At 36.5% G+C, this 72,089-nt stretch overlaps 4 protein-coding genes and 1 non-coding gene across 6 annotated transcripts; 3 read left to right on the top strand and 2 right to left on the bottom strand.

Annotated features, from left to right (window-relative positions):
- Nucleotides 1–6,527: 6,527 nt before the first annotated feature.
- Nucleotides 6,528–6,634, bottom strand: LOC120579836 (small nucleolar RNA R71). Its single transcript, XR_005645579.1, has one exon. It is a non-coding gene; the product is annotated as a small nucleolar RNA R71 (small nucleolar RNA).
- Nucleotides 6,635–19,576: 12,942 nt separating this feature from the next.
- LOC120579572 (uncharacterized mitochondrial protein AtMg00310-like) lies at nucleotides 19,577–20,191 on the bottom strand. The gene has a single exon (XM_039832011.1). The coding sequence runs from the start codon at nucleotides 20,189–20,191 to the stop codon at nucleotides 19,577–19,579; it is 615 nt and encodes a 204-aa protein (XP_039687945.1).
- A 1,819-nt stretch (nucleotides 20,192–22,010) lies between these two features.
- Nucleotides 22,011–27,287, top strand: LOC25481229 (disease resistance protein RPV1). The gene is made up of 6 exons (XM_039831233.1): nucleotides 22,011–22,126; nucleotides 22,863–23,410; nucleotides 23,914–25,024; nucleotides 25,141–25,440; nucleotides 25,587–26,952; nucleotides 27,071–27,287. The coding sequence occupies exons 2-6, from the start codon at nucleotides 22,911–22,913 to the stop codon at nucleotides 27,109–27,111; spliced, it is 3,318 nt and encodes a 1,105-aa protein (XP_039687167.1). The 5' UTR covers nucleotides 22,011–22,126; nucleotides 22,863–22,910; the 3' UTR covers nucleotides 27,112–27,287.
- Nucleotides 27,288–34,749: 7,462 nt separating this feature from the next.
- On the top strand, nucleotides 34,750–38,855 carry LOC112419890 (uncharacterized). The gene is made up of 4 exons (XM_039831237.1): nucleotides 34,750–34,844; nucleotides 35,510–37,532; nucleotides 37,688–37,848; nucleotides 37,973–38,855. Exons 2-3 carry the CDS (start codon nucleotides 36,458–36,460, stop codon nucleotides 37,726–37,728), a joined length of 1,116 nt encoding a protein of 371 aa, XP_039687171.1. The 5' UTR covers nucleotides 34,750–34,844; nucleotides 35,510–36,457; the 3' UTR covers nucleotides 37,729–37,848; nucleotides 37,973–38,855.
- A 21,302-nt stretch (nucleotides 38,856–60,157) lies between these two features.
- Nucleotides 60,158–64,807, top strand: LOC25489129 (disease resistance protein RPV1). Of its 2 annotated transcripts, XM_039831234.1 has the most exons (5): nucleotides 60,158–61,014; nucleotides 61,568–62,684; nucleotides 62,802–63,101; nucleotides 63,202–63,376; nucleotides 63,464–64,807. In XM_039831234.1, the coding sequence occupies exons 1-5, from the start codon at nucleotides 60,515–60,517 to the stop codon at nucleotides 64,591–64,593; spliced, it is 3,222 nt and encodes a 1,073-aa protein (XP_039687168.1). In that variant the 5' UTR covers nucleotides 60,158–60,514; the 3' UTR covers nucleotides 64,594–64,807. The 2 variants fall into 2 exon arrangements, with proteins under 2 accessions (XP_039687168.1, XP_013460026.2); XM_013604572.3 differs by having other exon boundaries at nucleotides 60,159–61,014; nucleotides 63,202–64,807.
- Nucleotides 64,808–72,089: the final 7,282 nt, after the last annotated feature.

Raw genomic sequence — 72,089 nt, 5'->3', positions numbered from 1 at the left:
TAGTTTTCTGAAAAGTTTCTGACGTGGTCTATTTGTATTGAAGTATAACAAAAAGGGCAATGATGTTTTATATGCTTTTAAACGTACTAACACGCGCCCCCAATTTGTCATTAATGCTATGTTTGTTTGTCTCTTTTGAATTGCAAACGTTTTGATAAAAACACTTAAACAAACACACACAACTCACTTCACAACTCACACTTTCATTTCATCTTAACCTTCTCTGCTAAGAAACTCTCAAACCCTAGAAACCCTGTTCATCTTCAATCAATCAAAATGGCCTCATCTAGTTTTGCACCTGGATCATCTTCAAACATGCAACAACAAGAGGCTCCTGCCTACAATATTAAAGGAAGAACCATGTCCTTGGAGGAATGGGAACTGAACATACAGTCAGAATGTCCGGTAGATTTCAACTCATTGGCTGCTCACAACTGTGACGTTGGAAAATTCTATGAAACTCAAGGCCTGGGAAGCTACTTCAACTTTTTGAACGGTCCAACTTATCAAGCGCTGGTACGACACTTCTGGGTCAGAGCCAGCATTCACGATAGAGAAGCTTCAAAAGTTGAAGAAGCTGAGAAAATACTTCTCAATCCTGAACTGGAAGGAAAATCCAGAAAGGAAATGGGATTGGAACCTTTCTCTCAAACAGAGATTAGGTCAAGCATCATGGGGATTCCTGTATGCATTACAGAGGAAGTTATAGCTTTTATTCTTAGAAGGCCAAAAGAAGGAGAATACAAAGCTGGTATTACTAAGCCCAAGGATAGCCCTGGAATGATATTGTGAATCAAACACTCTACAACAAGCTAAAAAACTATTCTTATTCTGATATGTCACCTCACACCAAAGTGATGCTGAAGATTCAGAACGAGAATCTACTACCAAAAGGTGGTGGTAGTGATCAGCCTTTTCTGGAGCACAAAATCCTTCTGCACTTCTTCATTACTGGTGTAAAGGCAAATGTGCCCAGATACATATTCAGACACATGGTTCAACAGCTCAGAGAAAGCCAGCTGAATACTAGGTGCTAGGTGCCCTATGGGAGGCTTCTCTCTGAAATCTTCCACCAAGGAGGGATTCTCAAACTGCTGAAGGAAGTGGACTTCTTCACTGATGAACAGTTGGGAACTGTTAGAGGGAAGATCATAAATGCAGAAACTTTGAGGTCCATGCATCTAATTAAGGCAAACGATCTTAAGAAGCTGAGCACAGACTTGAAAGAATCTGATGCCAAATCAGCTTTGATGCCTAACTTTCCCCCCATCTGCAAACAAGACCCTCTAGATGTTCAGATGAACTACATCAAGGAGCATTTTGAAAGGACCAAGGAGAAAATCAGCTTGAAGGATGTACCTGAGCAGATGTTTGGAGGAGCTCTTCCTGTTGCCAAGAGCAGGAAAACAAAAAGCAAGGCCCTTTCAAAGGAAGAATACTTGGAAGAAGAAGAAGCTCAAAGAAAACCTTCCAAGTGAGCAAAGAAAGCTGATTAGAAGGAAACAGTTGCAGCACCAAAGCCCAAGAGAGCTAAAGTGGTAAAGATTGAAGGCTCAACTATTGCTGCTTCTGATGAAGTAATTCAGAAGAAAAGAAACAAAGAGCCAGAGGTTCAGGATGCTGCCAGAGAAGTTGCTCTTCAAACCATCAGGAATAAGAGAGCTAAAGGAGAAAGAAGTGTTCAGGAGCGTATGAAGGAAGCTGCTGAACAACTCAGAGAAGAAGAAGAAGATCCAAACTTGGTAAAGCCTCAGACAACTGTGTCTTTGGAGATACCCTGCTTCAGAGTCTCAGAAGAACAGAAACGAATGGCTAAAGAGTTTGCTGCAGCTGAATTAGCCAAGAGAAAGCAAATGAGAGAACTCTACCAGAAGCAGAGAGATGAACAGCTTAAAGCTGCTGGATATGAGCTGGATGCTGAGAAAGCAGCTGTAATTGCTTCTTTGGTTGCTGAGATTGAAGAAGACACTGTCAAGGAAGGAGCTGCCTTGTTAAAGCAGGCTCTGAAAGATAAGCATGTTCCAGAAGCAACCTCTTCAGAACCAGCATCAGAAGCTGCTACATCAGAAGCCATTAGGCCAGAAGCTCATCCTTCAGGTATTCCTTCTATTCCTAAAGCTTCAGCCAATATTCAGACTCCTACCCTTTCACCTTCATCTTCATCTTCATCTTCACCCTCATCATCATCATCCACAGACTCAGATCACTTTCAACAAGACCTTGAACAAATGCAAATCAAATTTGCTAAAGATAGGATAAAAATCTGTGAGACTTTGCCTGCTGACCATTTCTTTCAACCATCTATCATAGAACCCCTAAATGTCCAACATCCAGAAACCAACCCTGTAACCAACCCACAAAATAACCAAACTCCACAAAAAGCCTCTGAAGTAGTTTCAGAAGCAACTTCAGAAGACCCCCAACAACAAGAAACCTCAACACTTCACAACCTAGAAAAACACTTAGGAGGAGAAATGCAACCAACCCCCACAAAGGCCTCTAAAACAGCCCCTGAAAAGACTGTTTTGGAAAACCAACAAACAAACCCTCAAACTGAAACTCAAACCGTCCCTGAGCAAATTATTCCTGAACCTACTGTTCCTGAACAAGTTGCTTCTGACCAAGAGCAGAGTGTTCCTGAACAACCTGTTCCTGAACACATTGTTTCTAACCAACAACAAACTGCCTCTGACCTATCTCAACCAGAACAACAACCAGAATCACCAACCATCAATCTAACTTCTCCTGAACAACAAACAGCTTCTGACCAACCTTCTACATCTCAAACAACCATCCCTGAACCTACACCTATCCCAGACACCATCCTGGAATCTGAATATATTGATGAAGAGCTTATAAGGTTAAGTGATGAGATTCAGAGACTGATTCTTCTCAGAACAGTTCATGTACCCCCAATTCACTACCTTGATCAATGGATGGATCTGAAGACGGATTTTAATGAGTTGCTGGATCAACTTAGTACAAAATGCATCTCAATTCATTCTGATATGTTAAAGAAAATGTTGGATGAACTTCATGAAGCTGCAAGAGTGAAAGAACTTGATTATGTGCCTATGTTAGCCAATACTCCTTTCTATCCAGAGAGTGACTACATTTCAAGGGCTGACAGAATTCATCAAGGGCTGAGAAGAAGACTGAGAGCCAAGGAAGAAATGGTAAACAAGCAACAAGAAGAACTCAAGAAGCAGTCTGAGCAGATTAAGTACTTAATGGAACAAGTGTCTAAGCTAGCCAAACCTTAGTTGCACACCAATTTTGCTTGTTAAGATCTTGTTTTACGTATTATATTGCTTTGACTTTGTACTTCGACCTGTCTATCATTACTTCTAAATCAATTGATAATGTCTTATGCTAATTACAATTTTTTTTTGCTCTAATTATAATTGCTGTATTTTTATTTGTTTTTGCTCTGATACGTATGTTAATTACAGTTTTACACAAACTCTTTCTTTTGTTTTATTTACTTTTTGTTGATGACAAAAGGGGGAGTAGTTGTATAGTATTTTTAGGCTCTGAGCCCCATTAAATTAACTTGATTAAGTTAACTTTTTAATGAGCTTTGCTCTGAACCATTTTTTTTGTGCTCTGAACCATTTTTTTTTTAAAATACTTCTGTTATTTCATTATCTTGTGTGCATTTTATTGAAATTTAATTAATGAGTATAGAACTCAGGGGGAGCTTACAAACCTCACCTTAAAGATCTATTAGACTCAGGGGGAGAGCTTACAAACCTCTATCCCAGTAGTCAACTTATTAATTAGATCAACAACAATTGAACATTTTAAATACTATTGTTTGTCATCATCAAAAAGAAGGAGATTGTTGGAACAAAATGTGTTTCACAATAAACCTTAATAAGTTTTGATGATAACAAGGTATTAAAAATTGTCAATTGGTCATTGCTAATAATTGTTCAAGTGTACAGGACCAAAGGCAAGTAAATTAATTTCAGAAGGTCTTGGAAGAACAATGGAGAGCAAAGGAATTTGAAGTATCTGAAGAAAACTGCGTCTGAAGCTAAAGTGTTTCTGAAGCTGGAGTGCTTCTGAAGTAATGACGTCATCAGAAGCAGAAAACCATCAGAAGCAAGGTTTTCATCAGAAGCGAAATCATCACCAGAAGTTACATTTGATCAGTAAAATTCAAACTGAGGATTCAAAGTAGCTGTTTAACATTTCAACCTCGTCTAAGAAGAACGAAGAATTGGAAGGGAGGTATCAACGGTCTTTTGGAGAGCACTGAGTACTTGTCCTTCGTTAACAGAGTTGACAAAGTACAAGTGTACAACCACTACCTCCACTACTCTGTTTTTGTCCACGCTACAAGACAAAACAACAGCTATGCTTGCAGAATTGTTCCTTCAAGATGGGAATGAATTTGAAGCTAATTCTTCAAAGGACTACACCCAAATCAGGAAAAGGATTACTGGTGGATGATCAAAGGAACTCAACGACTCTTTAGACGTGCTAATCATCTCAACGTCTCTTTCACGCCTCTATATAAAAGAGTGAAGACTTGAAGATTAACAAGTGAGACATATACAAGTTAAAAAGCGCCAAAACTTTGTCAATTTGATTCTACAAAACACATTGAATTTCTACACTGATTTGATACATCTTAGAAATTCACAAGTCTAGAGTCTTTATTGTATTGTATTGTGAACACCATGATGAGTCAATTATATGTTATTTTAATATGCTTTTTAGTTTAGTTTTATTTAGATTTTATTTAGTTTTATATTAGTATTATTTCCTTTTTAGAATAGTTTACTTTAAAATGCAATTTATTATATTTCAGGGAAGAATATTGGATGGAGAGAGTCTTGGAGCAAAAGAAAGGGATTTGGAGCAGATTGGACACAAAAATATGAAGATTGGGAAACAAAATATATCTCCCACAAGTCAGAAGCTTGGCACGGCCCGTGCTAGACTTGGCACGGCCGTGCCACCCTCCAGATGCCTTTTGCTGCTTTTGCTTTGACTCCAAGCTATTCTATTTTGGCGCACAATCTACCGAGGAATATTCTAGGAATATACTTGCTTAGATTTTAAGTCAATTGTGTACTATAAATAGAGTAGCTAGCCATCACTAAATATTCATCTTTACTTGGAATACAATAAGTGACAATTGCTTTTCAATAAAGTTCTTTTCCTTTCCTTTATTTTCCTGTCTTTTACTTTCATGCTTTCTCTCTTCTCCCCCATGTCTACGATGAACATGAGTGAGTAGACTTCTTCTTGTCTTGGGATTGTTGGATAAGTCTAAATGACATAATCCTAATCAAACCAAGCCCTAAGCCCTAATCTTATGTAACCCTAGTTTCTTATCTGAATTCACCGTCTTAACATGGATTAACCATTATCAAACTGTGGAAACGAAAGTGGAGGGTTTGATAATTGTTCGTCCATTATTCCAAATATCAATTCATAAAACGAAAGTGGAGCTTTGATATTCGAACAAGTGAATTCAGACAAGGATTGCAAAGTCAGCGAAATAGGCTTTGCAATCTTTGAGACATATAGTTTCGATCTTCAAGGGAACTAATAACAATCAAGTCAGCGAAATAGGCTTGGTTGTTAGAGGAACCAAAATCCAATAGTAATCAAGTCAGCGAAATAGGCTTGGTTGCTAGAGGAACTTAAGAGAAACTGTCTTGAGAAATTAGGTCTAACATAACATTATAAGCTTATGGTTTCGGTTTGAGAAGGACTTGTTATTTAGATGAAACCAACGATCCCAAGGCTCTTTTATTATATTGCTTTTAACCGTTTAAAAACCCCCAATCTACAATCTCTTCTCTCTTCTAATCATCTCTAAAGGTTAATTAAATTGAACTACTCCCTGTCGGAACGATACTCTTTTATACTACTTCGGTAAGACCGTGCACTTGCGGTTTTATCTCATCAAGTTTTTGGCGCCGCTGCCGGGGAGTAAACTAATTTAATTGATTCTTTCTTTGTGATTAGAACTCTCTTCTCTTTTCTCTTCCTCTTCTCTTCTACTTTTCTTTCTTTTTGTTTTTACCACTAACTTCTTGGGTTCTCGGTTTCTTATGCGAAGAAGTAAAAGTCTCGGAGAATTTATTCCTGAGATCGAAAGATTTTTGCATAAGAAAAAGAGAGAAGCACAAAATAATACCGCTATGGCTGAACGTACTCTCAAAGAGTATGCTGCTCCTTCAACAGAAGAGCCACAAGCTATTATCGTGTACCCAACGGTTACGGGTAATAACTTCGAGATCAAGCCTGCACTACTCAATTTAGTGTAGCAAAACCAGTTTTCTGGATCACCCACTGAGGATCCAAATCTCCATATTTCTTCCTTCCTTAGACTCAGTGGCACCATAAAAGAGAACCAAGAAGCCGTAAGACTTCATCTCTTTCCCTTTTCCTTAAGGGATAGAGCTAGCGCTTGGTTCCATTCCCTAGAAGTCGGTTCCATTACTTCATGGGACCATATGAGGCGAGCATTCCTCGCCCGATTTTTCCCCCCATCCAAAACAGCTAAGCTTAGAGACCAAATTACGCGTTTCAATCAAAAAGATGGGGAGTCTCTCTATGAGGCGTGGGAGCGTTTCAAGGAAATGCTTAGACTTTGTCCCCACCATGGCCTAGAGAAGTGGCTTATAGTCCACACGTTTTATAATGGAGCTCTAATGAACAAAAACTACACGGAGGCTTATGCTTTGATTGAGGACATGGCTCAGAATCACTACCAATGGACCAACGAAAGAGCCGTCACCACTCCTACTCCCTCTAAGAAAGAGGCAGGTATACACGAAGTCTCTGAATATAACCACCTTGCTGCTAAGGTTGAGGCATTAACACAAAAAATTGAAAAACTTAATGTTAATGCTGTCCCACCTTCTTCTGCATCCCCTCCTTGTGAAATCTGTGGTATAACTGGTCATATAGGTGTTGATTGTCAGTTAGGTAGTGCTGCCAACATTGAGCAACTGAATTACGCTCAATACAACCAAGGAATGAGGCCAAATCAAAATTTTTACAAAAATCCTCAAGGTTCCTATGGGTAAACAGCACCACCTGGCTATACAAACAACCAGAGAGTAGCTCAGAAATCTAGTTTGGAAATACTGTTGGAAAATTGCATGATGAATCAAAATAAACAACTTCAGGAGTTAAAAAACCAAACAGGATCTCTGAACGACTCTCTCTCCAAGCTCAATACCAAGGTTGATTCCATCGCCACACACACCAAAATGCTTGAGACCCAAATCTCCCAAATGGCCCAACAAGTGGCCACCTCTTCTCAAACACCAGGAGTCTTTCCTGGTCAAACTGAAACAAACCCCAGAGCCCATGTCAATGCAATTTCTCTTGGGGGCAATAAGTTAGAAGAGACCATTACCAAAGCCAAAGGTGTCAAGGGAGAGAGTGTTAAGCTTTTAGGTGAGAAGGATGCGATAAAAACACCACTTGATAAGAACAAGATTCTTAATCCATTAAGGCTCACTAAGCTCAACTTGGAGGCCCAGTTTGCTAAATTCTTAAACATACTTAAAAAGATTTGCATTAAGATCCCCTTTGTTGAAGCCCTATCTCGTATGCCTCTATACGCCAAATTTTTAAAAGAAATTTTTTCAAAGAAAAAGGCTATAGGTCATAAGGAGACAGTAGCTTTAACTAGGGAAAGTAGTGCAATCATCAAGAAGCAACCCCAAAAGCTTAGAGATCCAGGTAGTTTTGCCATCCCTTGTGTGATAGGAAAAGAAACCGTTGACAAGGCCTTGTGTGACTTAGGAGCTAGTGTAAGCTTGTTGCCTTTATCCCTCTTTAACAGGATGGGAATAGGAGAGCTTAAACCGACCGAGATGATCTTAAAACTAGCAGACCGTTCTACTATCCCCCTAGCTGGCTACATCGAGGACATACCCGTTAAAATAGAAGGGATATATATCCCGACTGATTTTGTAGTGGTCGACATAGAAGAGGACCTTGATGTCCCGATAATCTTAGGACGACCCTTCCTAGCTACTGCAGGTGCTATAATAGATGTTCAGAGTGGACGGATAGTTTTTCAAGCAAGTGATGCAATGATTGGGTTCGAGCTGGAAAATGTTATGAAAGGTCCCGCTCTTTATTCTTGTAACATGATTGAAGTACATAATGTGAAAGAACGCTTTCTAGCGTCAACTACACAATATGACCTCTTTGATCCTTTCTAAAGACACTTTCCTAATGTCAAGCTAATGACAATAAACGAGCGCTTCGTGGGAGGCAACCCACGCATTTAACTGCTTTTGTTTTTGTTTTCAAGTTATTTCGTAGGTAATTGTCCGAAGGTGATTCAAGCAAAACGAAAAAAATTTTGAGGCCACTGTCCAGAACCTTGGCACGGCCCGTGCTCACACTGGCACGGTCGTGCCAGACCACGCCTATCCAAAACCACCCAAAGGTCCAGAATGTTGGCACGGCCCGTGCCAAGATTGGCACGGCCGTGCCCGACCACAGGTCAATATACCCCTACCTTTTGGACTTCTTCTTCCCTCACTCTCCAACACAAACTTCTCTCTACTTCACACCTTCTCTCTCAAACCTCCATAACCATACAACTACAAACCTTCACAACTACCCCCAAATCACACCCATTCAAAAATTTTCTCCACCCAATCAATCACAAACACCATTCCAATCATAACCCACCATTCACAAACCAATTTCATCCATCCAAACAACATCCCCAAATTCGTAACCCTCCTAAACCTAACCCAAAAACCTAAAATTCTTCACCAATCTCATAACCCAACCCCCAAAAACTCACTTAAACCTTCACCACAACACTAATCCAACCTTTTCCACCGAAACAACCCTTACCCAAACCACCACACCAAAGGCAAGGTCAAGGCAATGACTTCAAAGAGAAGTGGAAAGGAAGTTGCAAGCTCATCCGGAGGACCTCCCCCAAAGAAGAAAGCACAAGCCAAAAATCATGGCATCATCTTTCGGGACAACAAGCAAAGGGATAGGTACAAACTTCTAATCTCTAAACCTCTACAACCTTGCAGGTACCCCGATAACCATGACATGAATAAGCTGGGTATTAAAGATAATGTGTTAAAATTGCTAGAAAGGCTAGGATGGGTTGATATGTTGAGACCTATGCGAGGGTATGAAAATTTCACCTATGAATTTTTAAGTTCTATTGTTTTTACGAAAGATAGGTTGAACTTTGATAACCCTAACAATAGAGTTTCATTCCGGCTTTTGAATATTGATTACGAGATGTCTCTTCAGCACTTCTGTGATGAGATGGGCTTCGCAAATGCGGGGTTCATCCACGACTCTTGGGATCAAAATTTAAAACCGGTTGACTATCAACCCACCGCCTTTTGGGAGCAAATCACCGGTCTTGACCAATTTAACACACGTGCCAACAAAGCTAGCAACATTCACAACCCCGTACTTCGGTACCTCCAAAGGGTTATGGCTTGCACCATTAGGGGACGGAAAGAACTAGGGAACACTAGGAATGATGAACTCTTCATGCTTTGGGCTATGCTGCACAACCAACCCATTAACACTTGTTTTTACTTGCTTGACTACCTTTCCCTTATAGGAAATAGGTCCGATAGTAGGGGAGAAATAGTAGTTGGTGGTATCATAACATACATAGCTGGGCGATTCGGTGTGAGTGAAGACCTAGGGATAAACAAGATCGAGGGTAACAATAGACTAAACATAGAAACTCTCATCTCTATGAATTTCATCAAAACTCGAGTCCCCTTTGTCTATACACTCCAACTCAATGTGCCCATCTTGATTTTATTGCCTAACCCATCTCGAACTAACACCGAGGTGGAAGCAAATTTGTTGTATGTTGCTGATGACCCACAAGTGCACATAGAGCAGCCTAATGAAGAAACAGAGGATGCACACTTGCATCAGGAAGGGGAAGGTGCACAACTGCACCATGATGAGGCATACCATGACCCTAATGAAGATGAAACAAATGAGGATGCAAGATGGGCATGGATGACTACCGAGGTTGAAAGAATAAACACCGAGCAACAAAGGCAAGGTGTTGAACTCATGAGCATAAGGCATGATGTCCAAAGGGGCAACCGCATATCCGAAGAAAATAACCAAATGCTTCGGAACATGATGCACCACTTTCACCTCCAAGGTCCTCCATATGGACCTCAATGATAAAAATGTGAGCTTTCCTCTTCCACTCTTCCCTTCTTATCCTTCTCCTTCTTCTTCTGCTTCTTCTTCTTCTACCTCTACTTCTCTTTTATTTTTCTTTTCTCTTGAATCATTGAGGACAATGCTTCTCCTAAGTGTGGGGGGGAGCCTAATAAAGTGTCTTTAGTCGTAGTGTTTCCAAACTCCCTTGAACTTTATTCTTTTGTTTTGTTTTATGGTAAAAGGCATAGTTAAGTAGCTAATTTTATTGAAAACATCATGACACAAAAATTTTCATTGTCTCCTCTTATTTTGTTGATTCTTGTGCATAAAAGCAAACTCTTGTGTTTTAAGTCTTCTTGATATAACCACATCTTGTTTTAAAGTGAATAAAATTCTCCAATGATAAAAACACAAAGTTGCTTCCCTTGAGTAAATGTATGAATAGGTATTTTAAGGAAACGCGTTCTAAATCTTAGTGGTGCATTAACCTTTAAAAATTCTCAAAGCGCCAGTAGTATAAGTGAGTATAAGGGAGATCATAAAAAGCCAAAAAGCCAAATAATTCCAAGGATCTCATCACTGAATCTAGATTGGGGAAGGAGGTAGGCCCTCCGACTTCCTACGTGAAGGTGATTGTTATCTTGAGAAAAACTTTAAAAAAGCATTGTTGAAACTAGATTGGGGAAGGAGGTAGGCCCTCCGACTTCCTACGTGAAGACGATGTTTTAAGGAATACCATTGAATCTAGATTGGGGAAGGGGGTAGGCCCTCTGACCTCCTACGTGAAAATGTTGTTCCTTAAATAAAGAACTTAAAATGTGCATATGGCAAAAGAACAAAGATTCTCAAAAACTCCCATCTCTCTTATATGAATTGTAGAAGGAATTTTTCTTGGTTAGTTTAGTACTAGGATTAGACCATGTTTCCTCATTATGCCTATCTTATATAGGAGCAAGAAAAGGGTTGGACTTCACACACACACTCACTTAAAACTTGATCGTTGGGTAGAATAAAGATTTCAAGAAATACTTGAGTTTGTGATTAGTGTACATTTGGGATTTAAGCCCTTGAGGAGACATGTGCTTTAAATTTAGTTGTAATTTGATTTAACTGTTGATGCTACTATGTTTATGCCTTTTGCTTGAGGACAAGCAAAGATTCAAGTATGGGGGAGTTTGATGAGTCAATTATATGTTATTTTAATATGCTTTTTAGTTTAGTTTTATTTAGATTTTATTTAGTTTTATATTAGTATTATTTCCTTTTTAGAATAGTTTACTTTAAAATGCAATTTATTATATTTCAGGGAAGAATATTGGATGGAGAGAGTCTTGGAGCAAAAGAAAGGGATTTGGAGCAGATTGGACACAAAAATATGAAGATTGGGAAACAAAATATATCTCCCACAAGTCAGAAGCTTGGCACGGCCCGTGCTAGACTTGGCACGGCCGTGCCACCCTCCAGATGCCTTTTGCTGCTTTTGCTTTGACTCCAAGCTATTCTATTTTGGCGCACAATCTACCGAGGAATATTCTAGGAATATACTTGCTTAGATTTTAAGTCAATTGTGTACTATAAATAGAGTAGCTAGCCATCACTAAATATTCATCTTTACTTGGAATACAATAAGTGACAATTGCTTTTCAATAAAGTTCTTTTCCTTTCCTTTATTTTCCTGTCTTTTACTTTCATGCTTTCTCTCTTCTCCCCCATGTCTACGATGAACATGAGTGAGTAGACTTCTTCTTGTCTTGGGATTGTTGGATAAGTCTAAATGACATAATCCTAATCAAACCAAGCCCTAAGCCCTAATCTTATGTAACCCTAGTTTCTTATCTGAATTCACCGTCTTAACATGGATTAACCATTATCAAACTGTGGAAACGAAAGTGGAGGGTTTGATAATTGTTCGTCCATTATTCCAAATATCAATTCATAAAACGAAAGTGGAGCTTTGATATTCGAACAAGTGAATTCAAACAAGGATTGCAAAGTCAGCGAAATAGGCTTTGCAATCTTTGAGACATATAGTTTCGATCTTCAAGGGAACTAATAACAATCAAGTCAGCGAAATAGGCTTGGTTGTTAGAGGAACCAAAATCCAATAGTAATCAAGTCAGCGAAATAGGCTTGGTTGCTAGAGGAACTTAAGAGAAACTGTCTTGAGAAATTAGGTCTAACATAACATTATAAGCTTATGGTTTCGGTTTGAGAAGGACTTGTTATTTAGATGAAACCAACGATCCCAAGGCTCTTTTATTATATTGCTTTTAACCGTTTAAAAACCCCCAATCTACAATCTCTTCTCTCTTCTAATCATCTCTAAAGGTTAATTAAATTGAACTACTCCCTGTCGGAACGATACTCTTTTATACTACTTCGGTAAGACCGTGCACTTGCGGTTTTATCTCATCACACCACTGATTGTATATCAAGTGTTCAAGTCAAACATATTTCCCTGTATTTTTTGTTTGATCAGAAGACTCTTGCCTGCGTGCTTGAGCATTAGAAGACTCTTGCTTAGTGCTTGAGCATTGGAAGACTCTTGCCTGTGTGCTTGAGCATTTTGAGAAGTCTCATACTTAGAGAGTATTGAGCATTTGTAATCTTTGTGATTATAGTGAAATCTCCTTGGAAGTGCAAGGGGGACTGGACTACTTCCGTTTTGTGGAAGGAACCAGGATAACTGCTTGTGTCTTATTCTTCTTTTCTCTACTTTGATCTTTTCCGCTGCATATCTGATTCTGGTCATTACATCAGAAGCATTCCCAAACTGCTTCTGAAGTATTATCAGAAGAAGTAATTTTTTGAGAGAAAAAGAAAACACAATTCAACCCCCCCCCCCCCCCCCCCCCCTCTTGTGTTTTTCTCACCTTCACCTTCAAGATAGGAATGAATTTGAACTTGATCCTTCATAGGACAACATCCAAATCAGGCAAAAGATTACTGGTGGATGATCAAGGAACTCAATGACTCTTTAGACGTGCTAAAAATCTCAACGTCTCTCTACTCACCTCTATATAAAGGAGTGAAGACTTGAAGATTAAAGAGACAATCAACACAAGTTAAAAGCGTCAAAACTCTGCTAAATTTGATTCTCAAAAGCACTCTAAATTTCTGCACTGATTTGATATATCTTAGAAATTCTTAAGTCTAGAGTCTTTATTGCATTGTATTGTGAACACCACTGATTGTATATCAAGTGTTCAATCTCAAACATTTTCTGTGTAATTTTGTTTGATTGGAAGTCTCTTGCCTGTGGGCTTCAGCATTAGAAGACTCTTGTTTTAGTGCTTGAGCATTGGAAGTCTCTTGCCTGCGTGCTTGAGCATTTGTGAAGTCTCATACTTAGAGAGTATTGAGCATTTGTAATCTGTGAGATTATTAGTGGAAATCTCCTTGGAAGTGCAAGGGGGACTGGACTACTTCCGGTTTGTGGAATGAACCAGGATAATTGCTTGTGTCTCTCTTTCTTCTCTCTACTCTGTTTTTATTCCACTGCATATCTGATTCTGAACATCACATCAGAAGCAATCCTAACCAGTTTCTGAAGTGTTATCAGAAGAAGAATTTTTTAAAGAAAAAGAAAACACAATTCAACCTCCCCTTCTTGTGTTTTTCTCACCTTCACATTCTTCAACACTACATAAAAGATGTGAATTGATTAATTATAATGATGTCTAAATAAATAAATATATGAATGATGTTAGGAATGAAAAAAAATTACCTGTGGTATAAGTCTTATTTTGGTGATGGTCGGGGTTAACCTTGCATATTTTGTGCATTCGTTCACGATGACACCTTTGGTATAAGTTCCTTGCAATTGTGAAGTTCATTCAACCCAAAATATTAAATAACGTCATATTTGATATTTTTAAAATATTTAAATAAAATAAATAATAAATAATGTAAGTAATCAAAGTAAATTTACTTTGTTTTACTCACACTACTTTGTTTTCCGTACACAGTTATTCTATTTTTCTCATTTTTTTAAATAAAGCCATTTTATAGTTTGGGCTGAAAAGGGGTGTTCCACTAACCCAAATCAGGACAAGGTGATATATTTTAAAAAGACCACGACGTACACATTTGAATATTTAAAGAAACCATTCAAGGAAGAAATGAATAATCTGAAAAATGATTCAAAATTCAACGACAACAACTCCATTTTGCATATATTTTAATCTGAAATTCATTTCCATATTTCAATAACAACAACAACAACCAAGCCTTATCCCACTAAATGGGGTCAGCTACATGGATCAAATGACGCCATAGTGTTCTATCATACACCAAATTTGGATCCAACTCATTGACCTCTAAATCTTTTTTAATGGTTTCTCTAATAGTTTTCCTAGGTCTTCCTCTACCTCTTTTAATTTGACTCTTCTCCATTTGATCTACTCTTCTTACCACGGCATCTACGGGTCTTCTCTCTACATGGCCAAACCATCTAAGCCTATTTTCTACCAACTTTTCTACTATAGGTGCTACCCTCACTCTCTCTAATGGTGTCATTCATAATCCTATCCTGTCTATGTTGGAACAAAATATGTTTTACAATAAAACTTAATAAGTTTTGATGATAACAAGGTATTAAAAAAGGTGTCAATTGGAAATTGCTAATATTTGTTCAAGTTTACAGGACCATAGACAAAGTTGATTAAATTTAATAGGTCTTAGAAGAACAAATAAAGAGCAAGAATATCAACAAAAAGAGAAGCCTAAAGCCTCTAAAGAAAACTGCGTCTGAAGTTATGAAGTGCTCCTGAAGACAAAGTGCCTCTGTCATCAGAAGCAAAGTTCATCAGAAGCAAAGTTCATCAGAAGCTGTGTATCACCAGAAGCTATAGTTCATCAGAAGATGCAACCTAAAGTTTCAAATAGCTGTTTATTGGATTCAGCCTCGTCCAAAGAAAGCGAAAGACTGAAGAAAAGTGGCAACGACTAATTTGAAGGGATTTGAAAAGCATTGGGTGCTTGTCCTTCAAAAAGAGTTGACAAAGTACGAAGTTTACAACCACTACCTCCACTACTCTGCTTTTGTCTACGCTACAAGACAAGAAAAACAGCTCTGCCTATAAAAATGTTCCTTCAAGATAGGAATGGATTTGAACATGATCCTTCATAGGACAACTTCCAAATCAGGCAAAAGATCATTGATATTTGATCAAGGTTTCTCAACGACTCTATTGACGTGCTTAAAGATCTCAACGTCTCTCTCACACCTCTATATAAAGGAGTGAAGATTTGAAGATGAAGAGATACAAGACAACAAGTTAAAAAGCGCCCAAACTCTGCCAAATTTGTTTCACACAAAAGTACTTTGAATTTTTGTGTTCATTTGATATATCTTAGAAATTCTTAAGTCTAGAGAGTCTTTCAATTGCATTGTATTGTGAACACCACTGATTGTATATCAAGTGTTCAAACTCAAACAATTTTATGTGTAATTCTATTTGAATAGAAGTCTCTTGCTTTAGTGCTTGAGCATAGAAGCCTCTTGCTTTAGTGCTTGAGCAAAGGAAGTCTCTTGCCTGCGTGCTTGAGCATTTGTGAAGTCTCATACTAGGTGTAGTATTGAGCAGTTGTAATCTGTGTGATTAAACTTAGTGGAAATCTCCTTGGAAGTGCAAGGGAGACTGGACTACTTCCGATTTGTGGAAGGAACCAGTATAATTGTTTGTGTCTCTCTTTCTTCTCTCTACTCTGTTTTTACTCCGCTGTGTATCCAATTCTGAACTACACATCAGAAGCATTCTTAAACAGCTTCTGAAGTGATCTCAGAAGAAGATTTTTTATTGAGAAAAAGAAAACACAATTCAACCCCCCCGTTCTTGTGTTTTTCTCACCTTCTGTATAGTCTTACCACTCATCCAATGAAACATCCTCATCTCTGCTACACTTACTTGATTATCATGTTGACTCTTAACCGCCCAACACTCCATACCATACAACAACGTCAGTCTGACTGCTGTCCGATAGAACTTTCCTTTCAACTTAAGTGGTACTTTCTTATCGCACAAAACACCTGAGGCTCTTCTCCATTTCAACCACCCAGCTTGAATACGATGACTTACATCTGCTTCTATTTCTTCGTCATTTTGTACGAAGGACCCAAGATATTTAAACCGTGTAACTTGGGGTATGATATGATCTCCAACTTTCACCTCCAATGTAGACTGACTTCTCCTTCCGCTGAAGTTACATTCCATATATTTCGTCTTTCATCTAATGAGAATTAAGAGATTCATTCATTTCTCTCTAGTTATAATAATTACCAAGAAACAATTGTATAAAAGAAAGATAGTGAAATAGTACATCGGTGTAGCATATTTATAGTGACTTGGAGTAACTAACTTTCTACTATAGTTACTACTAAGTAACTCTGGTTTATTCTCACTATACTCTAATAATTAAGGATACTCGCAGAAACCTCACAAGCCATCTTTACGATGTTCCAAAATGCAAGAAACTTGAAACCTTCATAGACAACATGAGCTTAAAAAAAGAGATGATATCTCACCAGCCAGCCATCAAAGCCATTGAGGAGTCCGCATGATGCATTTACTGTTATCTTCTCATAAAACTATGCTTCCTCAAAATGATGCTTGAATGAGCTCAAAAAGATTATAGAATGCTAGAAATATATGGAACAGATTGTAATGTCTGTTTTTTACGACATAGATCCATCGCATGTGAGGTACCACCACCGTACCATACTAGGTGTTACAAACCAGCCTTCGAAAAACATAGGCGAGAACTGAAGCACAATAATGACAAGTTGCAGAAATGGAAAGCTGGTCTCAATGAGTTAGTTTAATTCGTTGGGACTTCAAAATAAAAGGGCCCATCCAGCTTTCTATGTCATAATTTGTATGTTTCAATAAACTAGTAATTCATATCATGTGCATGTTCTGTTTTCTAAATTTTAGTTCTGCATACATTATGGATAACATAAGAAGATGAAGAGTTTTTCTATTTAGATCCTATATATTTCTTATAACACTTATATTTACTTAAAATTTTATAATAAAATTAAAATTGTTCTTTTATATAAAATTTTTTAAAACCTTGATTTCATTCATTGTCACTCTAAAATTTCACCCGCTTTCATCCGCAAACAATTATGGATGGTCAATCAATCTCTATAGAAGATTAAAAAGTGAATCAAAATATCTTTCGTCCATACTCTATTGCATATAAATAATTGAATTTCTTCTTCTTTTTCATTGATGCAAGAGTTTCTATTTTTTTTCTTCTTGTTGTTCAAACGTTGATATGTTATGCACTTTACAACACGGTTATTTAATGGTGCAACATAAACAACGTTAATTAACATCATTGAGGTTAACTTAAATTTAGTTTAAGTGGGTACATGTAAATTTAATTTACATAGTGTACCTAAACTGAGTTTACAAGTAGATACTTAAAATAAGATTTTGTAGAATCATTAAACAAGGTTGAAGAGGTTAAAGCAAAATTTAACTTCTAGTATGTACACTTAAACTGATCATTTTATATGACCTATTTAAACTAAGTTTATATGACTTACTTAAAGTGAGTTTAAGTATTTACACTCAAACTCAATTTACATTATCTACTAAAACTAAGTTTACTGGACCTTCTTAAACCGAGTTTAAGATTAAATTAAATTTTATTTAAGCGTAATTTTGTCATTTTAGTGTGTAACCATGAAAGCATGAAGTGTAATTAGAAAACTTCGAAGATACCAGGATTCAATTATATATTTCTTTCTAGACAAATTTGCATATATGATTAGAAATGAAAAAGTTATTCCAAAACCATGTATTTTTTTTTTTTTTTTTAAAAGTATAGATATTAAAGTGGCTTGAAGAATGAAGTTATGAAGAAGAGATCGAAGATTGTATTGACAAAAATGTCAAATACAAACACCTTTTATCTATTCTCAACTTCATTAATTAAGTAATTAGTTAAATACCAAATCAATATCAAAGGGAGGGTTAGAATTATTATAAATTTCTTGCTTTGGTTAGTAAGGGTCAATCTACTCTATATATTAAGGACCCTTAATATCAAGTGTCTTTAAACACTTTTTTTTTTTTTTTTTGAAGGAAAGAGGCTTATAGCCTTTCATTATTAATCAAAGTAGTTATACAATGAGGAATGTTAAGATGCAAATGGAAACTAGCATGTGATAGCGTTTAGCTAAACTATGGGCAACACCATTGGCTTGTCTTCTAATGAAACTCACATCAGAGTTTACTAAATCGGTCATCAACAAGTGTCTACAATCTTGAATTATTGCCATAAAATCAGAGACACCATTTCCTTTATAAACACTATCTGCCACAATCTTTGAGTCTGTTTCAAAATCCATGCTCACCATGTTAAGCTCTTTCACCCACTGCATTGCTTGTAGCAGTCCTATCGCTTCACCCATCTCTACATCAAGTAAAGGGGATAAAAAGGCTGTTCGACCTGCGACAAAATTACCTTCCGCATCTCTGATACAAGCTGCAAAACCCATCCGGTTAAGTGAATTTGAGAAAGCTGCATCCACATTACATTTAAATCTCCCTAGCACCGGTTTTGTCCAACAGGGGGATTCATGTTGCACGCTAGGAACTTGGATACGTGGCTGTATTTTTTGTGCACTCTTCCAACTGTTCAAAAACGCTTCAGCCCTCTCACTAATTTGTTGAGAAGTTTCCACAACGTTGTTCCATACCTTGTTATTTCTATGTTTCCATATGCTCCATAGAGTGACCGCGAAAATCTGCTGTTGTGAAGTATTGAGCTGTTGGAGGAGAGCGAAAATTAGTTCAGCACAAGTAGCAGTTGGAGAACAGCATTGTTGAATAGAACTCCAAACATTAAGTCGCTGCCAACAAACAGTGCTTTTCCCGCATTCAAAAAACAAGTGCTTGCCATCTTCATCCTTTTCCATGCATACTGCGCAAATATTAGGGCAGTCCACTCCTTTTGCAATCAACCTCATTCGTGTCGGTAAGCAATTGCGACAGATGCGCCATAGGAAATTCTTAATCTTTGGGGGAAGCTTAAGTTTCCAAATAATATTCCAAGAACCAGGGGCTCGGTGCTGCAGCATGGCATCATAATTGTTGATAATATCTCGATATGCACTACGAACAGAATATAAACCATTCCTTTCATAACGCCATACAGCTGAGTCCGTGTGCACAGAAGGGAAGAGAGGAGTCTGCAGTATTTTGCTTGCTGTTCCATCATCAAAAATATAGTGAATAAAGTTTTCATTCCATACCTTTTGATTTGGCTTAAATAAGTGAGCAACAGTAAGCGTGTCCCACATAACTTGTACTTCTGTGATCGGTTGAAGGCAAATAGGATCGTGCAACCAAGGTTCATTCCAAACTGAGATGGTTTCTCCCGTACCTATACTCTACTTTAACCCGCGCTTGATAAAATCTCTCGCATTCCAAAGACTTCTCCAAACATAACTTGGATTATGTCCTAGAGAAGCACTAAAGTAATCACTATGTTGATAATATTTAGCTTTGAGTAGTCTAGTGATTAATGCATTCGGGTTAGTGACCAACTTCCATGCTTGCTTTCCGATCATTGCCAAATTGAAGGCTCGGAGGTTCTTGAAGCCCATTCCTCCAAAGATCTTAGGGACAGAGAGACGCTCCCATGATAACCAATGTAAGCCTCGTGAATTGGTAGAATTATGACCCCACCAAAAGGCATTAAGCATTTTCTCTATTTCGCTAATGAAAGTGCCCGGTAATAAGAAAATACTCATCACATAGGAGGGTATGGATTGAAGGACAGATTTGATCAGAATTTCTCTCCCTGCTTGCGAGAGACACCGACTACTCCATGAATTGATCTTTTTCCAAATTCGATCCTTAACAAACTTGAAAGTCGCTTTCTTACTCCTACCAATCATAGATGGGAGTCCTAGATATTTGCCTGTGCCTAGCACCTGTTTGACCCCGAGTATTGCTGCTAATCTCTCCTGGCAATCCGTAGGTGTATTCCTACTACAGTACATCTCTGATTTTTGCAAATTAATTGATTGCCCCGACGCAGCCTCATAAGATGTTAAAATATTCTTCATTTCCATTGCTTCCTGATCGGAGGCGCCAAAGATATTATGGGAGCACGCGTACAAATACGGACACCCTTAATCGCACCTTTGCTCTCAGCATCTCGGATAAGAGCAGAAAGCCCCTCAGCACAGAGGATGAATAAATAAGGGGATAATGGATCGCCTTGCCGTATACCTCTACCGGGAATAAAGGGCCCAACTTGAACTCCGTTTACCAGGACTGTGTAATCAACTGTCTCAACACATAGCATAATCCATTGAACCCATCTAGTAGAAAAACCCATCTGAATCATGATATCACGGAGATATTCCCAGTCCAACCTATCGTACGCCTTGCTAATGTCCAACTTGAGAGCTACCTCCCCTTGTGTGCCTTTTGTTTTTGCTTTCATATGATGAATTAATTCGATGGCCACTAAAGCGTTGTCAAGAATAGACCTGCCTGGCACAAAGGCGGATTGAGAGGAGGAGATGCATTTGTCAAGGACACCTGTAGGCCTATTAGCGAGGACCTTGGCGACTATTTTATAAACAACGTTACATAGTGCAATAGGTCTCCAGTCCTTCATAGACTTCTGGACATCTCCCTTGGGAATTAAAGCAATATTTGTTGAATTCAAATGAGGAGGGAAGACACCGTTTGCAAGCCATTCACAACCTGCTTTATATACCTCTTGACCGCACATCTCCCAAAAATTGTGGTAGAAACCCGGATTAAAACCATCGGGTCCTGGGCACTTATCTGCTTGCATAGAGAACGCAGCTGATCGAAACTCTTCTTCTGTAAAATCTGCAGTTAAAGATAAGTTGTCTTCATCAATGACTGAGCGTGGTACTAACGAAACAACAGATGCACGGTTACTTGGAAGCTTCGTGAATAATTTTGAAAAGTAATCTCGTGCAATTGTTTGCAATTCCTCCTCTTTACGGCATACTATTCCTCCTGCATCTTCAAGGTGTGCGATTCGATTTACTTTCTTGCGAGAAGTAGCAGCAGCATGAAAATATTTAGTGTTTAGATCCCCGTCACGGTACCAAAAAGATTTTGCACGCTGTTTCCAATATATATCATCCTGTACAAGCAGCCTGTCGAGCCTTTTTTTAAGAGTAATGAAAGAATCAATATTTGAGTCTGTGACGCTTGTGCGAATCCTTGCAAGCTTCTTATGAACTTTGCTAACATGTCTTTAAACACTTGTTAGAATGATTCACAAATATATAAGTCATATGTATTTTTTTTTTTTGAAAGAGTCATGTATTTTTATCCCCATTATTATGGCAACGTAAATAATGTCGAGTTGGTCTTTTTTTGTCGATGGTGATTGTCTGAGCTTGTTCGGGTGGGATTTCATGGGGTATGGCCGAAATAACATATCTATGTAAATTGTTATTATTATTATTTTTTCGATAAATTATCATAAGATTTACTAACGTCAATATGGATGCTGTCTTTTCATTTTTTTTTATCAAGTAATTTTAGTGGATAGAATTTACCTTAAAAAAATCTTGTTAATAAGTTTTTTAAAACATTATTTTTTGAGGGTGTCCAATGTTCGAACCCTAAACTTTGCATATATTGTACTAACTGAGCTAAACATTTGGGATAAAATTTAAAAGGAAACAAGTGATAAATTATATTTAAAAAAAAAAATTCAATTTTATAAAGTTTAGATGTTGAATGAGATTTTTAAAATAAAGTTTCTATTTAATACACAAGTATTTAATTTTTTGGTTAAAAGTATTTGGAACCCAAGTCAACAAGGTTACTGTATGTTACAGTGAAATCACATTTGTTATTTTGATCCAAAATTGATTCCAGCAGAAGCTAAGCCATACAGTCTTTTTCTCCTCTATTGCATTAAGCTGGATCTGACTTTGGTATGATCTTTTTTCCATCAATTTTAATTTAGCTTAGATCAAGAAATTTGTATATGAATGAATGTTATATTAGTCTTCATATTTCTTATTTGTACCCCATTTTTACTGATTAAGAAATTACTCTGTTTTGTACCTGAAAATGCTGCTCTGTTTGACAAAAAGTATCATACATTCTTGGGTTATTTATGACTAATTTTATGCATGGACTCCAATGATGTTTAACCTTGTTGCTTGAATTAAATTCTATGTTTTATTTGGGTTGCTCTTCATTTAATCTGAGTAAGATTCTTTTATTGGGAGGTTGAGTAGCTCAACTGGTTTGAAGTTTGAACTCACGGATAAGAAGTTGGAGACTCTCGGTTCAAACCTGGACGAAATAGTCAATACTTAATCTAACAACTAACTACTAGGATTTGTCATTTAAAAAAATGTCAAGATTCTTTATCAATTCATATCATTAAGCTTTTAATGTCTATTTGTTTACTGAGTTTTTTCATGTTCAAAATAATTGTATAGGTTTCCCACATCATAAGCAATCTTTCCGAGAATCTCAAACAACTTGAAATAACATGTGCTGTTTATTTATTAAATCCATAGATGAGCAATATGTGAACTTTGAACCGCTTGATCTGATGTCAATCAAATTTATGAACTGAGAACTGAGTACCGGTCAAAAATGTCATTGACACGAAGTATGAACACATTTAACAATAAATATTTTTAATTTTGAGTGCAGCATTTTGATTAGTGGAGGCACTTGGAATTCATAACAGCTGTGCCGAAAATGAGCAGTGCTATTTCCTCTATAGTTTCTTCTGATGTGGTGCCTCAGAAAAAATATGACATTTTTCTTAGCTTTCGAGGTGAGGATACTCGCAGAAACTTAACAAGCCATCTTTATGATGCTCTGAGCCGAAAGAAAATTGAAACCTTTATGGACAACAATGAGCTTCAAAAAGGAGATGAGATCTCGGCAGCACTCATCAAAGCCATTGAGGAGTCACATGCATCTATTGTTATCTTCTCAGAAAACTATGCTTCCTCAAAATGGTGCTTAAATGAGCTCAAAAAGATTCTTGAATGCAAGCAATATATGGAACAGATGGTGATACCTGTTTTTTACAACTTAGATCCAGCAAATGTGAGAAAGCAGACTGGAAGTTACGAGCAAGCCTTTGAAAAACATAAGCGAGATTTGAAGAGCAATAATGACAAGTTGAAGAACTGGAAAGCCGCTCTCACCGAGGCAGCTAATTTAGTTGGTTGGGACTCTCGAAATTATAGGTAAGTAAAACGAACTATCCAACTTTCCACATGTCATGACTTGTAAGTTTAAAAAATTCTAAGTAAATCAATAAGCTATATCCTATGATTTGCAAGTTTGTTTTCTAATATAGCACAATTTCTTACTACACAAGTTTTTTCATCTCCATATTTGTGATTGGAAATGAACATAAATTTTAGAAAATGAAAGCTAAAAATAATTTTAGAAAGTAAACAGGCCCAATTATTTGGAGAAGTAAACAATGATGTTGATGTGCCTGGCCATACGGGTAGCCTGAAATTATAATTTTTTTTGGAATTTTCTTTAGGATTTAACTTCCTAAAAAAAAATAAGACATTAACTATCTTCTGTGTCTTAGGTAGTTGATTTGCTCAAATCTCATTTTTGCTTCTTTTCTTGCTATACTCTGCCACCATGTTTTTATAAATTTTGTTTTGTGCTAATCATATGCATGTATTTTTCTTCTGTTGTAAACAATTCTTCCCCCTCTTTCCTATGTTAGGAGTGAACCAGATTTCATTAAGGACATTGTTGAAGATGTTTTGCGGAAACTGAATCTTAGATACCCATATGAAATTAAGGGTCTTGTTGGAATTCAGAAGAATTATAAACAAATTGAATCAATGCTGAAAATTGGGTCACATGAAGTCAGAGTCCTTGGAATATGGGGCATGGGTGGCATAGGAAAGACCACCCTTGCTAGGGCTTTATATGCTAAAATGTATTCTCAATTCGAAGGTTGTTGCTTACTCAATGTAATGGATGAATCAAACAAGTATGGACAAAACGTTGTACACAATAAACTTTTGTCTTCATTGTTAGAGGAAGAAAATATTCATCCTGATGCATCCTACATAGAAGCCCCTTTCTCCGAGAGAAGGATTGGGCGTAAAAAAGTTTTAATTGTGTTGGATGGTGTAGAAACCTTAGAGCAAATAGAAGATCTTATCCCAAAAATTGATGGTCTGGGACCAGGTAGTAGGGTCATTATTACAACTAGAGATAAGCACATATTTAGTCAGTTGAGTAAATGTGAAATATATGAGGTTAAGGAATTAGAGAAGCCTGATTCTCTTCAGCTATTCAGTTTGACTGCCTTCAAAGAAAAACATCCAAAAACTGGATATGAAGATGTATCAGATAGTGTAATTGCCTATTGCAAAGGTAACCCTCTGGCTTTAAAAGTTTTAGGTGCAAATCTCAGTTCAAGGGGCCGAGAAGCATGGGAAAATGAACTGAAAAAGCTCCAAAAGATTCCCAATCAAAAGATTTATAATGTGTTAAAATTGAGTTATGATGACTTAGATCGTTGTCAAAAGGCCATATTTCTAGACATCGCATGCTTGTTGAGTGGACAGGGTAAAGATTTTGTCAGAGATCTATTGGAAGCTTCTGAGTTCTTTGCAATAAGTGGGATAGACGTCCTTCTAGATAAAGCTCTCATTCAACTAGATTCAATTTTGCATGTCAAAAGGGAAGTTTGTACTATAGAAATGCATGATTTGTTACAAGAAATGGGACGGGAGATTGTAAATCAAGAATCTGAAGATCCTGGAAAACGAAGTCGACTGTGGAAAGCTGAAGAGATATCTGATGTATTAAAAAATAACAAAGTAAGTAGAGGATCAATTCCCTTCTACATCAAAATAACACATCTATGTGATTATGAAATATAACAAGGAAAGTATATGTGACAATCATTTCTAATTATTGATGTAATTTTTATCAGGGAACTGAAGCTGTCGAAGCGATAACATTCGATAGTACAGATGTGGGGGATCTTTACTTGAAGTCTAATTCCTTTAGAAGGATGACAAATTTAAGATATCTTAAAATCTATAATAAATCTAGAGGAAACACGTGCAATGTGTACTTTCCCGATGGTCTTGAGTGGATTTCTGATAAATTGAGGTATCTTCGATGGGAAGGATACTGTCTTGAGTATTTGCCATCAACCTTTTGTGCTGAAATGCTCATAGAGCTTCACTTGAGTCATAGCAAGCTTAAAAAGCTATGGGATGGAGTTCAGGTACAAATGTGTTTGGATATACTTGTTAATTTGTTGAAGTATGAGAGGAAGTCTAATGCTCATTCTTAAAAAGTCTCTATTTATGCTTAATTAGGTTTAGTTTCTCTATTTATGAATTTAAATGGTGTTTTTATTTCTTGTTACAGAATCTTGTGAATCTAAACATACTTTGGCTTGAATCCTCCAAAAATCTGATTGAGATCCCAGACTTATCTAAGGCTACAAATCTTCATAGAGTATATCTTTTTCAATGTGAAAGCCTGGGTCAGCTCCATTCTTCGATCTTTTCTCTCCCTGATCTTAGATATCTAGATTTACGAGGTTGCAAAAAGATTGAAAGCCTTAAAACCAACATTCATTCAAAATCTCTTCGTGAACTCTTACTCGATGATTGTTATTCTCTCACAGAATTCTCAGTGACATCGGATGAAATGACAGAGTTGTCCTTAGGTGGCACTGCTATACGTGAATTGTCTTCATGGATTTGGCGTAATAGAAAACTTACTTCGCTTGGCCTATCTGAGTGTAACAAGCTTAACATTGTTGGGAATAAGTTAACAAATGATCATGGACTTGGGTCTGTTACTGAGCTAGACCTTTCAGGGTGCACAGAAATCAATGCATTAAGTCTGTGGTCCATCCTTGATGGCATACAATCTTTAAAACGGCTAACATTACATGAGTGTTGCAACTTGGAATGTCTCCCTGAGAATATCCGAAACCATTCAATGCTAAAATGGCTTGATTTAGATGGTTGCAGGAAACTTGTGTCTCTAACAGAACTTCCGGCATCCCTAATAACTTTGAGTGGCATTAATTGCACTTATCTGGAAACAGACTCCACTCAACGGTCATTTCTTGAGAACATGGTACAAATTTTCTCTAAAGACCCTTTTCATGTAAATAAAGATGCCAATTACCTTTTCTGGCCAGGAGCACAAGTTCCTTGCAAGTTTGATTTTCAAACAATGAAGGCTTCAATAACCATTCCTCCTATTCCAAAATATAACCTGTCTGGTTTCATATTCTGCACCATTCTTTCTGAGGGCTTCCTTTTTCAGAGTCACCCCCTGCATTGTATCATCTTAGAACACGGCAAAGAAGTCGACAGGTGTATTATTTGTTTTGCCCTTTATATTGTGAGATTAATTTCAGATCATGTATTGTTAAGTTGGTATTGTTACAAAAGAGAAAAATTTGGAAGTAATGATTGTAAACTATCATTTCAATTCATACATAACGTAGAATTGGGGTGGTCAACGGAGGGGATCAAAGGGTGTGGGATCTTACCTGTATATAACTTAGAACATAAGTCGGATCTGGCTGGTAGGGAAATTGGTAAATTAAAATTCAGTAATCAATATTCTGACAGGTCTAATTGGTCTAACAATGAAATTGAAGATGGCCAGGAAAATTATAATGATGAGTTACAGCCTTCAGCAATTGGAGGTGAAGTCATAAGCTCCAACATTGAAAATGAAGATGACCAGAAACATCCTTGCTGTTCAATCGGTATGAATCTTCTCATCTACTTTCTAATTATAAATTCCATATTAGTTTATTTTGATATAGAAAGAGTTTAATCCTTCAAATGAATAATTGTTTTAAAATTCTCATGATTCCTGGACAGGTCTTTATTTGAGGCACTTGCTAAGAGGGTCAAAAGAATAATACAAGTCAGAAATGTTGTGATCTCTTTCTCCTGTTTTTCATGTAAAATCTTGTGATACGTTGCTTGTTACTTATACCATTTCAGAAATATTCCTAATTTTATTCAGTTTTTTTGTGCTGAACTTGTTGGTATATTAATCAATTTGTGTATGGATCCCTATTCCCTTGTGGTTTCATGTTCTTGATCACAATGGTTGAAGCGCCACTTTCTCCAAGCATAATACGCTTTACCGCCAAAAGAATTTTCATTCCCGTTTCTCTTTCCCCTTTCTGCAGTAGCTGCTCGATTTTCATGGTTGAGTCATATGAAAGAAACATAAGAAGAACAATGGTTCTGTAAATGGGTTTTCCTGTTTAAATGATACAGGTCTAAGATATTGGTGTTTCCCACAAAATAACAGTCTATAATGTTGGTTCTATTGTTTACAGTTCTTACTGTATTTGGCATTGTCAACTAAAAATTTCCCATTCCAATGATGTCAACTGTCAAAACTATACTCAGATCATTGTAAAATACCATTTATCAATAGAGTTAGGGGCATGCACTGTCGGTGTAAATTTCTTTCACACTGACAACCAATAAGAACTTACCACTTTGCCAAACTGACTGGGGAAGGTAAGGTAGTTTATGCCGTATGCCAAATTTGGAAATCAACTTGGCATCATGCAGACTAAGTTATCTGTTAGACTAATTATCATGTATTGAAATTAGGCAGAAACTCAGCAAATTATATATTTTGAGATGGAGTGAGTAACATTTATTCATGATTTTTTTATTTTATTTTTTTATTTTTTTATTTTTTTTATCCTACATAATGATCAAACCACATCTCTTTCAACCCAGCACTTACAATACTTGAAATTTATTTATTTTAACTAGATAAGAAAAAGTAACCAGGTTTTCAAAGTAAAATGTATGTTACAATGATACTTGAAATTTGAAATTCCTAGATCTTATTTGTCATTTGAAATTCACTCAATTTAACTTGAACAAAATACTTTATAAAATTTCATTAAATTAAAAAATTCTCTAAACTAATCATCCAAACAATAAAATTTACTTAGAAGGATTTGAATTCTCTCTAAATATATATCCTCTTGTAGCCATATTTTAATCAGCCGGCGTCTTGCACATTTATGCATCTGATCTGACTACGCATTGGAATCGAAACTTCTATGAAGGGAAACCATGAAATCCACATGTTATTTTATATTTTAATTTTGATCAATCCATATAAAATCACGACCAAAGCATTATGAACTGTTGTACCTAAACACTTAAAAATGAAAAAATTGGTGTCTAAAGACATTCATCTAAATTATTGGAATTATTTGGTTAGGCCTGCTTTTGATTCCGGTAGAAGCTATTTATTGATTCCGGTAGAAGCTAATTGCCCTGCTGGGATTGTGACTGTCATTGTACATTCTTTTCCTCCTCAATTATTGCTGGATTCTGACTTTGGTATGATCTATTTTCCGTCAATTATAATTTAACTAGTTAGTTTCTCTAATTGTAGTTTATTCATAATTTTATCCTTGAATTTGAAATCAATATTGGCAAATATTTCAAATTAGTCTTTCAAATTGGTTCTGAAGAATGAATGCTAAGTTAGTCTTCATATTTGTTAATTACTACTCAATGTTTAAAAGGCTAATGAAGAGAAACCCTGATAAAACCTAGAATTCAATTCAAGCAACAAGGTTAAACATGATTGGAGTCCATACATAAAACTAGACTTAAATAGCCTATGAATGTGAAGTAATAATTAATCTGGCCCGTGGAATTGCCATATTCTATAGCTTTCCTAGATCAAAAAATACACATTACCTAGGTCGATATATGAGCAATATGTGGACTTTGAACTGCCTGATCTGATGTCAATCTGATTTATAAATCTCAATATGTAACACTATCACGAGTGCCAGTACAAAGAGTAACCGAGAACAAATTTAAACATCAAATATTTTTTATGTTTGAGTGTAGCATTGTGATTAGCGCAGCGCTTGGAATTCATAATGGCTAGGAAGCAAACAAACAGTGTTTTTTCTTCTTCTGTGGCATCTGTGAAAAAATATGACGTTTTTCTTAGCTTTCGAGGTGAGGATACCCGCAGAAACTTCACATGCCATCTTTATGATGCTCTGAGCCGAAAGAAAGTTGAAACCTTTATAGACAACAATGAGCTTCAAAAAGGAGATAAGATATCGCCAGCACTCATCAGAGCCATTGAGGAGTCACATGTGTCTATTGTCATCTTCTCAGAAAACTATGCTTCCTCAAAATGGTGCTTGAATGAGCTCAAAAAGATTCTTGAATGCAAGAAATATATGGTACAGATTGTGATACCTGTTTTTTACAACATAGATCCATCACATGTGAGGAAGCAGACTGGGAGTTACAAGCAAGCCTTCGCAAAACATAAGCGAGATTTGAAGAGCAATAATGACAAGTTACAGGAATGGAAAGATGCACTCACTGAGGCAGCTAGTTTAGTTGGTTGGGACTCTCAAAATTACAGGTAAACAAAACGAAAAAATTCGAAGTAAAATAAATAAACTATTTCATATCATTTACATGTTTTGTTTTCTAATATAGCACAGCTATTTACTACATGAGTCTTTCATCTCCATATTCTTAATTGGAAATGAACATAAATTTTAGAAAACAAACACTAAAAATAATTTTTGAAAATAAACAGGCCAAAGTAATAGTTGACACAACCTTCTGAAAACTACCAAAGTCATAGAAAATATACATTTATTACCTTGTGTCTTTGGTATTTTGTTTCCCCAAATCTAATTTTTGTTTGTTTCTTGCTCTACTAAGCCACTGTCACCTTATTGACTATAAATTTTGTATACTAATCATATAGATGTACTTTTCTACTATTGTATTTGTTAGACTTGTAAAATCTTCTTCCCCTCGTTCATATTCTAGGATCGAATCGGACTTCATTAAGGACATTGTTAAAAATGTTTTGCGGAAACTGAATCTTAGATACCCATGTGAAATTAAGGGGCTTGTTGGAGTTGAGAAAAATTATGACCAAATTGAGTCAATACTGAAAATTGGCTCAAATGATGTTAGAGTCCTTGGAATATGGGGCATGGGTGGCATAGGAAAGACCACTCTTGCTAGGGCTTCATATGCTATAATTTATTCTCAATTTGAAGGTTGTTGCTTTCACAATGTAATAGATGAATCAAACAGGTATGGACATAATGTTGTATACAATAAACTTTTATCCTCATTGTTAGAGGAGGAAAATATTCATCCTGATGCATCCTACATAGAAGCCACTTTCTCCAAGAGAAGGATTTCACGTAAAAAAGTTTTAATTGTGTTGGATGGCAGAGAAACCTTAGAGCAAATAGAAGATCTTATCCTAAAAATTGATGGGCTGGGACCGGGTAGTAGGGTCATTATGACAACTAGAGATAAGCACATATTTAGTCAGTTCAGTAAATGTGAGATATATGAGGTCAAGGAATTGAACAACCATGATTCTCTTCAGCTACTCAGTTTGAATGCCTTCGGAGAAAAACAGTCTAAAATTGGATGTGAAGATCTATCAGAAAGTGTAATTGCCTATTGCAAAGGCAATCCTCTGGCTTTAAAAGTTTTAGGGGAAAATCTCCGCTCAAGAGGCAAAGAGGCATGGGAAAATGAATTGAAAAAGCTCGAAAAGATTCCAAATAGGAAAATTTATACCGTGTTAAAATTCAGTTATGATGACTTAGATTTTTTTTAAAAGGCCATATTTTTAGATATTGCATGCTTTTTGAGAGGAGAGCATAAAATATTTATAATAGATTTGTTGGAAGCTTGTAAGTTCTTTGCAGAAAGTGGGATAGAAGTCCTTTTAGATAAAGCTCTCATACAAGTAAAACCAAATTGGCACTCGTATGCCAAGTTTGAAGTTGATAGTTTACATATGCATGATTTGTTACAAGAAATGGGACGGGAGATTGTTAATCAAGAATCTATAAACCCTGGAAAACGAAGTCGGTTGTGGAGAGCTAAAGAAATATCTGATATATTAAAAGAAAACAAGGTAAGCAGAGGATGCAATCACTTATATATATATATGAAAATATATGTATGTAATTATAAAATATAACAATGAAAGTACATATGACAGCCTTTCCTAATTATTAATCTAATTTTTGTTGTCAGGGAACTGAAGTTGTGGAAGGTATAATATTCGATACTACGGAAGTTGGGGATCTATACTTGAAGTCTGATTCCTTTAGAAGGATGGCAAACTTAAGATATCTTAAGATTCATAATATATCCAACGGGAGCATATGCAATGTACATTTTCCTGATGGTCTCGAGTGGCTTTCTGATAAATTGAGGTACCTTCAATGGGAGGGATATTGTCTTTAGTCTTTTCCATCAAACTTTTGTGCTGAAATGCTTGTAGAGCTTAGCATGACTCATAGCAAGCTTAAAAATCTCTGAGATGGAGTTCAGGTACAAATATGTTTGGATATACTTGTTAACTTTATAAAGGTACAAGAGGAGTCTCGTGCTATTCACAAAATTGTAGCAGAGCTAGGATGACATGCCTCTATTTATTCTTAACTAGGTTTTGTTTCTCTTTTAATCAACACTTATGCATGTTTATTTCTTGTTACAGAATCTTGTAAAATCTAATCACAATCTGCCTTAATTACTCCAAAGATCTGATTGAGATCCCCGACTTATCTAGGGCTACAAATCTTGGAAGAGCATCTCTCTGTCAATGTGAAAGCTTGCGTCAGCTCCATCCATCCATCTTTTCTCTCCCTCGACTTACATTTCTAGATTTAGGAGGTTGCATTACTATTGAAAGCCTTAAAACGAACATTCATTCAAAATCTCTTCGTGAACTCTTACTGGATGGTTGTTCATCTCTCACAGAATTTTCGGTTACATTGGAGGAAATTACAGAGTTATTCTTACGTGGCACTGCTATACGTGAGTTGTCTTCATCGATTTGGCGTAATACCAAACTTACTTCTCTTTCCATAACTAAGTGTAACAAGCTTAACATTGTTGGGAATAAGTTATCAGATGATCATGGACTGGGGTCTGTTACACAGCTAGACCTTTCAGGGTGCACAGAAATCAATGCATTAAGTCTATGGTCCATACTTGATGGTATACGATCTTTAAAACGGCTAAAATTGAATGAGTGTTGCAACTTAGAATGTCTCCCTGAGAACATACAAAACCATATAATGCTAGAATGGCTTGAATTAGACGATTGCAGGAAACTTGTGTCTCTGACAGAGCTTCTATTATCCCTGTTATATTTAAAAGCTGTTAATTGCACTTATCTGGACACAGACTTCATACAATGGTCATTGCTTAGTAACAGGTCACAAAAGTTCATTGAAGACCGTTCTATTGAAGATGAAGGTGTTATCGATGCTTTCTCTTTCCTGCCCGGAGCACAAGTTCCATTATATTTTGATTTTCAGACAACTGAGGCTTCAATAACTATTCTTCCTATTCCAAAATCTGACTTCACTATTAACCATCATGCCCTTCATTGTATCATCTTGGAATGCGGAAAAGAAGTCGACAGATCTCGTATTAGTCACAATTATCTCGGGACATTAATTTCAGATCATGTATTGATATGCTGGCATGGTTACAACAGACAAGAAAATGGAAGTAATGATATTTACAACTTATCATTTCAATTCATACATCAAGATCCCAATGAAGAATTGTGGTGGTCAAAGGAGGGGATAAAGGGGTGTGGGGTCTTACCTGTATGGGAATATTGGGGTAGTAGCATTAGTAATTAAATTGGTAAATTAAAATCCATTGCTCAAGACTCTGATGTGTCTATAGCAATTAGAGGTGAAGGCAGAAGCTATAACAATGAAACTGAAGATGGTTAGGAACAACCTTCTTATTATCACAATGTGTAATTGTATGTTTGTATCTTTAAACATGGCAGAAGCTCTCTAATTCGTAGAGGTTATGCTAGTTAGTAGCCGTTAATTACTTTGATTGTAGCACTGTATAATTTCCATTTTACAATCATACCTTCCATGCTGGTTTAGTTTATTTTATTGAAAGATTTAAATCCTTCACTTGAAGAATTGTTTTTAAAATTCTCATGTTTCTAGAATTCAATTCTTTTCAGAAGTTTGTTTCCATTTGAATAGACGAAAAATTAAGAATACAACCAAAGAGGCCCTTAACCTGCATTTGTGGAACTTCTGTTCTCATTTTTCACCTGTGCTGGTTGTGAATATTTTGATTGACAGGAATTTAGAGGATTTGCAGAACGAATCCCATTTGAAAAGATTTCACGTTCATGTGTGTTTTTGGTGCTAATTCCATCTTTGAACTCAAATATCTTTCATATCATTAAACAAACATTCACATCTCTGCTTTGTAGGATGAAGCAGTAAAAAAGAATGGCAATATGGTAGAACTTTAATATGTAACTTCAACGTTACAGTGTTTTACGCAGGAACTCAAATTTGACATGGATTCAATTATGGTAGAACTTTAAATTAATTCAGAGAAGTGAAACTTTTGCGTGGCGGTTCAATAGGGAAAACAAAAGGTAATTCAACTTTATGATCTATGTGCATGATTAAGGAATTGAATATGTATTATGGAATTAAATATACAATGCAATATGGAACTGAATAGTACTCTGAGGTTATTGATATCAGACTAGGTAATATCTGGGATGTGTTTTTGTTTGTTATTATGATGGTTGAAGGATTCTTAGGTTTTGGAGTGTTCTATTCTGTTTCGTTGCTCAATTTTGAGTATTGTTTTGATTTTTTGGTTCAATAATATTTTTTTTTGCTATTGTATGTTGGTCTGAGGTTATTGATATCAGTGCAAGTTTGTCTACGTTGTTGCCTGTTTATTGATAGTTAGTAGCAGGGTCTGATCTGGGCTCATATCAAAAGTATCATTTTCTGGTTATAGGCTTAGGAGGATTTCTGGTTTTGATTTTGTCTCTTTTACTAGTCTTATTGGGTTTTGGCTTAATAAGCTGAAATCTATGGTTTTGTCTATGGTTTATACAAGATATATCCATGGAGCTGAATTCTATAGTTTTTCAAATTTGTTGCAGGTTCTTCAAAAGTAATAAACCTTGTGGTCAAGTTATGGTGATGAAAGCTTAGGAGATTAGATTCACACTATAGAAAGAGGCAATGGAACCTTATGCACCAATTATTTTCGTTTAACATAGGAAACTAGATTCACACTATATGTGTACATCATTGTTTTCCTAAATATCCTCTTGTATATTTTTTTTGATGAAATATCTCTTTTTTTTTTTGAGAAAAAATATCCTCTTGTATTGTAGGCCTTGAGTTTTTTCTTGACCCCAATGAGGCATGGAATCCCCTTAATATTTTTTCCATAAAAATACTAATACTAATAATAATGTCATGACATATTTCCCTCTCAAAAAAAAAAAAATGTCATGACATCTTTCATAGCAACTAGATTGGAACCCAAGTCAATATTGTTATTGTATTATATTACCACCATAGGAAACGAAACTTCTATGAAGGAGTAAAAAACAATTTGTTATTTTTATTTTATATTTTAATTTTGATCAATCCATTATAAAATCATGACCAAAGCATTATGAACTGTTGTGCACATCATTCCTTCCAACATAAACTAAGCCCTTTAGGGATTGTGACTGTCACTCTACACTCTTTTCCTCCTCAACTATTGCTGGATTCTGACTTTGGTATGATCTTTTTTCCCTCAATTTTAATTTAACTACTAGTTTCTCTAATTACATAGATCATTGTCAAATTGATCATAGATTTTCAAATCAATAAATTGATAAAATTAGTTTTGACTGACCATACCTTTTGTTGACAAATATTTCAAATTAGTCTTTCAAATTGAGTAACAAATATCAAATTGGTTCTGAAGAATGAATGCTATATGTTAGTCTTCATATTTGTTAATTACTTACTCAATGTTTAACAGAGATTAAATTTTGACTAAATTGGCCGATAACTTACGATTTGAACACGAAAAAACTCAGTAAACGAAGAGACATTAAAAGGCTAATGAAGAGCAAACCCGATAAAACCTAGAATTCAATTCAAGCAACAAGGTTAAACATCATGGGAGTCCACACATAAAACTAGACATAAATAGCACAAGAATGTAAAGTAATAATGAATCTGGCCCGTGGAATTGCCATATTGTATAGCTTTTCTAGGTCAAAAGATACACATTATCTAGGTTGATATATGAGCAATATGGGAACTTTGAACTAACTGATCTGATGTCAATCTGATTTATGAATCTCAGTATGTAACACTATTACGATTGCCAGTACAAAAAGTAACCGAGCACAAGCACATTTAAACATCAAATATTTTTTATGTTTGAGTGTAGCATTGTGATTAGCGCAGCACTTGGAATTCTTAATGGCTAGGAAGCAAACAAACAGTGTTTTCTTCTTCTGTGGAATCTGTGAAAAAATATGACGTTTTTCTTAGCTTTCGAGGTGAGGATACCCGCAGAAACTTCACATGCCATCTTTATGATGCTCTGAGCCGAAAGAAAGTTGAAACCTTTATAGACAACAATGAGCTTCAAAAAGGAGATGAGATCTCGCCAGCACTCATCAAAGCCATTGAGGAGTCACATGCATCTATTGTCATCTTCTCAGAAAACTATGCTTCTTCAAAATGGTGCTTAAATGAGCTCAAAAAGATTCTAGAATGCAAGCAATATATGGAATTGACCGTGATACCTGTTTTTTACAACATTCCATCACATGTGAGGAAGCAGACCGGGAGTTACAAGCAAGCATTTGCAAAACATAAGCGAGATTTGAAGCACAATAATGACAAGTTGCATAAATGGAAAGCCGCTCTCACTGAGGCAGCTAATTTAGTTGGTTGGGACTCTCAAAATTATAGGTAAGAAAAACGACCTATCCAGATTTCTACATGTCATGACTTGTATATTTCATACGAGTAGCATAAAACTTGTTGAGAATATGGATCAGAACCTATTATTAGAGTTTATTGCAGTATTCCTATGGTTATGACTGTTATGATTTTAATTATAGGAATTATGGGAGGTTACAAATTTATGTTGTTCTGGTACAAATTTATAGGCAGTTTTTGTTTTTGTTTATTTCTGATTATGAGTTTCTTGTATTTAAAGGTTGTTAGAAGGAATGAAATGTGTGTGTTTCAGTTTTCAGAACTCATAAGTCTGCTTAATTTTCTTTTCTAAATTCCAACAGTGGTATCAAGAGCATTCTTGTTCTTAAGGGACCTGGTGAGGTTGAGAGTTCCACTAAACACCCAAACACTTACCAAAGAGTTGAAAATGCACTCTGATAACTCAGCCATAAAATTGCCAATCTTTGAGGGTGAGAATTATCACCTATGGCCAACCAGAATGGAGGCTTATCTTGATACTCATGATCTTTGGGAGGCTGTTGAGGATGATTACGAGGTTGAGCCATTACCAGACAATCCAACGCTTGCACAAATCAGAAACCATAAGGAGAGAAAGCAGCGAAAATCAAAGGCAAAGTCTTATCTATTTTCTGCTGTTTCTGAAGCAATTTTCACAAGAATCATGGCTCTGAAGTCAGCAAAAGCAATTTGGGATTTTCTCAAACAAGAGTATGAAGGAAATGAGAAAGTCAAAGGGATGCAAGTGCTGAATTTGATCAGGGAGTTTGAGATGCAGCGGATGAAGGAGTCAGAAACAATCAAGGAGTATGCTGACAAACTTCTAAGCATTGTCAACAATGTGAGGTTGCTAGGAGGTGAGTTTTCTGATATAAGGATAGTCCGAAAATGCCCTGTAACTGTTCCTGAAAGGTTTGAATCCACCATTTCTTCTTTGGAAAATTCCAAAGATATGTCAACAATTACTTTGTCAGCACAAATTCCTCGCAAGTTTGATTTTCAAACAACAAAGGCTTCAATAACCATTCCTCCTATTCCAAAATCTAACCTGTCTGGTTTCATATTCTGCACCATTGTTTCGAAGTGCTTCCATGTTCACAATCTCCCCCTGAATTGTGTTATCTTTGAACACGGCAAAGAAGTTGACAGGTGTTTTGTTATTCATGACGCTTATATTGGGGCATTAATTTCAGATCACGTTTTGATATGTTGGCATCCTTACAACAGACAAAAACTTGGAAGTAATGATTGCAACCTATCATTTCAATTCATGCATCAAGATCTCAATGAAGAATTGTGGTGGTCAACAGAGGGGATCAAGGGGTGTGGGATCTTACCTGTGTATAACTTAGAACATAAGTCGGATCTGGATGGTAGGGAAATTGGTAAATTAAAATTCAGTGCTCAATATTCTGACAGGTGTGAAGGCATAAGCTCCAACAATGAAAATGAAGATGACCAGAAACATCCTTGCTGTTCAATCGGTATGAATCTTTTCACCTACTTTCTAATTATAAATTCTTTATTAGTTGATTTTTTTTATAGAAAGAGTTTAATCCTTCAAATGAATAATTGTTTTAAATTCTCATGATTCCCTGCCTATTGCAATAACTTTGTGCTGAAACAACATATTGGACAGGTCTTTTTTTGAGGAACTTGTTAAGAGGGTCACAAGAATAATACAAGTCAGAAATGTTGTGATCTCTTTCTTTTGTTTCTCAAGTACAATAAGCACAACATCATCACATTCACTCAATAAGATTCAGTGATGCAGTGGACTGGTGATATCAAGTTGTTCTGGTATTAAATTCATCATTTAAATGCCCAAGTGCAGTGATACGTTGCTTGTTACTTATACCATTCCACAAATATTCATAATTTTATTCAGTTGTTTAGTGCTTTATTTGTATCATGGTCATTGAAGGTAGCAATGCGGATTTATTCAAACAATGTTGAGTGTCACGGAGCCGTCGGAAGCAAATTCTGAATAATGTTGGTGAAAATGGTGAAAAGACTAAAAATGAAGAAATGGAATGGATAGACATGGACGCCACACTTTCTAATCCAAGAAAGTGATACGAGAACCTCCGCTCACTATTTCTACCTAAGACTCTCCCTAGTCCTAGATATGAGAACCTCCGCTCACTTCCTCTTAATCACAGATCCAGTGATCGTCCTTTTAATAATAACAAGATGGAGACACTCTCCTAATCCTGTGAATCAACTCGTGCTTACAAGCTTTGAGTGATTTCTAAGAATTACAACTCAACTACAAAGTCCAGCTCAATGCATCAACATGATATAAGAGTGACTCACAATTAACAAAGAACAGACTAAAACCCTAAATGACTCTTTTACAAATGACGGCTTCAGTGAACAATTAGGTCTTGAGTCTTTCTTTATATAGCCTGATGCGAAATGAACTTGATGCACAAATCCGGCTAATCATCAGCTGAATCACAAGATATCAGCATAGGTTTTTCTGAAGCAAATCCGATGTTTACTTAAATGTTGCAACAACATTCTTAAGGACTAAGTTAAGTATAACCGCATTTCCTTACTTCTAGAAACACGCTTCTTGGTCAACTCTTCGTGAATTAACTCTTCAGAGAATATTCAGGAAATCTTCACATTTAAAATAAATAACCAAGAAGGCGGAATCAAGGCACGCTATGATGTCGTACCAACATGTTTAAGACATCTTGCTAGACCGATTGTATTAACAAAATGTAGTTAACACATGTCTACAAACCCAACAATCCAAATAAGGACACATGTTAAGAAACCTAAAAATAGATTTTTTTTTATTTTTTATTTTTTAAATTTTGTGCATTCAATTAATTAGAAATAAAAAAAAAAAAATCAAAGTCAAATGCATTGATTACTGGCACAATATTTTTACTTTTGACTCATTAATCATTAGTTTGTGATTTAAGAGCACAAGTTATCATTTCCTTTTTATATCTCCTGACTTTTAATTCTGTTTCACGTCTCTTCACTTCATAATATTTCCTCCATCCAAACACATATAAGGTAATAATTTGTGGACTAATTGACCAATACAATTAACTAACATAAAAATTTCATTAAAATAATCAGAGTAATCATCACAAATGGAATGTCACACTTCATAAAAATCATAAATGGAATAATTAACTAATTTTCCTTCAAAGTTCAATCAACATAATATTCAAAAACTTCGCAGCGGAATTTATTTGAACATCTAAAATAGTCTTGGCACGAAGGCCTCATCAAAAGATCTCATAAAAATTCAATTAACAACTTAATCTTGTAAATTCATAAACAATACGTAAGGATTAGAAAAGCATGCAACAAAGTTCTCATCCCGTTACGTATCAGAGCACCTAAAGACACACGTGAGAGATAGTCCACTCACGACAGCAATCTAACAACAACTTAAACTTGATCTCCTGCAAGTTACTCATACGAAGAGCAACATTTCCAAGCAAAAGGGGTGAGATTTCACATTCAATAATAATAAGCATATAATTCATCAAAAGCATTCAACAACTTAAACTTCATCAATTAATAAACATTAAATCTTCTTATAATATTTCATTAATAACTCAATCAACTTCTAATCATTATTAACTTCATATTCATCGCATTATATACATCATAACTTAGCACATAATAATCAAATCATACCATCATAGATCATCACATCATAAATATCATCTTTAACACACAAACATAATCATCATCTCATAATATCATAAACAACATAACATAATCTTCACCTCATAACAATATAAACAACACATCGCATCATCTTATCACAACATGGACAACAACAATTAATAAATATTAATACTCCACATAATTCTTCATTAATAACTCATTGACAAATGACAACTTATCGACAACGACAGTTATTAATTCATTAGTAACTCATTAGTATAAAAAGTAAGTATTTTAATATCGTTTCCACATGGACTAGTGCGATATTATAAGCCATTCAACAATGATTATCATTCTAAGTTAAGGGTTTATAAGATTCTTTGTTATGAAAACTATTTGAACTATTATGCGGTAAATAAAACGAGATTGGACAGAGACATAAAAATACTGGGATTAGACTTCATTGACCAAACGTCGCATATATCTTCATGATCAAACATATAGATTCTAGCTATCGCTCGATATTACCACGTATCATTCGACAACATCATTTATGTCTACATAATGTTTTGAGTTCAAACATATTGTTTAATTGACGATTTCTCAACCTATTAAACAATACAGTAACATTAAGATTTGATACATAATATGATTATCAAAACCAAAAACCATTTCTAGTATTTAGAGTTTAATAGATGTTATCTAACCTAGATTCAAAAAGTAATTTTCAATAACAATTCAAAACTATAAAATCAAAAGCATAGTAAACAAGAATAACATTAAATATCATGAATAGCTAGAATCATATATTGCTTAGATCAATAAGAATATATACTGAGTTTGATCAATTACATCTAATCCCAACAACTTGAGAATAAGCTACTCATTGCCATGGTAACCTTGCATAATCGGAAGAGATGGATAGGAAACATCAAGATGAAGATTTCTCCTTTTGATTCGTATATGTCTCTCTCTAAAAAGTCTATGATAACTTTGCTGGAAATGAGTGAATGGCTTTTATACTACTTCTAGTAAGTGACTTCTTGTCGAGCGATGTGTGGCTCGCCATGGTGAGCGAAGCTTTCTTCACCAGTGGGTTTCTGCCACGTAAACAAGTGGCCTGAAACCGTCTTTGTTCGCCATGGTGAGGGTCAAGCTCGCTGTGGTGAAGCCCAATTTCTATGGATTTTGGACTCTTTGACTTAGCTCGTTGCAAGCTCTCTGTGAGTTTGCCATGGCGAACTAGGTCGCCATGGCCTCGCTTGGTCATGCAAGGGACTTCTGAAAATAGGAGCTCTCTGACTTGCCTCGCCTTGTTCTCGCTTCCTGCTCGCTGTGGCGAGCCTTGTCGCTTCTGCCTCGCCATGTCTTGCTGTGGCAAGCTTTAAAAATCCTGAATTTGGTGCTCTCTGACTTGATTTGCCTCTTGCTTGCTCCAAGCTCGCCCTGACGAGCTTTTCTTTGCATATCTTCTTGATTCATTGCCTTCTAAGTGTGCAGACATGCAATTTCCTACTCAAAAGGTTAGGGTAAGATATAAAGAGCATAAATTGAAAATTGTTCAATATTTTCAAGCTTTTTATGAAGTAACTTGCAAAACAAGTAATCAATGTGTCTGAAATATACATGTTTCTTAACTATTTTCTGACACTTATCACCATCTCAATTCCTTGTGTGTAAAAAATTAAGTATATAAATAATTTGTTGATAAATAATTTATCAAAGCAGGTCTTCATTAATATTTTCTAAATTGGACCAGCCATTGAACATGTGAAGAAGGTTCAAGATTCAACTATATGATATTTGTTTAAAGGTTACTGAATTTGATTGGTAAGAAACAAATAGAAAGAAATGGAACCTGGTGTAACAACTACTTAGTTTAGTATAGGAAATTAGATTCACATTATAAGTGCATCGTTGTTTTTTCTAAATATCCTCTTGTAGCCATATTTTATTCAGCCGGCGTCTTAAACATTTATGCATTTGATCTTACCACGCATACCGACAAACTCATAATACATATTTTTACTCAAAAGGTCACTATCTCTATTGTCATATTTCTTTATATGTTTGTTAAAGAATAATGTCATGTCAGCAAGTTAGTAAGAATGAGAACACACAAACACTTCATAATGCTAAAGAAAACGAAACTTTCCTTGGAGGATAACCACGAAACCCAACCAAGTTCAAATTTGAATAATTTCACTGAATTTTTTGCACTACCTACCGTAGTACAATAGCATTGGCTAGATTCATTATTAATTTACATTGTTAGGTTATTTGTGTCCTATCTATCCCTTATTCTATTTTTTAAAATTATTATTGGCATTTGTTGGAACCGTAGTTTGAATTGGGGGGAATTTGAAAAGTAAACATTAAGTCGTAAGACTTTTTAGAAGTCCCAGATTGAAAAAATTAACAACTAGTAGTATTTATATAATAGAAGTGGAATTACAAGGTTATAGTATTGTATTGGGAATGAATATAAGATCATAATTAATAAAACAATCTTATTTCTGCTCTCAACACTTGCTTTTTATTTTATTTTTAAAAAAGAGAAGATTACACGAAAATTACACCTCTCTGAATATGTTTAATGACACGTTCAGGAGAGTCAATGTCACGTCTGGATTGACAAAATAAAAAAAATGGTTAAACTTCATTTTTCGCCCCCTAAGTTTCAAAATGTTACAATTTTGGCCCCCTATTAAAAAAAATGGCAAAAGTGACCCCCTATGTTTAGGGAAATATGCTCTTTTGACCCCCTAACATAAGGGAAATATGTTTTTTGACCCCTTATCTTTACAAAAAGTTGCGATTATGACCCCTTTTCTGGGACACGTGGCATCTTCTGAGCAATTTTGGGATGAAAGGGGCCAAAATAGCTATTTTTTTTAATAGGGGACTAAAATTGCAACATTATGAAACATAGGGGGCGAAAAGTGCAGTTTAGCAAAAAAAAAAAAAAAAAAGATACCCTAACTTCCTTACAACTAGCAGGCCTCCAAAAGGCCCAAAGCTAGGGAAGTGAAAGCGTGTGAAATCAGCTCCAAATACAACATGCTCTAACGGCCCAACAAAGGCAACAACCTTCTCCACCATGAACCACCAGGCCCGTGAAGTAGAGAGGCTAAAAGTCATAGGAGGGCTACCAAGGCCGTGATCACCAAAAAACATCGATCATGATCACACAAAGTGGTCCCCCTCTTTCGTAGGCCGCACTATGGAAAGCTTCAAACAAGCTATAACATACCTCCATCAACTTAAAGTCTTGGAGGCAACTGTTTGGGACATAGCCAAGGTCTAATCTAGGTTAGAACCCAAGTTCAACTTGATCCAACACATGGCGTTACAGGCCATTAATCTGGACTGTACAGTCCATATTCAATGTTGTGACTATCCAGAGGTCGTTACAAGTGTACCTTGAGGAGAATTGTCAGAGTGAAGGTCTAATAGCCAAAAAATTGTACTTATTGTAGTTGCTACCTTAATCCTCTAGGTTTGGTTTTGATGATGTTTAGTTTGAATCATGTAGTTTTTGTTACATTATCTTAGCTTAGTTTGTAAAACACCCTATAGTCTAAATCTCTCATACCTAGTGTGGCACTCCCTGCTTTGAGTATAATGTATGTTGGGTTAAGTTTTGCAAATTATTTTCACACAAAAACTTGATTTGTGAAGTCTTGATTCAAATAAATTTTGTCCGGCATATTTTGGAATAAAAAATCAGTATGTCCCTCGGGTTTAACTTCATTTTTGAAGCTTTGATTCGAATCAAATTTATCCTTCTTAATTTGATTTCATCATTAGTCTCGAGTTTATTCTCCTTGTGTTTCAAACTTCTTATTCAGATTAAAATTGTTTAAAAAGAAAAAGTATTCGAATCATTTCTACCTTGATTTGAATCAAAATACTTATGATTCGTATCAATCTTCATTTGGAAACCCTTGATTTAAACCTGTTTTTGCTATTGAACCAATCTTCATTGCATCTTAGATTAGGAAATGAACATAAATTTTAGAAAACGAACACTAAAAAAAATAATTTTTTTTAAAATAAACAGGCCAACTTATTTTGAGAAATGAACTATCCAAGTCATCATATACTTGTACCCTGCTCTATTCACACAATTTTTAAATCTGTACTTTCCATCGTACAATTGATTCTCTTTTAACTAAATACTAATGATAATACATACATCTTATCGTTTGTCATAAAAGCAACGAAATTTGTTTGGGTACCATAAAACCGTTTTATTTTTGAAAACGGAAAAGAAGCCGACAGACGTTGTAGTAGTGACAGTTATCTTGGGACATTCATTTCTGATCATGTACTGGTATGCTGGCATGTTCACAACAGACAATATAGTGAAAGTTATGATTTTTGCAACTTATCATTTCAATTTCTACTTCAAGGTCACAAGGAACAATTTCTACTTGATCATGTAGAACTTAACAATGAAAACACATGTTTTAATTTTGTAGCTAGTTCCTTTCATCTTCTCCTTCTTAGTCTTAGAGCCCCAATTACTAGATGCTTCTTCTATTGTTTCGAGTATTAGAGGCTTCATAGAGCCCTAATTCGGTGTAGGGTATGGTTTTATTTAGAAAAATTTGAGCTTCTATAGGCTTGTCCTGAACTTCTGATTGCTTGTAATTCAGACATAATAAATTGGAATGCTACGTATGAGAAGCTCAATGTTAAGCTGGATTATTGCATAATACCAAATCCTCTCATTTAGGAGAACTAAAAATGTTGTATTTTTTTTTGGTTACAAAGCTAAAATAACAAAAAGAAAAGATAAAGGAAAAGTTAAGCTCTTAGGAAATAGGTTCCCATAGCGTCAATTCTAAGCTTGTCAATGAGATCAAGAGGAGGGGTTTGGTGCTCCGTGAGGGCTGCATTTGACGAGGCTCCAAGCTTGGCTAAAAAATCTGCGCATTGGTTTCCTTCTCTAAGAGTGTGAGAGATTTTAAAGTGGTGTGAAGCTATGATATCCTTGATATCTTGGATTATCACCGCGTAGGCATGGAATCTAGAAACTTCTCCTGAAACAAGATTAACTGAGAGTTGAGAATCTGAGAAGCAGACTAACTCCTCAATTCCCATGTTCACCGCCATGCGAAAACCTTCAAGAATTGCGGTCAGTTCAGCTTGGAGAATGCATGTTGATGCCTGAATAAAACCGGAAAACCCCTTTAGAAAAAACCCCGCGTTGTTGCGGATTAAACCTCCATAACCGGCACGTATTGGAGTGCCAAGACAGCTGCCATCTACATTGAGAATGTGGCAATTATAATTTCTGCTATTCCATGAAATCCAGCGATCAGGACCAGCAGTAATGGCAGTGGACTGAAAACTCTTAGTGATTGTTTCTGTTGAGTTATGGATGCTAATGCTCAAACGCGTGAGAGACCAGACCTCGTTATTGAAACACATGTTGTTGCAGTGCAGCCAAATCCACCAAAGAGAAGCCAGAAAGATGATTGAGCGGCTGCTGTCAACATTGCTTTTTATCCAATCTTTTGCGCAGCTGATGGAGAAGAAGTGTGAGTCCGAGAAATTAAGCTTCTGCCAGATGGGTTTCGAAAACTTGCAGTCCCGAATACAGTGCATAAAGGATTCGTCATCTTCCCCGCATCTACTACAAGTTGCGGTCGCAGCCATGTTTCTATGATGAAGCACATAAAGTGTAGGCACCACGTCATGCATAGCCAGCCAAATCAAAAATTTGTACTTCTCCGGAACCTGCAATGTCCAAATCCAAGACCAAGAATTACTGTTGCTGATAATGTTTGGTGATTCCGTGAAGGAGAGAAGCCAAGAGTAACCACTTTTTGTAGAGTAAACACCGTTCTTGTTATGATTCCAAATGAAGACACCTTCAACCGTTGGATTGAAGGTAGCTCGATAATTGTTAACGGCATCAGCTATTGAGTGAGGAAGGGCAGTGTAGAGAGATTCGGTGTGTTGGCCATTGGAGCTTATCACATCCTTAACCGTAAGGTGAATGTCATGAATATCAATAATGGGGACCGAAGAACCAAGGAGACCATGGGGACACCAATTGCTGAACCAAAACGAGGAGGAACCGGAGCCCGGCCTCCAAGAATAGCCATTTTTGAAAATGTCTTTTGCACGAATGATAGCTGCCCATGAAGGTGAATTGTTGCCGGAAGCTTTCGCTTGAAGGACGTTAGGCCCTGTTGTATATTTAGCAGAAAGAAGATTCACCCATAACTTGTTTGTAGATTGGACCATATCCCAAACTAACTTTCCAAGAAGGCAAGTATTAGCGTTTCGAGCTGTTCTAATACCCAAACCACCATACCGTTTTGGAGTGGTAATTTTCTTCCAACTTACCAAATGAACTCCCTTATTACTTGAACCATGCCATATAAAATTGCGAGTTGTTTGATCAATGGAGTCACAAATGTTTTGTGGGAGCCAATTAATTTGCATGTAGTAGTAAGGTATGGAAGATAGTACAGAAGTCGCTAAAGCGAGTCTACCTGTTCTGTTAAGAAGACGATTTTTCCAAGAAGCCAACCGAGTTTGCATTTTTTCAATAATGAATTGGAAATCACTTCTTTTGGGGCGGCCCTTAAGCATGGGGAAACCTAGGTACTTGCCAAGGGAAGTTGTGCTTCGAATGCCAGAAATGGAAGTGAGGTTGTTGATCTTCGCTTGCGGTGTCCCTGAAGAATAGAAGGCTCTAGACTTGGAAATATTAATGTTCAAACCTGATGCCCTGCTAAATCTATTAAACAAATCATTGATGAAATGAAATTGTGAATTTTTTGCCTTAGTGAAGAGAAGCACGTCATCTGCAAAGAGAAGGTGAGAAATCTGGGGTCCTCCATTAGTGATGTGTATAGGTTCCCAACTTCCTTGACTCACAGCGTTATTAATAGCAATAGAAAGCTTTTCCATGCATAGTATGAAAAGATAAGGAGAGAGCGGGTCACCTTGTCTGAGACCATGTGTGGGCTTGAAAGGGGGCATTTTGTTACCGTTCCATAAAATAGAGAATGTGGAGGAGGTGACACAATGTATGATGAGCTTGATGGTGATGTCTGGAAAACCAAATTCCTGAAGGCAAGAATTAAGGAAATCCCATCTGACATTATCGAACGCTTTCTCCAAGTCTAGCTTGAAAGCAACATAACCTTTCTTCCTCTTTGATTTCCTCATGAAGTGAATAATTTCCTGCAAAACAATTGAGTTATCAGAAGTTCCCCTACTAGGCAGAAAACTGCTTTGGCAAGGGCCAATAAGATTACTGAGGATAGGCCTGAGACGATGCACAAGAACTTTAGTGATAATCTTGTAGATTATGTTGCATAGACTAATGGGTCTAAAATCTTTGTAAGTGGTGGGGGAATCGATTTTAGGAATGAGTGCAATGAGAGTGTTTGAAATCTCCGGATCAAAGTAACCTGTATGGAAGGCTATATGGACCATATGGAAGATGTCATCTCCAACTATATGCCAATATTGTTTGAAAAAGATACAATGGAATCCATCCGGGCCAGGAGCTTTGTAGGATTTCATGGAGTTGAGGGCAACAAAAACTTCATCTTTGGTGATAGGCTTGGTGAGAGAATTCTTTTCAATGTCGGTAATGGTTGTTGGAGTGGCTTCTTGGAAGGTGGTGGCGGTTGGTGATTGGTGGCCACAAAAGAAATTTTTGAAGTATTTTTGAGCTTCTTCTTGGAGGATGGTGCTATCGGAAGACCATATGCCATTAGGGAGCTGAAGTCGATGGATTCTATTTCTCTTCCTCCTTATGATAGTTTGAGCATGAAAAAATGAGCTATTTTTGTCGCCAAATTTAACCCATTGTTCTCTGGATTTTTGGTACCATAGCATTTCTTCTTGGAATAGGATGTGATTGTATTCTTGCTGCAATTCTTTTTCAAGGAGAGTGTGTCGATATGAGTCTACTCTTTCTAGATAGCTTTGAACACCCTTGAGCCTATTTTCTACATGTTTCTTCCTTTTGAAAATGTTGCCAAAGACTTCACGATTAAAAATGATGGATTTCTCTTGAATTGAAGTTAAGCAATCGGTAATGTTGTTGTTCTGATGGATCCAAGAATTTTTAACCAATTCCGCATAATCTTTGTGATCTATCCAAGCTGCCTCAAAGCGGAAAGGCCTAGGCCCTCGAGCTAAAGGGAGTCCACCAAAGCGGAGGAGGAGAGGGTTATGGTCGGAGTGGAGTCTGCAGAGAACCTCGACAAAGGCTTCAGGGAAGGAAACACGCCAGTCCACACTTGCTATGCATCTATCAAGTTTTTTGGAGAGGGTGCGAATGCCGTTGTTGTTACGATGCCAAGTGAAATGACCACCCGTTGTTGTGAGGTCAAGCAGGTTGCAATTATTCATAAAATTAGAGAAAAGAGCGGCTCTATTATGATGAAAAATTCCACCTCTTTGTTCGCTAGGGAGAAGAGTTTCATTAAAGTCTCCTATGAGCATCCAGGGGACATCCATAGCTTGGCCGATGGACATGAGGTAGTTCCAAAGGTTGGGACGTTGGGCATGGTTAGGGCTAGCATAGATACATGTGCAGAAAGTGGTCACATTACCACGGCTAATTTTTATTGTTATGGAGTATTGGTTAGAGTCAAGGACGGTGGTGGTGGTGTTGCTTGGGGAATGTTGAAAGAGGCAAATTCCTCCAGAATGACCGTTAGCTTCTATGATGTGTACAGGTGTGTAACCCATATTAGACCAAAAAACTGAAAGTTTAGCAAAAGAAACATGTGTTTCAAGGATGGTTATGAATGTTGGTTGATGCTTTCTGATCAAATCTTTCAAGTGTCTTCTTGAATTATTACTGAGTGCCCCTCTTATGGTCCAAGAGAGGAAAGTAGTATCAAAAAGAGCTTCCATGATAAAAGGAAAGATTGATAGATCAAGAGTGGAAGGGACTAAGTTACCATGTCCTCCTCCAAGAGGTCTTGTTTTTCTGCATTGATTTTCACTTGATCATCACTAGGCCTTGACATAGTAAGACTGGTATCATAGTTTGAAACATTGTTTTTGGTTGGTGATTGGTTATGGTTAAGATCTAAATTTATCTCCGGATGATGGCTGGTGGAAATTTGCATGGTGGAGATCGGTTCAAGTATTTGTTTGGCCTCAGGTGTTTGTTTGTCGTGGTTATTTGTTGAGCTTGGGGAGTTGTTGATGAATGAAATTTCCATGTGTGTGTCGTTCATGTGCGTGGGTCTGTCAGGCTTGGTAGTGCGAGCTTGGCCAATGGTAGGAGCGTCAATGGGGTGGTCGACAGTTTGGTCAAGGTTACTTTCTTCTGAGCGCCGTCTCTTTGATTCATGTTTACTAGTACTAGTGCGTGCAACAACTGTATGTTTAGGGCATGTGGTAAGCTTAGGGTTTTGTGGGCCAAGTTTAATTTTCTGTGTGGAATTTGATAGTACACTGAAACGGTTATTTTTGTTTGTTCCGTTTTTTGCTGAGGTTAAAGGTGAGCTGATTGGGATTTTCTTCTTCCTGGTTACTAGTAACCAATCCCCATGGAGTTCCTTATTCTCCTCATTAATGCTAATTATTTTCCCATTATTAGATTCCAAATTAATAGGAGAAATAAATGAGCTGTTACCGTTTTGGGAATCCTGCATTGAATGCGATTGAATGTGCTTGTCAAGCCTTTCGGAAACTGCAGAGTTGCTGGCGGCGGTAGCATGTAGGGGCGGTGATGGCTGGATGACGGTGGCTGTTTTGGCGGTGCAGTTTCGTCCGAGGTGTCCGTAACATCCGCAGTTTGTGCAAATCAAATGAAGACCTTCATATTGTACCTTATACCAATGACCATTAACCCAAATTTTCCCTACGACTGGGACCGTGAGATCAATTTCGACACACACTCTTGCAAATTTTCCTCTTTCAACTTTCAGTGTGTTTGTGTCGACTTTGATTGGTCTTCCGATCGCAGAAGCCATTGCTAAAAGGAAGCTTTCATCATAGTATACAAGGTTCAGACCTGGGAATCTGACCCATACCACTGTGCGATCTACTTTGGCATTCGGGGAGGCGAATTCTGGCGACCAATGTGAAACAGCAAGGCAATGATAAAAAATGAGCCATGGACCTCATGTTATAACTTTTTCTTTGTCAGCAACCAAATCAAACTTCACCATATAGAAACCGTTATCGTTATCCATGATTTCGAACCCTCCTTGTGGCTTCTAAGTCCTTTGCAGGCGGTCTCGCATAGTATTGTATCCGAGATTCTTTCCTAGAAGCTTCACAACTATTGCATCCTTCCAAGGCGTACATAGTTCTTGAAAAACTGTTGGTTCGATATAGACTTTGGGTAACAGGCGGTTACCATCTTCCAGTTCAATTCGGACAAGTTTCTTCTCAATCATGTCCTCTTTTTCACGAGTTTGGAGCTCTTGGGAAGATCCCAAGAGTTTGTCACGAAAGAAGAGCTTGGGGGTTGGGGGATTATTGATGTCGGGAGGATTTTTGGTGGCTTGAAGGTTGAAATCACTTTGAGCGGAGAAGACAAAATCATAGCTCATTGCACTCATCACTAGAGACAAATAAGTTTACAGCGTCCGTGTCTCATGGGTTTTTTACTAAAAATGTTGTATGGAAGAAAGGTTTTGGGTGATTTTGAAAGGTTTATATGAATTCTTCAAATTTAACTTTTGTTGTTATAATATTCTTAAAATTAAAAGTATATTAATTATAAACATTAATTTCTCATTCACTAAAAACTATTCTTTTAAAAAATGTGAAGAAAAAAAATCTCTTTTTTCCTCATATTTCCCACCCTCAAATCCCTCACATCCCATCCCGTCCAAACTTCATCTCAAAACCTTAGGCGCTGTTGGAATAACTTAAAATTAAAGAAGCGAAATGGGGAATGAAATAGAACAAATATTTTATTCCATTGTTTGGATATTTTATGATGGAATGAAACTAATTTTCCATTCCATTAGGTAGATGCGTATAGTGAGAGCAAGATGAAATAAGAAAGGGTGAAGAGAAAAAATCATGGAAATGAGGGGCTCCTACATGAAATAGGGGAATCAAAAGTAGGGACAAAATTGTAATTGTGTTATTAATGTGTTTCATTTCATTGCATACACCCCACAATGGGAGGAATTGGAAAATTGGTTAAATAGGTGGTATTGGATGTAATGAGTTCCATTACACTCCACTCCATTCTATTCCTTTTTTTTACAAAACCAAACAATAGAATGTGAATCTATCCCACTTCTGTAACACCCCGTTTTCCCAATATAAAAATTTCTCGTAAACCACATAAACAAACGGGATATCACATTTAACATAATCCAAATCAGTTAAATAACAATTTAACCAAATAACTTAAACGTTGCAGCGGAAAATTGTTTCGAAATCCATAAATCACTTTGGCACGTAGGCCCCATCAAATATTTCAACAGTTAAACAACGTCATAAAAATAACATAATTGTCACGTAAGAGAATGAAGCATGCATATTCAAAACCCCATCCCGTTACAAAACAGAGCGACCTAGACGACTCAGTGAGGCAAGGCCACTCACGACAGCAAATTGCACACTAAGCACGATCACCTGCAAGTTACTCATACGAAAAACAACATTTTCAAGCAGAAGGGGTGAGATTTCATAACACAATAATTTAATCAATATAATTCGAAATCATAATTAACATCATAATCAGTCTTAATCAACATTGCATCTTTGATAAACAATTATCACATAATCACAACTTCAATCATCATCAATGACATAAACATCTTTAAAACTCGACAATGCGACAATGCAACTTATACACTTATATGCATGTGGTACCAATCGTCATCATAAGTATTAATATACTTTAATCGTGCGGAGGACAAAGCTCCTAAACGTGTGGAGGACAAAGCTCCTATCATGGTGAGGACAAAGCTCAATGAATGCTAATGCATGGACTCTATCAACAAATCACCTTAATCAACTTATCACTTATACATCCAATAATTTGGAGTTCATCATCAACTTATTCATACTCATGCAACTTAGTTAAATAACAATTGCATCATAGTCAATTCACATCAGGTTTAATAACAAATCATTCTCAACAATTTCTTGATCATTCAACAATAATTCAAGTAAATACAATCAATCCATAATTCACTTCATAATCACTTAACAATTCATAAAAAGCTTCAGAGTTCTCAGTCAATATCTTTAATAGGTCTTATTAGCACCTAAAGTTCCTTTGCTAACCATTCCAAACGACTCAGGTCTCACAATCCTCCAAAGCACTAAGTTTTGGAAGTGCTCGCGAGGCGAGAGCATCAGCTCGCCATGGCGAGTACAAGCCAGAATTCCAACTAAGGTTGTTTCAAGTTCAATCTCGTTCTAAATCATTCTCTAATCAATAGTAGGCACCTAAAGGTACTCAAAAGCATCTAAGGTTCAACTCAAAAGTCAAAAACTCAGAAAACAACTTGCTCTCTGGTCAAGCTCGCTATGGGGTGTAAGGTTGCTCATTGTGGCGAGCTACAACAAGTAACTCGCGAGGCGAGGGGCTTTGGCTCGCGTGGCGAGCGATGAAGTTCATCCCTCGCCTTGGCGAGGATCATGGCTCGGGAGGCGAGCGATGAATGTCGCTACGGGCAGTAGTGCAGTTTTCACCTAAAATCATCCAATCTCTCGGCTCTAAGCCTAATTTCAATTCCAGAATTCATCCTAAACATATTCTAAGGTTATAGGACGGTTTCTACATCAATCTAAACAACTTTTATCGTTTGATCATCAATTTTAGGGATTTGACCTAATTTCAAAACTTTTCTAAATCAATCCTAACTTTGTCAATTAATCATCCGAATTATAACAATTAACATTACTGAAATATTAGTCTCACCCTTACCTTGTATGAAGAAAATCGCAGCACTCCTAGTGATTCTCTCTTCTCTTGGCTTTTTCTCCCTTTTCTCCAAAAACAGTCGTACGTATAATGTTTTTCTAAAACTAGGTCTATCTCTTTTATACATCTTCCTAATATCTTATCTTATCTCACTTTCTCCCCCAAAACTGTCTAAAATCTCAAAACAGCCCTCAACTAAATATTTTTATTTTCTTATCAAATATTATTTTATTTAACAATAAAATAAGTCTCATAATCTTATCAAATCATCAAAACACATCAAATCATCCAAATCAACTTAAATCATCTTAAATCAACAAAACTCACACATATATTATAAAAATATAATATAATCGCCTAAACTCGATTAAATAAATAATTAAATGAAAGTGGGCGTTACAACTCTCCCCCACTTAAAAGATTTTCGTCCTCGAAAATTTACCTCAAGCAAACAACTCTGGATAAGACTCCAGCATCTTACTCTCAAGCTCCCACGTCAAGCTTTCACTAGTCGCTCCAGCCCAAACGACTCTAACAAGGGGTATTTCCTTGCCTCTCAACGTCTTCAGTTTACGATCATCAATCCTCACCGGTAAAGTCTCTACTGTAAGGTTGTCTCTGACTTGCACATCATCACTTTGGGTCACATGAGATGGATCCGGAACATACTTCCGAAGTTGCGACACATGGAAAACATCGTGCAAATTCGGAAGATGCGGTGGTAATCCCACTCGATACGCCACCGTTCCAACTCTTTGCGATATCTGATACGGACCAATAAATCTCGGAGTCAACTTCTTTGACTTCAAAGCACGTCCAACACCAGTCACAGGGGTGACTCTCAAAAACACGTGGTCTCCTTCCTGAAACTCAAGATCCCTCCTGCGCTTAGCATGATAACTCTTTTGTCGACTCTGCGACGCTTTCATTTTCTCTTGACTCATCTTAACTTTCTTAGTAGTTTGCTGAACAATCTCGGGTCCTAAGACCACTCTTTCACCTGACTCAAACCAGCACAACGGAGTTCTGCATCTCCGACCATACAAAGCCTCAAAAGGTCTCATTCCAATACTAGAATGATAACTATTATTGTATGTGAACTCGATCAATGGAAGATGACTATCCCAAGTACCTCCTTGCTCAAGCACAAAAACTCTCAACAAATCCTCTAGCGACTGAATTGTCCTCTCCGACTGACCATCTGTCTGCGGATGATAAGCCGAACTCAATCTCAACTTCGAACCCAAAGCCTCTTGCAAACTCTTCCAAAATCTAGAAGTAAATCTTGGATCTCTATCTGATACAATGCTCGAAGGAACACCATGTAACCTCACAATCTCCTTGATATAAATCTCTGCCAACTAGGCAACAGGAAAACTAATATTAATCGGTAGAAAATGAGCCGACTTCGTCAATCTATCAACGATTACCCAAATTGTGTTGTTCCCTCTAGGAGTATTCGGCAAACTCGTCACAAAATCCATGGATATACTATCCCATTTCCATTCTGGCACATCTAAAGATACCATCATACCAGCAGGTTTCTGATACTTAATCTTCGACTTCTGACAAACTAAACAGGAATACACAAACTGTGCCACATCTCGTTTCAAACCAGACCACCAGAAAATCTTCTTTAAATCGTGATACATCTTCGTAGCTCCCGGATGAATACTCAAGCTACTTCTATGACTCTCTTCAAGAATCATTTTCTTCATCTCTGCATCGTCAGGAATGCAAATCCGACCTCGGAATCTCAACACGCCGTGATCGTCGACTTTAAAGTCACCGTCTTCGATCTGATTACTAGCAACCAACAAATCTACAAACTTGACATCAACTTTCTGTGCCTCTTTAATACTCTTCAGAAATTCACTATCAATCTTCAGCATTCACAGTTTCACTTTCTGAGGGGACCATTCACAAACTAAACTCAAATCTTTGAACTGTTCAAGTAACTCGAACTCTCTAACCATCAAAGCGGACATATGCAATGTCTTCCTGCTCAAAGCATCTGCAACAACATTAGCTTTACCTGGATAATAATTCAAACCAAAGTCATAATCTTTCAACAATTCAAGCCATCTACGCTGCCTCATATTCAATTCCTTCTGATCGAACAAATACTTCAAACTCTTGTGATCGCTAAACACCTCAAACCTCGAACCATACAAGTAATGTCTCCATATCTTCAATACAAAGACCACAACCGCCAACTCTAAATCATGCGTCGGGTAATTCTTCTCATGAATTCTCAACTGTCTTGAAGCATAAGCTACCACTTTACCATCTTGCATAAGTACACCGCCTAAGCCCAACTTAGACGCATCACAATACACCACAAAAAGCTCATCAGACTTTGGCAAAATCAAAACTGGAGCAGTCGTCAAACGTTTCTTCAATTCACTGAAATTGTTCTCACAATGAACATCCCACACAAAAACTTTACCTTTACAAGTCAACTGTGTTAACGGAAGTGCTAACTTGGAAAATCCTTCAATAAACCTTCTGTAGTAACCAGCTAAACCCAAGAAACTTCTAATCTCTGTAACTGACTTAGGAGTCTCCCATTGCGATACCGCTTCAACTTTAGACGGATCCACTGCAATACCATCACCAGAAATAACATGGCCAAGAAAACTTACTTCTTTCAACCAGAATTCACACTTAGACAATTTAGCATAAATTTTCTTCTCTTTCAACACTTGCAAGACAATCTTCAGATGCTCAGCATGTTCTTCTTCAGTCTTGGACTAAATCAAAATGTCGTCGATAAACACAACTACGAACTGATCCAAAAATGCATGGAAGATGCGATTCATATACTCCATAAACACTCCAGGTGCATTGGTCACATCGAAAGGCATAAATTTATATTCATAGTGACCATAACGCGTTCTGAAAGCTAGCTGTCTTCTGCATATCTTCATCTTTCACTTTAATCTGGTGATACCCTGATCTTAAATCAATCTTGCTGAAAACTTTTGCACCCACTAACTGATCCATCAAATCATCAATTCTCGGAAGTGGATACCTATTCTTGATAGTTACCTTGTTCAACTGACGATAGTCAATACACAATCTCATGCTACCATCTTTCTTCTTTACTAGCAAAACTGGCGCTCCCCAAGGTGAAACACTTGGTCTAGCAAATTTCTTTTCAAGCAAATCTTCTAACTGTTTCTTCAACTCAGCTAACTCGGAAGCAGACATACGATAAGGTGCCATCGACACCGGCTTCGTTCCAGGAACAAGATCAATAGAAAACTCGACTTCCCTCTCTGGAGGCACATCAGGAATTTCATCTGGAAAAACTTCCGGAAAGTCGCATGCTACTTGTAGCTTATCAATCACTGCTTGATTCTCATAGATAAAGAAGCCATCAACGAAAACATCAAAATACCATTGCGTTCCATTTGCTTCAGCTGCTTAGTAGATAAGAACTCTACACCACTTTCCTCTTCAGCGGAAGAGAAATACACTGACTTGCTAAAACAATTGATATGAACATGGTTGTACTCTAACCAATTCATACCCAGAATCACATCCATACCGCTCAAAGGTAGACAAACTAAATCCATTTCAAAATCACGACCAAACATAGACAAAAGACATCGCAAACATACGAGAGAAGTAGTCACCGAACCCTTAGCTAGAGTCTCGACAACCATCTCTCCATTCATATCAGACAAATCAAGACCCAAAGCAGAAACACAATCGAAATCAATAAAGCAATGCGTAGCACCAGTATCAATAATAGCAACTAAATGAGTATTATTAATATAGCAAGTACCTCTGATCAAACGATCCTCATTCTTTGTCTGAGTACCAGCCAGAGCAAAAACTCGACCCGTAGTAGGCACCCTCTTAGGCTGCTTGCATTGGGAACCAATATGACCCTCTTCGTTGCAATTGAAGCACACAATATCATTTCGCTTGCAATCAGCTACAATATGACCCTTCTTGTCACACCGGACACATTTCTTGATCTCTTTAGGACAAACATTACTCTTGTGGCCTTTCTCGCCATAGTTGAAACAGACAATCTCCGCAGGAGCATCCTTCTTCTTAGGACGCCTATCATCGACCATTCTCTGTTTGCCCTTATCAGCAGGGGCACTATAAGGCTTAGGGCGACTCTATTGGCCCTTGGTCTTCCGCTCATTCACAACCTTGTCATGAGCCTTAGTATCCTCCTCGTAGATTCTGCAGGTATTCACTAAATCAGGGAAAACTCGGAGCTGTTGGTATCCGATTGCCCTCTTGATGTCGGGCCTCAAACCATTCTCGAACTTGATGCATTTCGAGAACTCAGCAGTCTCAGCAGCATAGTGCGGATAGAACTTTGCCAACTCCACAAATTTGGCAGCATACTCTGTCACAGACATGTTCCCTTGTTTCAGCTCAAGGAACTCGATCTCCTTCTTCCCGCGAACATCTTCCGGAAAGTATCTTCTCAGGAACTCTCTCCTGAACACAGCCCAAGTCACAGCAGCTCCATCTTGCTCAAGGTTAGGTAGCAGACTAACCCACCAATCATCAGCTTCCTCAGCTAGCTGATGAGTACCAAATCGTACTTTCTGGACCTCGGTGCACTGCATCACACGGAAAATCCTTTCAATCTCTTTTAGCCACGTCTGGGCTCCATTGGGGTCATATCTTCCTTTGAAAGTTGGAGGATGATTCCTCATGAAGGTCTCCAACATCCTGGTCTCAGCATTCACACCAGCATTTGCGTTAGGTTGTTGTCCCACAGCATGGGCAACAGCTTGTAGAGCAGCAGCTAACGCAGCATCGTTCCATCTAGCCATTTCTGATATTCTACAACAAATAGCAGCAACAAAAACATAAGATAATAATACAAATATTACTAAGACTCGACAAGACTCTTCTAATTGACCAGACGGACCGACCTGCTCGGATACCAATTGTAACACCCCGTTTTCCCAATATAAATTTTTTTTAAACATTTATCAGAGTAAACCACATAAACAAACGGGATATCACATTTAACATAATCCAAATCAGTTAAATAACAATTTAACCAAATAACTTAAACGTTGCAGCGGAAAATTGTTTCGAAATCCATAAATCACTTTGGCACGTAGGCCCCATCAAATATTTCAACAGTTAAACAACGTCATAAAAATAACATAATTGTCACGTAAGAGAATGAAGCATGCATATTCAAAACCCCATCCCGTTACGTATCAGAGCGACCTAAACGACTCAGTTAGGCAAGGCCACTCACGACAGCAAACTGCACACTAAGCACGATTACCTGCAAGTTACTCATACGAAAAACAACATTTTCAAGCAGAAGGGGTGAGATTTCATAACACAATAATATTAATCAATATAATTCGAAATCATAATTATCATCATAATCAGTCTTAATCAACATTGCATCTTTGATTAACAATTATCACATAATCACAACTTCAATCATCATCAATGACATAAACATCTTTAAAACTAGACAATGCGACAATGCAACTTATACACTTATATGCATGTGGTACCAATCGTCATCATAAGTATTAATATACTTTAATCGTGCGGAGGACAAAGCTCCTAAACGTGTGGAGGACAAAGCTCCTATCATGGTGAGGACAAAGCTCAATGAATGTTAATGCATGGACTCTATCAACAAATCACCTTAATCAACTTATCATTTATACATCCAATAATTTGGAGTTCATCATCAACTTATTCATACTCATGCAACTTAGTTAAATAACAATTGCAGCATAGTCAATTCACATCAGGTTTAATAACAAACCATTCTCAACAATTTCTTGATCATTCAACAATAATTCAAGTAAATACAATCAATCCATAATTCACTTCATAATCACTTAACAATTCATAAAAAGCTTCAGAGTTCTCAGTCAATATCTTTAATAGGTCTTATTAGCACCTAAAGTTCCTTTCCTAACCATTCCAAACGACTCAGGTCTCACAATCCTCCAAAGCACTAATTTCTGGAAGTGCTCGCGAGGCGAGTACAAGCCAGAATTCCAACAAAGGTTGTTTCAGGTTCAATCTCGTTCTAAATCATTCTCTAATCAATAGTAGGCACCTAAAGGTACTCAAAGGCATCTAAGGTTCAACTCAAAAGTCAAAAACTCAGAAAACAACTTGCTCTCTTGTCAAGCTCGCTATGGCGAGTAAGGTTGCTCGCTGTGGCGAGCTACAACAAGTAACTCGCGAGGCGATGGGCTTTGGCTCGCGTGACGAGTGATGAAGTTCATCACTCGCCGTGGCGAGGATCATGGCTCGGGAGGCGAGCGATGAATGTCGCTACGGGCAGTAGTGCAGTTTTCACCTAAAATCATCCAATTTCTCGGCTCTAAGCCTAATTTCAATTCCAGAATTCATCCTAAACGTATTCTAAGGTTATAGGACGGTTTCTACATCAATCTAAACAACTTTTACCGTTTGATCATCAATTTTAGGGATTTGACCTAATTTCAAAACTTTTCTAAATTAATTCTAACTTTGTCAATTAATCATCGGAATTATAACAATTAACATTACTGAATTATTAGTCTCACCCTTAGTGAATTATTAGTCGCAACACTCCTAGTGATTCTCTCTTCTCTTGGCTTTTTCTCCCTTTTCTCCAAAAACAGTCGTACGTACAATGTTTTTCTAAAACTAGGTCTATCTCTTTTATACCTCTTCCTAATATCTTATCTTATCTCACTTTCTCCCCCAAAACTCTCTAAAATCTCAAAACAGCCCTCAACTAAATATTTTTATTTTCTTATCAAATCTTATTTTATTTAACAATAAAATAAGTCTCATAATCTTATCAAATCATCAAAACACATCAAATCATCCAAATCAACTTAAATCATCTTAAATCAACAAAACTCACACATATATTATAAAAATATAATATAATCGCCTAAACTCGATTAAATAAATAATTAAACGAAAGTGGGCGTTACAACTTCATTCTATTCCATTCCACCACTCTCTACCAATCCAAACATAGCTTTAAGGTTGGCCATGGGTGGAGTTGGGGGATGAGGTCCCAAGGGGGCCATCTCAATTCCTTGTTAGGAAAAAAGGATATAAATAAGTTTTTAAATAAATAATTTATCAAAGCAGGTCTTCATTAATATTTTCTAAATTGGACCAACCATTGAACATATGAAGAAGGTTCAAGATTCACCGTTCAACTATATGATATTTGTTTAAAGGTTACTGAATTTGATTGGTAAAAAAACAAATAGAAAGAAATGGAACCTCCTGTAACAACTATTTAGTTTAATAATATAGGAAATATTTAGATTCACACTATATTATGTGCATCATTGTTTGTCTAAATATTCTCTTGTTGCCATATTTTATTCAGCCGGCGTCTTACACATTATGCGTCTGATCTGACCACACATAATGACAAATTCATAATGTCATATTTTTTTGTATGTTTGTTATAAAGAATAATGTGATGGCCATACCTTCTGAAGAAGACCACGACGTACACATTTGATTATTTAAAGAAACTATTCAAAGGAAGAAAGAAAAACTGAAAATAAAACCACGAAACTTCCTTCAAGGATAACCACACTTGTTATTTTATATTTTAATTTTGACCCATTACATCTATATGAAGTGTTTGTGTGTGTTTATCCTTAATTAATTTTCATCCAAAATTGATTCCAGCAGAAGCTAAGCCATACTACTGTTGGGATTTATGACTTTAAAGTCTTCTTGCATGAAGCTGGATTCTGACTTTGTTATGATCTTTTTTCTTCTTAATTTTAATTTAACTACTAGTTTCTCTAATTACAACGAGAATGAGTGTGGTCAAAAGTATCAAGAACACATTTAAACATTACTTTTTTTTATTGTAGCATTGTGATTAGTGGCTTAGTACAGGCACTCGGAATTCATAATCGTCACGAGGAGAAAATGAGCAGTGCTTTTTCCTCTATATCTTCTTCTGATGTGGTCCCTAAGAAAAAATATGAAGTTTTTCTTAGCTTTCGAGGTGAGGATACTCGCAGAAACTTCACTAGCCATCTTTATGACGCTCTGAGCCGAAAGAAAATTAAAATCTTTATAGACAACAATGAGCTTCAAAAAGGAGATGAGATCTCGGCAGCACTCATCAAAGCCATTGAGGAGTCACATGCATCTATTGTCATCTTCTCAGAAAACTATGCTTCCTCAAAATGGTGCTTGAATGAGCTCAAAAAGATTCTTGAATGCAAGAAATATATGGAACAGATTGTGATACCTGTTTTTTACAACATAGATCCATCAAATGTGAGGAAGCAGACCGGGAGTTACAAGCAAGCCTTTGCAAAACATAAGCGAGATTTAAAGCACAATAATGACAAGTTGAAGAAATGGAAAGATTCTCTCACTGAGGCAGCTAATTTGGTTGGTTGGGACTCTCAAAATTATAGGCAAGTAAAATCAATAAACTATTTCCTATCATTTGAATGTTTTGTTTCTAATATAGCACAATTATTTACTTCATAAGTCTTTCATCTCCATATTTGTAGTTGGAAATGAACATAAATTTTAGAAATCGAAGACGAAATATAATTTTAGAAAGTAAACCAGGCCAAATTATTTCGAGAAGTGAACAATGACATTGATGTGCCTGGCCATAGTTGATGACCTTCTGAAAACTATCAAAGTCATCATACACTATCTCACAATTTTTTTTACTTCCATTTGGCTGTTTATATTTGTACCACTAAAATCTTAATAGCAGTAACTTTTATTTTTTTTAGAATTTTCTTTAGGATTTCACTTCCTAGAAAAAATAGACTTTAATTGCACTGTGTGTTTGGTATTTCATTTCCTCGAATCTCATTTTTGCTTCTTTTTTGCTCTACTACGCCACTACCATCATGTTGACTATAAATTTTGTATATATTTCTAATCATATAGATGTTTATTTATTGTATTTAGTAGACATGTTAAACCTTCTTCCCCTCTTTCATATGTTAGGAGTGACTCAGACTTCATTAAAGCCATTGTTGAAGATGTTTTGCGGAAACTGAATCCTAGATACCCATATGACATTAAAGGGCTTGTTGGAATTGAGAAAAATTACGAACAAATTGAATCAATGATGGAAATTGGGTCAAATGATGTTAAAATCATTGGAATATGGGGCATGGGTGGCATAGGAAAGACCACCATTGCTAGGACTTTATGTGGTAAACTTTATTCCCAATTTGAAGTTCTTTGCTTCCACGATGTAATGGATGAATCAAACAAGTATGGAGTCAATGGTCTACACAATAAACTTTTGTCTTCATTGTTAGAGGAAGAAAAAATTCATCCCGATGCATCCTACATTGAATCCTCTTTCTCCGTGAGAAGGATTGCACATAAAAAAGTTCTCATTGTGTTGGATGGCATGGAAACCTTAGAGAAAATAGAAGATCTTATCCAAATAATTGATGGGGTGGGACCGGGTAGTAGGGTCATCATTACAACTAGAGATAAGCACATACTAAGTCAGTTCAGTAATTGTGAAATATATGAGTTTAATGAATTGAACAAACATGATTCTCTTCAACTATTCAGTTTGTTTGCCTTCGGAGAAAAACAGCCTAAAATTGGATATGAAGATCTATCAGAAAGTGTAATTGCCTATTGCAGAGGCAACCCTTTGGCTTTAAAAGTTTTAGGTAAAAATCTCCGTTCAAGAGGCAAAATAGTATGGGAAGATGAATTGAAAAAGCTCGAAAAGATTCCAAATGGGGAAATTAACAATATGTTAAAATTGAGTTATGATAACTTAGATATTTTTCAAAAGGACATATTTCTAGATATTGCATGCTTGTTGAGAGGAGATAATAAAATGGCTGTGATACATTTGTTGGAAGCTTGTGAGTTCTTTGCAGAAAGTGGGATAGAAGTCCTTCTAGATAAAGCTCTCATACAAATAAAATCAAATTGGCTCTCGTTGGCCAAATTGCAAATTGATGGTTTAGATATGCATGATTTGTTACAAGAAATGGGATGGGAGATTGTTAATCAAGAGTCTAAAGAACCTGGAAAACGAAGTCGGTTATGGAGAGCTGAAGAAATATCTGATATATTAAAAGAAAACAAGGTAACTAGAGAATGCAATCATTTCTATACGAAAAAACATGTATGTGATTATAAAATATAACGAGGAAAGTACACATGACAGCCTTTCCTAATTATTAATCTAATTTTTATTTGTCAGGGAACTGAAGTTGTGGAAGGTATAATATTCGATAGTACGGATGTTGGGGATATTTACTTGAAGTCTGATTCCTTTAGAAGGATGACAAACTTAAGATATCTTAATATCTATAATGAATCTGATGGGAGCACAGGCAATGTGTACTTTCCTGACGGTCTTGAGTGGATTTCTGATAAATTGAGGTATCTTCGATGGAAAAGATATTGTCTTGAGTCTTTGCCATCAACTTTTTGTGCTGAAATGCTTGTAGAGCTTTGCATGGCTCAAAGCAAGCTTAAAAAGCTCTGGGATGGAGTTCAGGTACAAATGTTTTTCACAAAATTGCAGCAGAGCTAGGATGTTTAACTAGGTTTTGTTTCTCTTTTAATCAACACTCATGGATGTTTATTTCTTGTTACAGAATCTTGTGAATCTAAGAACACTTTGGCTTGAATCCTCCAAAGATCTGATTGAGATCCCAGACTTATCTAGGGCTACAAATCTTGCTATTGTACTTCTCTCGGAATGTGAAAGCTTGCGTCAACTCCATCCATCCATCTTTTCTCTCCCTCAACTTCAATATCTAGACTTAAGAGGTTGCATAAGTATTGAAAGCCTTAAAACAAACATTCATTCAAAATCTCTTTGTCAACTCTTACTCAATGGTTGTTCATCTCTCACAGAATTTTCAATGACATCGGAGGAAATGACAAAATTATCCTTATGTGACACTTCTATACATGAATTGACTTCATCGATTTGGCATAATACCAAACTTACTGTTCTTGACCTAGCTGGATGTAACAAGCTTACTATTGTTGGGAATAAGTTAACAGATGATCATGGACTGGGGTCTGTTACAGAGCTAGACCTTTCAGGGTGCACAGAAATCAATGCATCAAGTCTGTGGTCCATACTTGATGGTATACAGTCTTTAAAACGGCTAAAATTGAATGAGTGTGTCAACTTAGAGTGTCTCCCAGAGAACATGGGAAAGCATTCATTGCTTGAATGGCTTGAATTGGATGATTGCAGGAAACTTGTGTCTCTGACAGAGCTTCCGCCATCCTTGTTAGATTTTAAAGCCGTTAATTGCACTTATCTGGACACATACACTACACAGCGGTCATTCTTTGACAACATGACACCAAATTTCTTGGAAAATGAAGGTGATATCGATTTTTTCTTTTTCCTGCCAGGAGCACAAGTTCCATTAGACATTGATTTGCAGACAATCGAGGCTTCAATAACTATTCTTCCTATTACTAAATCTGTCTTGCGTGGTTTCATATTTTGCATCCTTTTTTCTGAGGGCTTCACTATTAACCGCCATGTCCTTTATTGTATCATCTTTGAATGTGGAAAAGAAGTCGACAGACGTCGCATTAGTCTCAATTATCTCGGGACATTAATTTCAGATCATGTATTGATGTGTTGGCATGGTTACAACATACAAGAAAGTGGAAGTTATGATTGTAACTTATCATTTCAATTCATACTTCAAGGTCCCAATGAAGAACTGTGGTGGTCAACAGAGGGGATAAAGGGGTGTGGGGTCTTCCCTGTAAGGAAGGTATATATGAGTAGTTGCATTAGTAAGGAAATTGGTAAATTAAAATCCATTGCTCAAGACTCTGATGTGTCTATAGCAATTGGAGGTGAAGGAAGAAGCTCAAACAATGAAAATGAATATGACCAGGAACAACCTTCTTATTCTCACAAAGAAGAGGAACAACCTTCTATTCGTAGACCTCCTATTAAACATGTATATGTTAGACGCAGGCGCAAAGTAATTAGACCCAAGTTTGTGTAATTTCTAGTTAGTAGCGAGTTAGTTACTTTGATTGTAGCACTATATAATTTCCACTTTTCAATCATACCTTCCACGTTAGCTTATTTTATTGAAAGATTTAAATCCTTCAATTGAAGAATTGTTTTAAAACTCTCATGATTCTAGAAAATAATGACCGGCTGTATTTTATTGAGTGTCCAAAGAATTATAATAGTCAGAAACGTTGTCTGTCTCATTCTTTCTCGCACAATACTTCATTGCGATATCCGTTTATGCATTAGACTGTTGATATCGATCTATGATGTTTTTGTAAATTCATGGAGGGGTCAAAGGATGTTGAGATGGGTTTTGAGCAAAGTAAGCATGAGTTTGCAAACAAAATGTGTTGACGTAGTGAAATTCCTTGCTTGGAATGAGAAGCTTCAAGTACAAGGAAGTATTTCTATCTTTTGTCAAGGAAAAATATTTATCCAATTTTTTATGCATAATTGTCTTGTGTTTTTATTTTTTTATTATGTATCAAGGACAAATATTAATCTTATTTAAAAGAAAAAAATATATATCAATACTTTCCCTTCAAAAGTTTCTGACTATATCACCAATTTTTACTGGAACATTCCTCCTGATGTTCCCTACTATTAGCTTGCTTATGCTGCAAATTACTATTCCTGCTGAAGACCGAAGAATGTAAAGATTCTTTGATTTGGAAAGGCAATTTAGCTTCAAAAGATACTTATTCTTTTAAAAAACGCAATGCTCCGAATTTGGAGCAAAGATATCCCTCTCTCAAAGTCTTTGCTTATTTGAAGACTCGTGCATGACAAGATTCTTACTGATGAAAAGTTAATGGACATAGGGTGTAATTTGCCATAAAATTTGGACTACGTTCTTACTCTTTGAGGATGAGACCTAACTTTTCTTTCCTCAAATTTTTCTTCATGTTACATTTCCTTCAATAAAGTAAGAACCTGGAGATATTCAAAGGATTAGAAAGAAGAAAAAAATAAAAAATAAAAAACAGAGTGAGAATTATTGCACGTAGAAACCCCTTTGTCTGTGAGAAGGATTGCACGTAAAGAATCTTTCATTGTGCTGGATAGTGTAGAGAAACCTTAGAGCAAATAAAAGATCTTATGCTAAACATGATTCTCTTCATCTATTGAGTTTGACTATCTTCTGAGAAAAACATCCTAAAACTGGATATGAAGATCTATCAGAAAGTGTAATTGCCTATTGCAAAGGCAATCATCTGGCTATAAAAGTTTTAGGTGAAAATCCGAGTTCAAGGAGCTAGGAAGCATGCAAAAATGAATTGAAAAAGCTCCAAAATTTCATTCAAAATCCCTCTGGAAACTCTTACTTGATGGCTGTTCATCTCTCATTGAATTTTCAGTAACATCAGAGAAAATGATACATTTGTCCTTACATGGCACTGCTATACATGAATTGCCTTCATCGATTTGGCGTAATAGCAAACTTACTTTTCTTGATCTAACTGAATGTAACAAGCTGAACAATGCTGGGAATAAGTTATCCAATGATCATGGACTGAGATCTGTTAAAGAACTAGACCTTTCTGAGTGCACAGAAATCAATACATTAAAACTGTGGTCCATCCTTGATGGCATACAGTCTTTAAAAGGACTAAAATTGAAAGAGTGTTGCAACTTATAAGTTCTCCCTGACAACATCCAAAACCATTCAATGCTAGAATGACTTGATTTAGATGATTGCAGGAAACTTGTGTCTCTAACAGAGCTTCCACCATCCCTGTTATATTTGAGAGCCGTTAATTGCACTTATATGGACACATACTCCATTCAACCGTCATTTTTTAATAACATGTTACAAACCTTCTCTGAAGACTCCATTGCATGCATCTTTGATTTTCAGACAATAGAGGCTTCAATAATTATTCCTCCTATTCCAAAATCTGATTGGTGCAGTTTTATATTTTGCATCATTCTTTCTGAGGGCTTTAATGTTTACCACCATGCCGTTCACTGTATTATCTTTGAAAATGGCTAAGAAGCTGACAGACGTCGTATTAGTGACAGTTATCTTGGGATATTCATTACTGATCATGTATTGGTATGCTAGCATGTTCACAACAGACAAGATAGTGGAAGTTATGATTTTTGCAACTTATCATTTCAGTTTCTACTTCAAGGTCACAAGAAACTATTGCGGTGGTCAACGGAGGGGATAAAACGGTGTGGGGTCTTACCTGTATATGCTTTAGAACGTAAGTACGTTGGAGTTGGATGGTAGCAGTAGCATTAGTAAGGAAATTGTTGAATTAAAATGCAGTGCTCAAAACTCTGACGAGTTGGAAGATTATCTTGATTGGTTACAAAGTAGAGCAAGTGGAGGTGAAGTCAGAAGCTCTAACAATGAAGATGAAGATAACCAGGAACAACCTTCCTATTCATGCAAAGAGGAACAACCTTCTTGTTCAATCCGACTTTATAATTATACATCCGGTAATTTTTATTTAATAGAAAATTTTAATCCTTCAAGTGAATAATGCTCGGTGTATTGTAATAACTTTGTGCTCAAAAAACATATTGGGCAGGTCTTTTGTTGAGGCACTTGCTAAGAGGGTCACAAGAATAATACAAGTAAAAACATCTTTTGTTCTGGTATTAAATTCATCATTTAAATACTGAAGAGTAGTGATATAATAGAAGTGGAATAACAAGGGTAACTTGGTATTGGGAATGAATATAAGATCGTAGTAAAACAAACTTATATCACTCTCGATTCCATATTTTTTATTTAATTTTATTTTTTTAAAAGAGAAGAGTACACGAAAACTATACTTCTTTGAATAGGTTTAATGAAACACTCAGGAGAGTGTCCGCAAAATGTCACGTTTGGGTTGACAAAACAAAACAATAGATACAACAAGCTCTAGTGGCCCAAACAAAGGCAACAACTTTCTCCACCACAAACCACCAGGCCCGTGAAGTAGAGAGGCCGAAAGTCATAGGAGGGCTGCCAAGGTCGTGACACCAAAACACATCGATCATGATCACACAAAGTGGTCCCCCTCTTTCACAGGCCGCACTCTGGAAAGCTTAAAACAAGCTATAATCTGACTCCATCAACTTATAGTTTTGGGGGAAGCTGTTTGGGACTTGGCCAAGGTCCAATCAAGGTTAGGACCCAAGACCAACTTGATCAAACGCATGGCGAGCCCATACCATGAAGGCAACCCAGAGGTCGTTACAAGTGTCCGTTGAGGAGAATTGTCCAAGTGAAGGTCTAACAACCAAAATATCGTACTTAGTGTAGTTGCTACCTTAATCCTTTGGGCTTGGTTTTGATGATGTTTAGTTTGAATCATGTAGTTTTTGTTATATTGTCTTAGCTTAGTTTGGAAAACACCCTATAGTCTAAATCTCTCATACCCTGTGTGTCACTCCCTGTTTTGAGTAAAATTTATATTTCGAATCAATTTTGTCCAGGATATTTTTTAATTGAATCATTATGCACCTCAGTTTTAACTTCATTTTTGAAGCTTTGATTCGAATCAAATTTATCCTTCTTAATTTTGATTTCATCATGATTCTCGGGTTTATTCTCCCTGTGTTTCAAACTTCTGATTCAAATCAAAACTGTTTAAAAAGAAAAAGGGTTCGAATCATTTCTACCTTGATTCAAATCAAAATACTTATGATTTGTATCAATCTTCATTTGCGAACCCTTGACTTGAACCTGTTTTTGCTATTGAATCAATCTTCATTGCATCTTAGATTTGGAAATGAACATAAATTTTAGGAAACGAACAATGAAAAAATAATTTTTTTAAAAATAAACAGGCCCAATTATTCTGAGAAATGAACCATCGAAGTCATCATATGCTTGTACCCTGCCCTGCATACACTATTCACACAATTTTTATATCTGCACTATCCATCATACAATTGATTCTCTTTTATTTTGTTGGTCAAGTAGCCTAGTGGCTAGAGCTCACGCATATAAATGTGGAGAAGTGGGGTGTGCAGGGTTCGAACCCCGGCCGCTGCATTGGCATATACTGTGAGAATGCATTTCTTATATGAGAATATTTATGAACCCTCTGATCAAAAACAAATGATTGAGATTAAAAGTCTCATATGTGCCTCTCCTTATTCTATTCCTTCTCATAAACCCATTCAACTTCATAGAAAATGTCCCAGCTGTGTCAATCGGCACGAGACTGTTCCACCTAACGATGAAGATGCATTATATCCGTTCTATACGTCTAATTGGGATATAAACAAGCCTGATCTCTTCAGCTATTCAGTTTTCCTTCCTTCAGAGAAAAACATCCTAAAATTGGATATAAAGATCTATCACAAAGTCTAATTGCCTATTGTAAATGAAACCCTCTGGCTTTAAAAGTTTTAGCTGCAAATCCAAGTTCAAGGGGCAAAGAAACATGGGAAAAAGAATTGGAAAAGCTCCAAAATATTCCCAAATAGGAAAATTTACGGTGTGTTAAAATTGAGTTATGATGGCCTTGACTGCTTTCAAAAGGCCACATTTCTAGATATCGAATGCTGTTTGAGAGGAGAGAATAATTTTTTTGTAACAGATATGTTGGAAGCAAGAGAGTTCTTTGCAATAAGTGGGATAGAAGTCCTTCTAGAAAAGCTCTCATACAGCTAAAATTAGTTTGGCGCTCGTACGTATATCAAAGCTCTCATGTAGGAGAAACTAGACTTTTTATTGTAGATAGTTTCTACTAAAAAATGTTTGCAAGTTAGCGATGTGATTCTCAATCCTACTAAAATTGAAGTCTATAGATTTATCTCTTTAGGGTAGTCTCAACGTTTTCATTGACAAACTTAGGCATCAAGTTATCAACGTTTCCACGAGTCCTCTATGAGAGTAGCATCTTTTCAAGTGGTATAAACTAGCAAGATGAATCATTTTACCAACTTAACAATTAATCAAATAGTCATCTTTTCAAGTGTGTTTCCCTTCTAGTTGGTGGTGGTTGTTGTCTCTCACTAAGTCCCTGTGACTTACTCTCTCATTTTTATTTTTATTTTTCCAGATTCCAAAGCAACTAAGTAGAAAGTTGCTAGTAGATTCAAAGTTCAGCGGTGTCACTCTTTTGGTAGGCTTCTTTGATGGATGTCTATATTGTTTATGTATATGTTGAGTCGAAGTTTCTGCAGCTATGTGAAGTCTAGAAATGTCTCATTTTAAGTGTACAAATATGTAAAAAATGTCATTTTGGAATTCTGGTTGATGAAGATAGGTTTATGGACATGACTCAAATCTTGGAATAAATGTTGAAAATACAGAGGAAACTTTGCCGAAATTTCAGTGAATATTTTTTTAGAAAAATCCGAATTGGAAACTTTATAATTATAGTTTATCAGGTTGAAACAATAGGCTTGTCGGGCTAGAATGTTCTGGTTCGTGCATTTGGGTCGTGACAGTCTCTTCACTTCATAATATTCCCTCCATCCAAACATACTTAAGATAATACTTTGTGGACTAATTGACTAATAAAACTTTTCTGAACACTTCTTTTAAAAATAAAAACTTTTCTGAATATTTCGTTGTTAATGTTACTTTATTGCCTATGTGTGTGTAATGATTTTAACTTAGTTTTGTCGGTAATACTTTCCTGCACAAGTAAGGTGTTCTGTACAAGTTAAATAGGTTTATGTCGTATGACATCAACAAAGTATAAGTTATGTCATTACTAAGTATTTGACTCTAAATATGTAAGAAAGATGTATGGATGGTATATGTAAGATATTGCAGTAAACTGAAAATTATAATTGCTCCTTTCTCTTTCACTTTCTTTCCTCTATTTTCTGTTTTTAAGATTATTGGTTATGCTTGATGAAGGATTTTTACCTCTTATAAAACTATTTACACGTAAGTATATATAGGATCGTATCCACAGGGAGTTGCGTATTCATAAGCATTTTCACAATATTTGTCACGTTAAGTGTTTGGGTATAAATTGTTTGTTTGTGTAAAACTATTTTCCTAATCGACATAAAAGTAAAACGAGAAGAGATAGGGCTATTCCGTTTGCGGTCAGAGACATCAACCAAGCGTAACAGCTGCAATCTCTCGATCGATTAACGGATTCTAGCTTTTTAAACTATATTATCACAATCACTCGACAAATCATCCGTGTCCAAATGATATCGTTATTTCTAAGGGATCGTTTAAACATCAATTTCCCAAACATTTAAACGATCACAAAGTCGATTGGGTAGTTTAATCGACGATTTCCCAATCGATTAAATTACCCAAAAGTATTAAGTTCTAGATTAAAAGTGATTATCAAATATTAACATCCATGTCTAGAGTGATAACTTAAGATAGATTGTTATTCTATTTCTAGATTCAAAAGTATGTGTCCATATCATTTTGAATCTCAATAAAACAATAAAAGCAAGAATAACAACAATATTGAATAAATAAGCTAGAACCATATATTAAAAGATCAAAAAATTACATAATAGCTTGTTTGAATACCTAAAAACTACAAGAATAGATGTAGCTAAATATGTCTATGATAGCTTTGCAAAGGATGAAGAAAGGGTGAAGATTCCATGACAAGATCCATGATGTCTCAACAAATCTTGGCTTGAATCTACTCCTAACTACCTTGCTTTGTGTTTCTCTCTCTAGAAAAGCCCTAGTCTCTCTCTAAAACCTGAAAAATATGAATAAAAATGTAATAGAATCATTGGAAAAAGAAGAGAAAACTATTTATATGGGCACTTCTGCAGAATTTCGCTAATAGCTAACTATTTCGCAATTAGCGAAATGTGGGAAATATGCCTCTGCACCAATGGCGTTGCTCCACGTGTCCCTTATCCACTTGACTTTCCTGAAGTTCGCCACCAGTTTCGCTAATAGCGAAACTCCTTGTGAGTTTTTCGCCAATAGCGACTTTTTCGCTAATGGCGAGTTTCTTGAAGTCCTTCTTATGACTTCGCCCCCAGCTTCGCTGATGGCGAAACTCCCTGTGCCATTTTCGCTATTGGCGAGAATCTCGCGAATAGCGACTTTCTTGTGAACTTTGGCATTTCTTGTTCCCTGCTTGTATTTTCCTGCACAAAAAGGGTAAAGCATGGCATGCAAAGCATAAATGGCATTTAGGCACATAATTGAAGCTTTTCTAACAATAATTTGTAAAACAACTCATCAAACATGCCTAAACTAACACCTAAATTAGATCATTTTGAGCACTTATCAAACTCTCCCCAACTTGGCTTTTTGTTGTTCCTCAAACAAATCATTCAAAAAGGAAACTTACAAGGCTTTGGACAAGATTTTTAGTCTGGTGTCAAACAGTTCAACATGAAAATTTCAAGTGGTGATTGAAATGTGAATGCGCGGGCAAGCATGAAGTTCTCTGCCAATCCAAGTACAACTATGAATGTGAAACAAGTCCTAAACACCAAATTTACATCATAAAATTAAAAAAAAAACATGATCGTCTATGAACCACACCTAACACACTTCTTTGCAAGTAGATGAGACAAAGC

This window comes from Medicago truncatula, chromosome 3, assembly GCF_003473485.1.
Source record: "Medicago truncatula cultivar Jemalong A17 chromosome 3, MtrunA17r5.0-ANR, whole genome shotgun sequence".
Classification (NCBI taxonomy): Eukaryota; Viridiplantae; Streptophyta; class Magnoliopsida; order Fabales; family Fabaceae; genus Medicago; species Medicago truncatula.
This window is presented reverse-complemented; position numbering and strand designations above follow the sequence as displayed.

Coding starts and splice junctions, on each gene's coding strand:
- LOC120579572 (XM_039832011.1), bottom strand. CDS start 20,191: ATGTACTGTAGTAGGAATACACCTACGGATTGCCAGGAGAGATTAGCA.
- LOC25481229 (XM_039831233.1), top strand. CDS start 22,911: ATGAGCAGTGCTATTTCCTCTATAGTTTCTTCTGATGTGGTGCCTCAG. Junction 25,025..25,140: donor ATGTATTAAAAAATAACAAA/GTAAGTAGAGGA, acceptor AATTTTTATCAG/GGAACTGAAGCTGTCGAAGC. Junction 25,441..25,586: donor AGCTATGGGATGGAGTTCAG/GTACAAATGTGT, acceptor TTCTTGTTACAG/AATCTTGTGAATCTAAACAT.
- LOC112419890 (XM_039831237.1), top strand. CDS start 36,458: ATGCACTCTGATAACTCAGCCATAAAATTGCCAATCTTTGAGGGTGAG. Junction 37,533..37,687: donor ACATCCTTGCTGTTCAATCG/GTATGAATCTTT, acceptor CATATTGGACAG/GTCTTTTTTTGAGGAACTTG.
- LOC25489129 (XM_013604572.3), top strand. CDS start 60,515: ATGAGCAGTGCTTTTTCCTCTATATCTTCTTCTGATGTGGTCCCTAAG. Junction 61,015..61,567: donor TGGGACTCTCAAAATTATAG/GCAAGTAAAATC, acceptor TTCATATGTTAG/GAGTGACTCAGACTTCATTA. Junction 62,685..62,801: donor ATATATTAAAAGAAAACAAG/GTAACTAGAGAA, acceptor TTTATTTGTCAG/GGAACTGAAGTTGTGGAAGG.